General features: G+C 43.8%; 1 protein-coding gene across 1 annotated transcript; it reads right to left on the minus strand.

Annotated features, from left to right (window-relative positions):
* Nucleotides 1-4,592: 4,592 nt before the first annotated feature.
* MORN3 (MORN repeat containing 3) lies at nt 4,593-50,580 on the minus strand. Its single transcript, XM_073585985.1, has 6 exons — nt 50,267-50,580; nt 33,884-34,034; nt 33,382-33,539; nt 28,786-28,945; nt 26,674-26,858; nt 4,593-6,170 (listed from the first exon to the last, which is right to left on the minus strand). Exons 2-6 carry the CDS (start codon nt 34,026-34,028, stop codon nt 6,102-6,104), a joined length of 717 nt encoding a protein of 238 aa, XP_073442086.1. The 5' UTR covers nt 34,029-34,034; nt 50,267-50,580; the 3' UTR covers nt 4,593-6,101.
* Nucleotides 50,581-71,306: the final 20,726 nt, after the last annotated feature.

A 71,306-nucleotide genomic window follows, 5' to 3' on the forward strand; every position in this document is an offset into this window, starting at 1 on the left:
ACGCGTCGCTCGTCGCCACAGCAGGAAGCTGACGACGAGAAACGGTCCAGGACGTTCTCGCGCGATCAGCGATAACCAGCGGGGGAGCCGGTCGGAGGTAAGTATCAGACATAGCGATATCACTTGTAATATCGCTATAACGTCACAAAAACCAGTGACGCTATAGCGATATTGCTAGCGATATCACTTAGTGTGACAGGCCCTTTATTTCTCAGTGCCGTTAAAAAGCAGCATAAGTACCCTTAACTGCCGCCGTTAAAAGGCGTATCGGCGGTCGTTAAGGAGTTAATCTTATTTAAATCCCACCAGCAGGTGGTTCATATCACACACAAAAAACACTGAAATTTACCCAAAAAGACCTTGATGTATACTAGGATTCCCTATTCTTGTGCCTATGCTTGCACATTCCTAAGGGCGAGGGTTGGCACCCTAGGGGGGCGCGTTATGGCACTCCCGCTCCACGATGGCTAGCCATAGGATCCCTAGATACACCTTACAGCCAATAATTTGTCCCCATATAATGTAAGGGGACCCCTGTTGCTAGACATAGGTCACACCTGCAACTAAAGAAGAAATATATCCAAGGTAATTAAAAACAAAGGAGTACACATAAAGCATTGGTGGCAGTCATAGATAACTTTGACTGCCACCAAGGCTATGTGTACTCCTTTGTCTTTAATTACCTTGGCATATAGGGCTTATTTAGTTGCAGGTGTGACCTATGTCTAGCAACAGGGGTCCCCTTACATTATATGGGGACAAATTATTGGTTGTGGGGTGTATCTAGGGATCCTAAGGCCAGCCATCGTGGAGCAGGGGTGCCATAATGCTCCCCCCCCCCCCCCCAGGGTGCCAACCTCCGCTATTAGGAAGGTGCAAGCATAGGCACAACACTAGGGAATCCTAGTATACATCAAGGTCTTTTGGGGTAAATTTCAGTGTTTTTTTTGTGTGTGGTGTGAACCACCTGCTTGTGGGTTTTAAATAAGTTTAAATAAAATACATCTTTTATAGGGTTTTCATATGATTTCTTTTGCTAAATTGATACCCTAGGACTAATACAAATATGAACCCACATTCTAGCAAAATGAAACAACTGGATTTTCTTCAACAAATCTGGATGCTTGTGAAAGTCCCTTTGGATTCATCAAGATCTGTAGCAATTTGGATCCATCATATTCATTGTGCCTTTATAAAAACCTGAAACAACCACATCTACTTGAAGGCCATTTTCACACGGGTGTATTTTGGTCGATATTTTGCATCCAAAACCTGTCATGCAACATAAATGGAGGAAAAGTGTATACAATTTTAAACACTTTAATATTTAGTGTCAACTTTTTTGTTTAAGCCTATGAATATCGATGCAAAACACTTATGTGAAAGTGGCTTTAGCATGACGGTGCTGATTTGTACAATTTTAATGGAATAACATAAATTCTACTACTTCAGTATATTACACCGCACTAAAGAAACCTGGACTAAACTGCATGTTAATATTTGCTGCAAGCTTGGTAATGTTTTTAATTAAGTCAATGGGGATAAACAAAAGAGAATGGATATGCCTATTTAACCCCCCCCCCATTAAGTAGGTCATATCCTGAGGGTATATGCACATGACTTTGTTCAGATGCGTTCTGCCTGGAATCTGCTTGATGCCTCAAAACCACAGCAAAAAAAAATGAACTTAATGCAGAGCAATATAAAAACCACATTGCTGTGAATATTTTCCTTTTGTTACAATTTTAATCCGCTTCAGAGTCTGGAAACAATGAGATGGTTAAAAGAAGCAACATATTTATTCTTTGGGCGGCTTCAATTTGAAGCTGCTCTCTTTATTGTTGAAAAGGCTAGCAGCAAAGTCACTTCAAGAAAGACTGTCTGCTTTTTCCTGAAGTAGTTTCATCTAAGAAAACCTTGGTGGCTCTGCCGGCATCTTAAAGACGTCCTGTGCACATTCCCTAAGACCAGTTTCACATGGCTGTATTTCGGTCAGTATTTGTAAGCCAAATCTAGAAGTGGGTCCAGACTATGAAAGCGTTCCAAATCTTTTCTTTCTCATTTTTTCTCTTCTCCTATACTGGATTTGACACAAATATTATGATGTGACAGTGACGTAAATCTGGTCCTACATAATTTTCATACACATCCATGTTCAATTTGGTGAAGTGTGCATATGTTCTGAATTTGAGAAGTAAGTTGCTGCTGGATATATCTTGTTAGCAGCTTTTCTCCAAGGAGAACAAAGAATTGGATGCTGAAATTCAATATGCCCGTTTTTCTAGTGACCTGGTCCAGCGAACATGTCCGTGGCTGTGAGATGAGAGCCCAGTGACCCTCCTCCTACCTGTCAACATCCCCTGTGCCTCTTCTGATGAGGTTGTGCTGGGGATACAACTAGGATTAGATTAACAGGGCTGTGGTCTCATGGCCACTGATTACTGATGTGGCTGCTGTACCAGGGTCCTGCATATACACTGCTCAAAAAAATAAAGGGAACACTTAAACAACAGAATATGACTCCCAAGTAAGTCAAACTTGTGTGAAATCAAACCGTCCACTTAGGAAGCAACACTGACAATTTCACATGCTGTTGTGCAAATGGAATAGATAACAGATGGAAATTATTGGCAATTATCAAGACACCCTCAATAAAGGAGTGGTTTTGCAGATGGGGACCACAGACCACATCTCAGTACCAAAGCTTTCTGGCTGATGTTTTGGTCACTTGAATGTAGGTTGTGCTTTCACACTCTTGGTAGCATGAGACAGACTCTACAACCCACACAAGTGGCTCAGGTAGTGCAGCTCATCTAGGATGGCACATCAATGTGAGCTGTGGCAAGAAGGTTTGCTGTGTCTGTCAGCGTAGTGGCCAGAGGCTGGAGGTGCTACCAGGAGACGTGGAGGGGGCCGTAGGAGGACAACAACCCAGCAGCAGGACCGCTACCTCCGCCTTTGAGCAAGGAGGAACAGGAGGAGCACTGCCAGAGCCCCCTCAAAATGACCTCCAGCAGGCCACAAATGTGCATATATCTGCACAAACGGTTAGAAACAGACTCCTTGAGGATGGTCTGAGGGCCCAACATCCACAGATGGGGGTTGTGCTGACAGCCCAACACCGTGCAGGGCGCTTGGCATTTGCTATACAACACCAGGACTGTCAAATTCACCACAGGCGCACTGTGCTCTTCACAGATGAAAGCAGGTTCACACTGAGCACATGTGACAGAGTCTGGAGATGCCGTGGAGAGCGATCTGCTGCCTGCAACATCCTTCAACATGACCGGTTTGGCAATGGGTCAGTAATGGTGTGGGGTGGCATTACTTTGGAGGGCCACACAGTGTTGGGCTGTGAGCACAACCCCCATCTGTGGACGTCAGGCACTCAGACCATCCTCATGGAGTCGGTTTCTAACAATTTGTGCAGACACATGCACATTTGTGGCTTGCTGGAGGTCATTTTGCAGGGCTCTGGCAGTGCTCCTCCTGTTCCTCCTTGCACAAAGGCTGAGGTATGGGTCCTGCTGCTGGGTTGTTGCCCTCCTACGGCACCGTCCACGTCTCCTGGTAGCGCCTCCAGCCTCTGGACGCTACGCTGACAGAGCAAACCTTGCCACAGCTCGCATTGATGTGCCACCCTGGATGAGCTGCACTGCCTGAGCCACTTGTGTGGGTTGTAGAGTCCGTCTCATGCTACCACGAGTGTGAAAGCACAACGAACATTCAAAAGTGACCAAAATATCAGCCAGAAAGCATTGGTACAGATATGTGGTCTGTGATCCCCACCTGCAGAACCACTCCTTTATGGAGGGTGTCTTGATAATTGCCAATAATTTCCATCTGTCGTCTATTCCATTTGCACAACAGCATGTGAAATTGATTGTCAATCAGTGTTGCTTCCTAAGTGGACAGTTTGATTTCACAGAAGTTTGATTTACTTGGAGTTATATTCTGTTAAGTGTTCCCTTTATTTTTTTGAGCAGTGTATTTTTGCTCAGCTCTACCAAACACTACACTTTACATGGTAGTCCAAATTCAGCAGTTTCCGCAAACCTTAATCATGTGTATGACCACCTTAAATCGTATATCTTTAAGATATGTATCTTCTCTTTAAATGCCTGCATCATTGGCTATGGGTCTGCTCTTGCTACACCATGGTTAGTGCCGAAGTAATATTGATGCAGTTTACTTGTTGACATACACTGGTAAATGATATGCTTATGTAAATTTTCCCTCTAGTAGAAGGCCTTTCTTGAGAGAAGTGCAAAAGCCTATACACTGCCTTGCATTCTTAAAATATAAGGTAAAGGGTTTTGGCTATATAAATATAGGGCCCTAAATAGTTATTTTTCAACCATAAACAAAAATTGCCTAAAATATATTTTACCTCTATTCATATATGTAAATTAACAATTCACAAGCCTTTACAGAATGGTAGGGAAATGTGTTTTGGCTATAGTTTTCCTTTTTCGAAAAAGATATATATTTTTTTAATATATATTGTTTAAAGAAGCTTAATGTGAACCGAGGCAATTACAGAGGTAATCAATTACTGCAAGAATACAAACAAAAATCTAAGCAAATTTTGAGTTTTCAGTATGTTGCAATGAGTCTTTTATTAGTTGTGAAATGCTGAAGAAACTTTAAGAAAAGGGAACATGGATGTAAATGTCTGCCCTCTCCGCACATTGGTCTATCGCGTTCTGTTTCCATGCACAGTGTATTATTTGTAACTCTTATTTGGAACAGTATATGAAATGAGCACACGATGATACTGAGGTTGTGAAAAGCACTGTAAGAAATAAAACTTCAAAGCCTTTAAATAAAAGGGAGGCTGGGTGAACTGTGCACGCGGCTCCGAATGTGTTTTTTTTTTTTTTTTTTTTTTTTGTTTTATAACATACTAATTTGAAAAAAAAGTTCCATAAAGCGCATCATGATGTTGTTTTCTGCTCTGTGTAGTGGCAGCCGCTTCTTCTAGTAATCCTCCATCGATGGCCATGGGAGACAACTTCTTTCTACATGTTTCTGCCTTCCTGTGGACACTAAATCAGTTTCTGGGGTTGCTGGAGATACAATCTGTGCATTTCTTCCTATGTTATAAATCACATGCATGCCATGAGTGTTTTTTTTATTTTTTCAGAATAGTGTACGTGCTGATTACGGTATATCACCCTACAGGTTTATGCAATTATCTCTGAATGTATGAAGTGAAGGCTCAATTTTTATTGACCGTGATTAAAAAAAGCACTCATCAGTTTTTATTACCTTTAATATTTTGTAATCGTCGTATATTAAATGTGTACTTACAATTGCTCATTTTGCCTTTCTTCCCAACTAATTATTTTTTCCATTAGGTCTATGACCTCACGTGATTAAAAACTGAATGACTAGCTGATTCTTTCTAATCTTTATGTAAAAACTGGGGGTTAATTTTCCCTGCATGAGTCACTGCAAAAGTCCCTGACAGCGGGAGGAGGAAGAAGCTGGGTCAGGAGTGGAAGAGGAATGATAAATGTGGGGACAAGAGACTTCCTGTTTCTACATGGCGCAGAGAACACAGAAGAATTAACTGGGTAGAAAGGCAAAATAAGCAGTTGTAAGTACACAGTGCTGTATAATATGATGATTGCAATGTAGTAAGAGGATAAAAAGTTTGATGGGAGGAGGCGTGCTTCTTTAAATGAAGATCTGTCACTGTAAAGATGTCTGTTTACTACTATCCACACTTGCAACAGAACGATGTCAAAATGCATATTACTGTTCCTTAATGTACAAATGTAGGTTCACCCTTTTACATGGTCAAGGTTTGGATGTCATGATAAACAGTATCTTCAGGTAGTCTTGAACTCCTGATTCCTGTCACTTTTTATATTCATATGAAGGTTATATACTTATGTCTGTTGGGAAATTTCCCTTTTTTTTTTTTTTGTAGTACAGTAATGGAAAGATTGATGTCTAGCTGATGCTTCCCCCTCAGAATACACTGTCAAACTTTTAACCTAGATATGACAATCTGTTAATACAATAATTTACTTATACATGGCACATAATTTTAAAATGGCATTTCCCAAGTTAAGACATTCGTAAAGCTGTTGTCATTTTTCTTTTTCAAGAAACATTGTTCGAGCCGCTTGAAGAACACCTTCAGGGTTTGCCACTTTTACCTGAGGGTAGGAAAAAAAAGCGAGGAAATGTTTACAGGCAAACGAATAATATTAATTTTATTTATACAGCGCTAACATTCTGCAGACCCTTACGATTAAGCGGGAACATGTACAGATGATAAATGCAATACAAATAAAACACAGTTCAACAGTTAAGGCCCCGTTACACATAACTATGTCCCAGCGGCCCCGTTACACATAACGATGTCCCAGCGATCCCACCACCGATCTGACATGGATGGGATCGCTGGGACATTGTTAGGCTGATCGCTCGTGAGCTGTCACATAGACAGCCCCTACAGCAATCAGGACCAGCGAGCAAGCTGGTATCTAAGGTAAACAGCGGGTTTCTAAGAGCCGCGCAGCTCTTGGATACCTGCTGTTTACCCTGGAAACCAGCGTGCACACTGGTATCTAAGGTAAACAGCAGGTTTCTAAGAGCCGCGCGGCTCTTAAACATCGTGTTTCTACCTTAGATACCAGCGTGCAGCGTCGCTGATTGTTGCTCTCCCGCTGCCACACGCAGCGATGCGCGCTGGCCAGCGGGAGACCAACGATCAAAAAATGGCTCAGGATGATCCTGCACGATCAGCGATACCTGGCGGGGGGGGGGGGGCGGTCGCTGATGTGTGTCACACAGCAATGTTGCTGGCGAGTTCGCTGATGCGTCACAAAAACTCGCTGTGTGTGACGGGGCCTTTACAGGAGGAGTGAGGGCCCTGCTCACAAGCTTACTCTCAATAACACTTACAATTTATAATGTTTATGTGAAAGTCTTGTAACCACAATAGGACTGTGCTGCTATTTTTACCTGTATATGTGTATAATGTAGATATTACACACAGTGCTTCTTGGGCATTAAGTGTTTGCTCACATCTTATATTTTTACATGTTTGGTTTGTGTACTTGAAAGCACTCCAAAAGCCTCATGCGCAAGCTAATGCCAATCTGAAAGTACTCCAAAAGCCTCATGCACCAAGCGAGTGCCAACCTGAAAGTACTCCAAAAGCCCCATGCACCAAGCGAATATGAAGACTGGGCTGGTGTGCTTCGCATACCTTTTATTTTTTATTTTAGTAAGCATAGCAGAGCTTAAAAGACATTTGTCCTAAGGCAAGCAGCTATGTCAGGTCTATACAGATTACTCGTATAAGAGCATATAGCAGTACCTAGACTTGGTGGCACTCGAACAGTTCTTTTTGGAATTTCCTTTAAGGGGTGGACCGAAACTAATATTGAATTTAATCGTAAATGTCTATTGTAGTAATCTAATCGTTTTTCTAATACACTTTAAGTCCCTACTTTTACCTCTCTAACTTTTTTTGTTTTTAGCTACTTCTGTTTTCATGACATTTGTTTGAGAATCCCTAGTGCATGCTGGGATATTCAACCGGGATGTCTTCAAGGGGCAGAGGCTACGGTCGCAGCCACAGCCTCTATCCCCAACTTGAAATGAAGCATCATCAGTGACTACCATTTCCAGGGCTGGACTAGTCCCTGCTTTAATGAGTATTCGTCAGTTCTCAGTTCTGACATATGCTCAGTACAAGCTCCCTTATCACTTTGTAATATTCTTTTCAATGCACAGTGACAGTGCGCTCCCTTCCTGACTAATTAGAAATGACAAGCCAGCAACAGAGTGTATGGCCAGTGTGCATTGTAAGAAAAGAATGCGGTGAGCAGAGCCCTGCCCTCAAAACAGACGTAGCTTTTCTTGGACAGGGCTGCTCCCTGATCTCCACGTTTTCTCCTTGCAATGTGCTCCATCAGCAAGATGGCACTGTCACTGCATTGGTAAAAATATTGCATAGGGCCAAGTGAGTTCGTACGGAGCATACATTGGAATAGACAAGCGGTGCATGCTCAGTAGGGTAGGGACTAGCCCAGCCCCTGAAATGGACGTCACTGATTGACTTTGTTTCAGGGTGAGGACAGACGCTGTGACTGTGACCGCAGCCTTTGCCCCAGAAAACATCCCGTTTGAGTATCACAGTATGCACTGGGGATTTTCAAATTAAATGTCTAAATGGAAGTGGGTTAAAAAAAAATAATGCTGTTTAGAGAGCACAGTAGGTAATTTTTTAATGTATATTAAGAAAGTGATTATATTATAATCTATAGAGATTTAGGATTAAAATATATTAGATTCAGCTCATCCCTTTAATATTATGACTACTGAAATAAGGTGGGAACTTTTTCAAAACTTCTATGTCAAAATCTAATCATACTCCAGATGGCTGTAACTGTTTCTCCTGACATTATGGGGAGGACGCTAGAGATCATGACTTAATTTGTATGGCAATTTCAAGGGATTTGTCAGATGTTTTGGTTATGATTCCAGGCGCTGGGAACAAAGTGAAAATTGCTTAGCTAAGGCTGTGATTGTTCTAAGTAAGTGGGTTCAAACCAAGCCAAGGCGTTCTGTTCATCCTTGGTGTGGCTGAGCAGGGTCACTGCTACTTTCCAATGATTTGTTTTCCATCAAAACTTCCATTGATGGAGATAGAAAACAAGTAAGTGGGAGAATGCACTTAACAGCTCAGGCACACCAAGGGCCCACTGAGCACCTATGCTTGGTTTGAACTGTCACTTTTTGCTGACAAATTCCTCGTAAATGGAATCTGTCAGCAGGTTTTTGCTACCTCATCTGAGAGCAACACAACATGATATTGGCTAAGACTTTGAATCCAACGATGTATCACCCAGTTTACTGGGTGCAGTGGTTATGAAATAGAAATTATTTTAGATTTGGCATGAAGCAGAGCAGAAAAGCTGCCTGCGCCCCCACCAGGCTCTGTATATACAATGTCTATAGACCATGAGCTGCTTATCACAGAAGGGGGCGGAGTTGGACCAGGTGACATTCTCTGAGCAATGATTATGTCCTGGTGCTTAAGGTACCGTTACACTTAGCGATGCACCAGCGATCCCGACAACGATATGGATGGCTGGTGCATCGCTAAGTGGTCGCTAGTGAGCTGCCACACAGGCAGATCTCACCAGCGACATAGCAGGGGTCGGGGGTCACTACTTACCTGTCAGACGCGGCGATCCTGACGTCCTCCCGCTCGCGTCCACGCGTCGCTCGTCGGCGCCTGACGAGAAATGATCCAGGACATTCTCGCGCGACCAGCGATGAGCAGCAGGGGAGCCAGTCGGAGGTAAGTATCAGACATAGCGATATCGCTAGCAATATCGCTATAACGTCACAAAATCGGTGATGTTACAGCGATATTGCTAGTGATATCGCTATGTGTAACGGGGGCTTAAGTCATTACAAGTAAAACCAAGGCGCAGATGTGTCTTAACCCTTACAGCAAGCTGTCTTCATATTATACAGCAAAAACCTTTAAGATTCCTCAATAAAATTGAGTTTGTGGTGAAGAGGCTTTTAAACACTTTATCAGCCTGTGCTCCTCTTTGCTTCACCACAACCAGGTACAGAAACATTGAGCAGCTTTGTTCTGGAAAATGAAAGCACAGCTTGGTTAACAGAATAAAACTTGGCAGATGCTCTTTTGCTCCCTGCCCAAGTGGTGCCCTTGAGCTAAGGACTTTAGTATCTGAGTAATCAGAGACAGACTGGTTACTAAAGAAGGGCTACCAGACAACCTGATCTTAAAAATGGTAATTATTGGTCTTATCACTGTAACCACTCGAATATCTCTGCTCTGCAGTTCATGGCTGGATTGGCATTCTGCTGAAAGCAACTTTACTGTGGTCAAGTCCTACCGTCCTCTGTCACATCGTGTGGTATCAGCCTGATATGACTAAGATTAGGGGAAGGGACCTATTAAGGTGTTGCGGAGTCACTAATGGAGTGGTGGTGTAAGTAGAAAAAAAAATTACTGTTTCCTTCACATTGGGAATGTATATAAAATCAGTATCTCACTTCTATTTTTGGAAATGGAAGTCATGGTGGTTAGCCTATTGTTATGTTTAAAACAGGTTCCACTTCCAGCAGAATAACCCATGTTTATGTTATTATTCAATATATATTGCTCTACTGATGCTACAGCATTTAGAAAGCATGGCGGAGCGTATCTTTCTTTAGTAGGGACATAACATGATGGAATTTTTTTTCCATAAATACAATATTACAGCAGCTCTTTGTAGAATAGTCAAGGTGCATCTAATACAGTCTGGTGCAGAGTACATAATGGTCTTCCTCATCTACACTGTGACCTTGCTTTCTGCCAGTCCTGTTACAGGATCTGTAAGGCCTATTCTGTACTTCTTCCATACAAAGCTTCATTCATGCACTATAGCAATACATTTTCCTTTTAAGCCTTACAGCCCAAGAGGGAGAATGACCGTTTCTGAGTGAAGACTTGCTGTTCTCAGTTACAGTTTGTACAACCTTGGACCCCCACAAAACACCGAGCTTACCCTCATACTGGTCATCAAATGCAGGTGCAGTTTCCAACTATTGTTAAAGTGAACCTGTCAGCAGGATTGTGCACAGTAACCTACAGACAGTGTCAGGTCAGCGCTGTTATACTGATTAAAACGATACCTTGGTTGATGAAATCCATCTTGTGGTTGTTTAATCTTTATTTTCAGTTTTGAATTAATTATATGCTCGTGCTTTAGGGCGGCCTGTGGGGATCTTCATGTGGTGTTCTGATTGGCTATTCATAATGCAGACTGCTGACCAGTCAAAAAAAAAACCTGCGGGCAGGTGCCAGCTATGGCAGGGGCGCTGCAGCATGATCACATGTTTAATGTGCGTTTAATAAATGTGCTTTGTTTTCCTGAAGAGTATAAAAAAAAAAAACATTTTAAAATGGCGCCTGCCGTGCCTGAGCAGTAGCAGCTATCTGTATATATAGAAGTGATCCAATAACTGCTACTGTGCAGGCACGAGCGGCGCCATCTTGGAGGAGGACTTTTTTCTTCTCTAGCAAGATAGCGGTTCAGTAGCAGCTATTGGATCACCTTTGTATACACCAATAGCTGCTACTGCGCAGGTGCCATTTTAAAATGGAATTTTTGTTTTTCTACTCAGGAAAACATAAAGCACATTCATTAACTGCAAATTAAACATGCGATTATGCTGTATTGCAGGTGCCACGTCTGGCACCTGCCTGTAGAAGGTTTTTTTTCTTTCTGAACACTTCCTTGGGCCAGTGTGGCACTGCTGGTCGTGATGCCATCACATTCTCTCTTTGCAGGGAGGTAGGAGGCTCTGTTGATTGTGAATGGGAGGAAGAGGCTGAGACCACAGCAGAAGAGGGAGCAGGAGGAGGCTCAGATTTGTAATGCTTTTTAAGGTGCGTGCTCCACTGCAGCTCGTGCTTGGAATTCAGATGCCTCATCATACAGGTGGTACTTGGGTTCAGAACATTTATGCCTTTCATCAGAATCTGATTGCACAGAGTTCACACCACCTATTGCTTATCAGCATCACATGCCCTGAAGAAATTCCATGCCAGGAAGCGCTTTGCGCTGTCTTTGGTGTGCTAATTTCAGTGGTGCGGTGGCAGTAGCAGCCAACGTACTAGCTAAGGGCTGCACGCTGTTCCTTTGAACACTGCTCCCTCTTTTGCTGCGCTGCTGTGGCCACCTCTTCCTCCAAACTGCGCATGGCACTAGCATGGACTACTCTCCATGTGGAGTCTAGGACCTCATCATCCCATCACATCATCTTCTACCGACTGCTCAGCCCTGCCCTCCATGCCGGCTGCACACTGTAGAAATACGCTGCAGTTGGCAACTGAGGTTTGTCTGATTTGTTGTGGTGGTCCACTGACCGTGTGCACTAGCCCTCCCACATAGAGTTGAGCGACTTTTTTTTTTTTTTAAATTCGTTTATTAAACCACAAGCAGTTTTACAATACATACATTCAGTGCAAAATGTTAAACCTAGTACAAAATAGATATGTACAATTAGCATGAAGACATGAGGCATAATATGTGCATCAACTGTATGTAAATAAAGAAGACATAATATCAATTGAATCACAATGGTGTTATGTTATTGTACCAGTAATAGAACCTGCCTGGCTTCTAAACTCTACCGACATCTACTAAAACATTAACTATGCCGCAGCCTACTTCTATATAGCAAGCAGATTATTGTGCGACATCTCCGCTCTGCAAGGTAAAGTGAGAGGAGTTCCATCTCTCCCAAATCTTTATAAATTTACCTGGGCACCCTCTATTCTGATACAGTGTTCTTTCATATGGGATAATCGAATTTACGAGAGTGATCCAGGACCCAAGAGAAGGTGAATTCCCCATCCATCGTAGTGCCAGTATCTTTCGTGCCATGAACAGTGTCTCCCGTAAAAAAAATCCCAACATAATGACCCCATGTCTCCTCATCCCACACTCCAAACAGACATATCAGCGGTTCGAGGGGAACAGGCGTTTGTAGCAAGGATGTTAATAACGACGTCACCCCTCTCCAGAATTGCACAACAACAGGACAGCACCAGATCATATGAATAAAGTCTGCATCCATTGAATGACATCTCAAACATTCTGATGACGGATATCGGCCCATCTTGAAGAGTCGAATTGGGGTCAAATATGATTGATTAATAATGTACAATTGTATCATCCTGTTGTTGGCAGACGGAGACACCCAGATTGGTGACTCCAGAATTTCTTCCCATTCCTCATCCCGTGTATCAGGAATGAGCCTCTCCCATTTCTTCTTAACGGAGTCTATGGCACATTCTGTCCCCACAGAGTTGAGAGACTTTGGTCGGATCGGGTTTCATGAAACAAAATTTGTTTCAGATGAAACTGGTCCGACTAGGGCAAAAAAAAGTCGGAGTTTCGTCCGAAAGCCGACCCCAATGCAAGTCAATGGGGAATAAAAGTCGGCATTGAGTGGATGAATGTCATCCGCCCAATGCCGACTTTTATTTCCCATTGACTTGCATTGGGGTCGGGTTTCGGACGAAACTCCGACTTTTTTTTTGCCCTAGTCGGACGAGTTTCTTCTGAAACAAATTTTGTTTCATGAAACCCGATCCAACCAAAGTCGCTCAACTCTACTCCCACATACTCATCCTTCAGCCTAGCAAATGGTTGGGCATCAGTGCGCTCAGTCTCTTCCACTTCTGGGGCAGGTGCGTGGCCCATGGAACCCCAGCCAGGGGAGTTATTAAAAAAGCAGAAGACTGCTGCAGGACTTGGGGCTCAGACTGCTTGGCTGATTTGCAAGGGATTGAGGTGGAAGCTGGATAACCATAGTCCTCCGATGTCAACTGTGCACGTTCTGCACTGGAACAGGTGGAAGATAATGCAAAGGACATGGAGCCACTCTCAGCCATCCAATCGAACACCTTTTCAACATCTTGTGGCCTCACCATTCGTGCAGCGGTATTAAGACCAACAAAAGGACTCATAACATCCTGTTGCTTGCATGCACCAGAGGAAGGTGTTGTATTTGGGTATGTAGCAGGTACAGAACGATAACGTCCTCTCCTTGCATCAGTTACACCACCATCAGCAGCTACACTAGCGCCACCATGGTCACGTACCTTATTTGATGCTCTCATTTTTGAAAGTTGATTTTCTAAACACTACTCGCAAAGAGATGGTGGAAGAGTTAATTTTATTTATCTGTAACAAGACTAGATAAAACACAGCGGTCCTGATAAATTATTTATTTGGCCTAGAAATGGCAACTACATGGCTGATGTCAATTATTAATTTCCCAGACTAATAATAAAGAAAAATTACTTTTGAGGCCTAGAAATGGCAATGAGATGGCTGATGCAATATTTTTATTTGCAAAACTACTAGAAAACACAGCGGTCCTGAAAAAGTATTTTTTTTTACCTACTAATGGCAATGAGATGGGTTATACAAATTATTTATTTCTCAGACTATTAAAACACACCAGTACAGAGAAATTGCTTTTTGGGCTAGAAATGAAAACTAAATGGCTGATGCCAATTATTTATTTCCCAGACTAATAAAAACAAAAACCAATCCAGAATTTGTTTTTTTGTGTGTGTGTGGGGGGGCTAGAAATGGCAACAAGACGGCACTAATGGCAAATAACGACTTAAAGTATAGTACTTCCACAGGCGATGTAGTGACGCAGCAGCGGTCGTTACTTACCTTTCAGACGCGGCGATCCTGACGTCTTCCCACCTGCGTCCACGTGTCGCTCGTCGGCGCCAGCAGGAAGCCCAGCAGGAAGCGCCCGACGAGAAATGGAACTGGACGATCTCGCGCGATCAGCGACAGACAGCGAGGGAGCCAGTCGGAGGTAAGTATCACACATAGTGATAGCTGCTGCGTCACAAAATCGGTGACGCTTTAGCGATATCGCTATCTGTAAAGGCCCCTTAATGCTGTAGATAAGCCCCCGATGTAATCTGAAAGATAAGAAAAACAAGTTAGATTATACTTACCCGGGGGTCCGGTCCGGCGCCTCCCATCTTCTAGCGATGATGACGTCCTCCTTCTGCTGCGGCTCCTGCTCAGGCGTACTATATCTGCCCTGTTGAGTGCAGAGCAGAGTACTGCAGTGCGCAGGTGCCAGGAAAGGTCAGAGACGTCCGGCGCCTGCGCATTGCAGTACTTTACTCTGCCCTCAACAGGTAAGATAAAATATGCCTGTGCAGGAGCCTTGGCAGAAGTAAGGAGGACGTCATCGCTAGAAGATGGGAGGTGCCGGACCCGGACCTCGACAACCATCAGACTGGACCCTGGGGTGAGTATAATCTATCTTGTTTTTCTTATCTTTCAGGTTTCATCGGGGGGCTAATCTACAGCATTACAGAATGCTGTAGATAAGCCCCTGATGACGGTGGTGGTATCTCATAGGGCAAAAATGAGGTGACAGATTCCCTTTAAAGGATAGTACTCCCACAGGCACGGGAGTGCAGAGTACACACAGCAGATTAAAGGACAGCACTCCCACAAGTGGGGGGGGCAGAGTACACACAGCGGCTTAAAGGATAGTACTCCTACAGACGGGGTGCAGAGTACACACAACGGCCTTTAGCACAGTACTACCACAGATATGGGTTGCAGAGTTCAAACATAGCATTTTTTTTTGCAGAGTGTGCAGTCACAATCTGTCCCTCCTTCCAGCTGTATCCTATCCTTACACTCATGAGAGCATAATGGCGGCGGCACTCGTGATCTGGCCTTTATACAGGCCGGGTTATGCCGACCAATCACAGCCATGCCATTTATTAGCTTTGGAAGTGCCCACAGTCTAAAAGCTTGTTGATTGGCTGCACTGCAGCCATTCAACAAGCTTAATTAGACTGGTAAACCTGAACAGTAAAAAGGACATACAGAAAAAAGGTGTCTTGTACGAACCCCGAACTTTCCAGTTCGGGTTCACTCATCCCTATTGCCTGGTTAAAAACTGAACTCCTCTGCTTAAGCAAGGATCTCAGCAGCCCTGCTCCTGACAATGGTATGTTGGTGCTGCTGTGGGCATGGAGATAAATATGACTTTGACAAATATCAGAATCGTGCAGCATGCTGATGGCAAATTAATAGAGTAATTAGATTAATTGCTTGCCCTACTTACCACTAATTGGGACATGATGATGATGAATTTGGAACTAAACTATGTAAAGTTATGTGCACACCCTATTTTTTTTATAATTCAGGGGCTAGCTTTTCAAGTTTGAAAATTGTGCTGTGAATGTGAATCAATCTTTGATTTGGCCACCTGGAAGACAGCACACTTCTCGTGAGGTAATGTCCGGTCGGCAGATAGCGGCTTCTGGTCCTCTCAGAATGTAATCCCCCACGACCAACACTCTCATTTTCTTCTTCACCACAGTGCTTCGTTTTTCCCCTTTCAAGAGGCTTCTGTTTTCTTACTGGAGTGTTCTTTGTGGGCAAAGCATTTTTTTTATGTACATCTTCATAGTTATCCTGCGTGAGAGCCTGGTAGCAGTTCTTCAGCAGTACGGGTGCTAACTGTCTCCTCATCCTCCTGCTTCTTTGAGTCACATACAGCGGTGTTCAAAAGTCCTGCATAGGATAAATTGATTTTTCAAGTTTGAAACGTTTTATGTCGAATATCTTCGATGCTAATATGACATATTATATATGGTTTTGTTCAGAACACAATTTTGCATTCTCTCCCTGTAATATTTTTAGCTTTTGAAGCAGTTTTGCCTGAAATTATTGCAACAATATGGGAATTGAAATCTGGTTGGCCCAGAAAGTCAACTAAAAGGGAGGATAGAGTACTGATAAGAACATCCCTTGTCAATCGAAAGCTCACCTCTCCTCAGCTTCTGCGAGAATGGCAAGAAAAGTGCAATATTGAGGTAGCAACATAAACTGTTAGGAAGAGATGTTTGGAAGCAGGATTGAGAGGGTGCAAGGCCCGAAAGAAGCCATTGATGACAGCCATACAAAGACAAAGGTGAAAACTGTGGGCATTGAAATATTTAAAATGGAGGAAGGAGGAGTGGGGAAAAAGTGCTATTTAGTGATGAAAGCACTTTTTGCATTTTGGGAAATGATGGCAAGTCTTATGTGAGAAGGTTCCCACATGAAGAGTACAAGCCAGAGTGTTTGAGCTTCTCTGTGAAACATCCGATGAAAGTAATAGTCTGGGGCTGTATGGCAGCCAATGGTGTTGGAAGGCTTCATATTGTGGAGGGCATGGTTAATGCAAAAAAAATACATAGGCATCCTTAATAAGAAAATGCTGCCTTCTGCTCAACACCTGTTTTCAGGGGATTATATCTTCCAGGATGATAATGCTCCTTGTCACAGAGCTAAGACAGTAACGGAATGAAAAAAAAAGAACAAGGTGGCTACTATTGACTGTCCAGCTCAGTCCCCGGACCTCAATCCAATAGAAAATTTGTGGCACAAGGTATCATTAGAGATATCTAGAAAACAGCCAAGGACCAAGAGTGAGTTGATTGAGGCTCTGATACAGGCCTGCAGCCACATCATCACTCGTGAACATCTGCAGAAGCTTGTTCACTCAATGCCACTGAGATGCGAGCTGGTGCTCAAGAGCAAAGGCTGGCCAATAAAGTATTAGAAGCTAAAGATGCACTCAAAAGACCCTTTTCAGGACTCTGAATTAAATAAAAAATAATAAATCTTAAAACGTAAAATTTAAGTCTGTGTGAACTTGCATTGGAAGTTAATGAACTTATAAACCTTTTCACCATTCTACACACTGTACTGGTGTAGGTATGGTTATACTGTAAAAAAAATTATCAAAAATGCGCATACCATAACAATTTATACACTTGGGACATTCAAAAATGAGTGGCATACAATGAGGGATTACAAAAACATATATGTTCCACCAGTTTCACTGTAGAGATGCAGAAGTATGAAACATATCGTTTTCTTCACGCCTATGCAGGACTTTTGAACAACACTGCACTTCCAATTTTCTTCTTCTGCAGGTAAATTTAAAGGTGGTCAAGTTCCTGTGGCTTAGTGGATTAAAGTGCCTGCGTGTTGACCATGAGATTGTGAGTTTGAATCTCAGGAGAGAGTATCGTCTTGATCCAGATGAATTGCATCCTAGGGTATTAAAAGAGGTAGCAGAGGAAATTGCAGAACCACTATCCAGAATCTTTGCAAAATCCTGGAGAACAGGAGAAATCCCTCAAGGTTGGAGAAGGGCAAATTTGGTCCCTGTCTGCAAAAAAGGAAAGAAGATGGAGCCAGGAAATTACAGGCCAGTGAGCTTTACTACTATACCAGGAAAGATATTTGAACAAATTATTAAACAGCATGTATGTAACTACTTGGATAAGAATGCAGTAATTGACCAGTGCGTCATGGGTTTGTAGCAAACAAGTCATGCCAAACTAATCTTATTTCCTTCTATGATGGAATCACTGACTGGGTGGATCAGGGAAATGTGGTAGATATTTTATATATCAACTTCAGTAAAGAATTTGATAAAGTATTTCATACTATCCTTATTGAAAAAAATGACCAAGCATGAGAATGTCAAGGCTACGGTTAGGTGGATTCATAACTGGCTCAGTGATCATATTCAAAGAGTGGTAATAAATGGCTGCACATCCAGTTGGAAGAGTACTTCAAGTGGGGGTACCACAAGGCTATGTCCTGGCCCCAGTATTGTCCATCGTTTTTATAAATGATCTTGATAAGGGAACCGAAGGTAAACTAATCAGACAATGCAAAGCTAGGAGGGATAGCTAACACTAGAGAAGCTTAAACAATGGGCAGCGACTAATAGAATGGTATTGAACAGGGAGAAATAAAAATGAAAATTCAATCTACAGAATGGGAGGAATAAAACAGCAACAGCACGTGTTAAAAAGACTTGGTTATACTAATAGATCACAGACTGCACTTGAGTCAACAGTGTGATGCAGCAGCAAAAAAGGCAAACACAGTTCTAGGATGTATTAAGAGAAGCAGAGTCTAGACCACGTGAAGTAATTATCCCCCTCTACTCCTCCTTGGTCAAGCCTCATCTGGAATACTGTGCCCAGTTCTGGGCACCACATTTTAAAAAAGACATTGAAAAACTGGGGCAAGTTCAGAAAACCAGGATGGTAAGTGGACTGCAAAGAATGTTGTACAAGGAACAATTAAATGATCTGGAAATGTCAAACTTGCAAAAACAATGTCTTAAGGCCCCGTCACACTAAGCGACTTACCAGCGATCCTGACACCGATATCAAGGTGTCAGGATCGCTAGTAAGTCGCTATGTGATCGCTGGTGAGCTGTCACACAGACAGCTTCACCAGCGATCAGCACAGCGATGCCGAGCGCCCGGCATCGCTTGCCATCCCTGTAAAAAATAGAATCAAAATAAAAAATATAGTTATTCTCACCTTCCGACGTCCCGTTCACCCATCCTGCCTCTCTCCATGCTCCGGTCCCAGTGATCCTTTGCACGAATGACCGCGAGATGTCACGGTCTCGAGGGATAACAAAGTCTCGCGGTCATTCGTGCAAAGGATCACTGGGACCGGAGCGTGGAGAGAGGCAGGATGGCTGAACGGGACGTCGGAAGGTGAGAATAACTATATTTTTTATTTTTTTTTATTATTTTTTACACCTGATCGCTGGTCTCCCGCCTGTCACACACAGCGATGCGTGCTGGCCAGCGGGAGACCAGCGACCAAAGAAATGTCCAGAGTTTTCTTGCAGTGATCAGCGATACCGGCAGGTGGGCCGATCGCTGTCACACACAGCGATTTCGCTGGTGAGATCGCTGTTACGTCACAAAAGTTGTGACTCAGCAGCGATCTAGCTACCGAGATCGCTTAGTGTGACGGGGCCTTTAGAGGAGACTTAATAGCTATCTACACATATCTGAAGGGATGCCACAGTGTAGAGGGATCATCATTCTTCTCATTTGCACAAGAAGCAATTGAATGAAACTGAAAAGGAGAAGATACAGATTAGATATTAGAAAAAGCTTTTTGACAGAGTGATTAATGAGTGAAACAGGCTGCCACGAGAGGTGGGGAGTTCTCCTTTAATAGAAGGATTAATAAATAGCGAATTGCAGAACTGTGAATTCAGCTCTGTACAACTGTATAAGGAACTGTGTAAGGAGGTGGCAGAGTCAGTCAGGTGTCTCTCCCCCCCCCCACCTGTCTTACGTGCGGCACCCTGTCGTTTGCTAATGTTAGTGTAATGTGCTGTATTGTTTATGTACAGTATTGTGATTTATTTAAAATGTGTAGAAGTAGGGATAGAATAGAAGATAGTAAAGTACAATGGTGGGATTAGACTAGAGGGGGCACATTACAGATAGGGAATAGGATTAGCAGTTTAGGTCTAGTTAGCATAGGGGTTTTCCTGTTGGGAGGAGTTACAGAGCAGTGCAGCACAGAGCAGTGAGAGGAGGGCACTTCCTGGTTATGGGTCAGTGCAGTCAGGATGGAGCAGTGAACAGTGAGGAAGAACAGTCTGTCAGCCATGGGGATAAAGCTGCTATGGCAGGAAGGGGCCCCAGGCTGAGGAACGTGCAGGCAGTCCCCAGCTAGAACAGAGACCAACCCGAAGAGGATTCGGGGTCTATGACCGGGGCAGGTGAAGCTGAGATGGCGATTCTGGCACCTTTTCCTATTGAAGCCGGACCAGGGAATGGTAGGAAGCTGGTGGGCGTGGCGCATGAACGGGACGGATTATCCAGGATAGGGACAGAGATTGTCTTGAAACAAGGCAGGGATTGCCAGAAGGAGAAAGAGACTGCAAGAGAAACAGGGAAAGCTGAGGAAATGCTACTCTTTGTAGATTGTGCTGCATGTGTGATAGATACTCTACTGCTCAGTAAAGTTAAACCGCTGGAAAAGGACATTGACTTTGAAGTGGTTTGTGAAGTTCATGGATGCAGAACCAGAGTGACCACGGCTGAGGGGACTCTGGCAGTGAATGTGAGTGTTCTGCTGTGCACGCTGCACATGCAGCGGGAAATACATATTTCATCTGTGGGGCGCCAGGGTGTGGGAACAGAACAGCCAGTTGCCATTACTACCACCCTGGTCGCCCTACAATTGTACGGTATTAGTGATAGATTACTGAATTATTCATATTTTTATGTAGATTATATCCTTTAGCCAACTAGATAAACTATAGGCACTTTGATCGAAATGATAAATTATCTTTAATTTAAAAAGACAATCGGCTCAGTTTGTTTTGGTTTAAATGGAAAAAAAATATTTATTATTTGGATAGAGGCACTGGAAAACACAGCCGTGGTTTACATAACAGAAATGGTAGAAAGGTTTCCATGTCTTTTTAATTATAAACACTTAAATTGACAAGAAAAAAAAGTTTATTCTCGATATAACCGCCTGTAATTCAACCAATTTACCCTAAACTGATAATTGTTGTCTTGCACATATCTCCCATGAGTTGAAATTGCGCAAAACATGTTGGTACTATTTATGGAACGGATATTGAATACAGCATTTTGACGATATTATATGCATTGCTAGAAAATTGATCTATTTATTTACCTACGCTTTTTCATTTTTTCATAAAAGTGAATCTTCAAACTGCAGTGTTTTACATGTAGGCTATTCTGGAACATTTTCCACCCTTAGGTCTCAGTTATGATTAAAACCTGCACCAACAAAATCAGAACTGAATGTGTTCTTGTTTCTAATGTATTAGGGGCATTTTTTACTATATATATTATATATACACACAATTATATATGAGAGCCCTTTCCATTGACAGATGATAACTTATTCCGTGAGGCAACAAGTGCCATGGAGAATAGGTTTGCCTTGCAAATATTGCACGTAGTGTCGCAAACAGGATACACAGTAGACGGGGGGGAAGCAGATGGCAGATTTGACAAAACTTAGTTTACATAGTGCTTTGAAAAAGACCCAAGATGTTTATACTGAAATTATAACAGGAATATGTTCAGTTTTAGCACTTGAGCTCATAAAAGTAGAGCATTATTGTTCTTTTTAAAAGGGAAATATGGGAAATCATGAGCACTTTCATCATCCTTTTTTTTTTGTTCATATTGTACAATTTTTTTGGGCGGTTTTCCATTTAAATTTTTTGAAGTATGTTTCAAACCATAATAACCAGGCCATTTTGAGCTTACAGAAGGGCTCCAATTAAGTTTTTTATTCATTAAATGTGTGTACTACACATTTAATGAATAACACTACATGCTTGATCCATAAGTGTCTTTTACAATGAAAGCCTATGGAGCCTCAGCATGACCCGGACAGCCTGAAGAGATGTCACTGAGAAGGGTAGAATAACGGCGCTGGACACCGGAGAGAGCAGCGGTAGGTGAGTATATTAATACACTCACATTACATCACATGAATACACACACAGCAGCGTGCCACAAGTGGAGGACCCCAATCCCATTTATATATGCTATAGAGGTCTCATTTAAGTTTTAATGTGTCCCTTAGACCAGAAACAGTTTTGCACCCAAGCACATTTAGAGCATTCCTGTCGTTGCTCAAAAAGCAGAGTGAAAATATGTTGTTGCTGCATTTTCCACCAGATAGTATAATATGTCTAGGAATTGATCTGATTCTCATGCTCTGTAACTCGCCGTTCACTCCTTTTGAGTGGGCAGTTCCTCCATATCAGCATTCTGTCAGCACTATGGTTGCTGGAACTTCCCTTACCTCACTTACCAGCATGCATTGCAGTTTCCATTGTGCAGTGACTTGTCTTTTCTGAATTGAAATCCTGCCTCTCTGATATGTCTGTGTTAGGAATCTGTGTCCTGCCATACTTATGCAGAGATCCAGATCCTCACATTTGTCTCCAGAGGCTAAGTCCTTTCAGCCAGCTTCTGAGCATGCTCCTGGAATAAGCTCCCATTGGAGTTCAGGAGTCAGGTGCTCAGGTCCTGCTCCTGATTCCATTGGTTCAGCTCAGGGCTCTAGAGATTTCCGGAAGGTCCCGGTCACTATAAAAAGTGCGCATGGCTGTTCCGCCATGCGCTAGTATTTTTCATACTTGCTGCTGTGTGTTTGGTATTGGATGCTTGGACTGGTGAATGACTTATTATGAAACCCCTTCCCTCTGATATTACGATTGTGTAAGTGATTGGGCAGCCGCCAGTAGCAGCGCTAGCGCCAGCGCGCTCCAGCAATACCTTTTGCAGCAGCTAAGCGTCCTGCATTGCGCCAGCGTCTTTGCAGCGCCTTGCTTGCAGCTCCGCTCACGCCGCGCTGCGGTTGCAGCCTCCCGGGTGTTCGCAGTTGCGACACCTCGTACCTTATTTTTTACGGTAGGTCTATAGGGGATAGTCCTGGTGTTTAAGGCTTTTTCTGTGACCTTTAATACCGTGTCCACATCGCTGAAGTCTGTGACCCTATACAGACTCAGCGGTATTTATGTTTTTGTTGGCAGCTCTGTGCATATAACAGAGTCTGCTTTAGTGCACGGAGTGCAGCTAAAACCCTGTGCACATTACCGCCTGAGTGTCCTGCCTCTTTTAGCAGCGGTTACCCCATCTACCGCACGGTGGACCCCGAGCGGTGAACGCACTTTATTTTAATTTTATTTAGTGCGTTCCACCGCTCATAACAGTCTGTTTGCAGTTTGACTGTAAAGAAGACACTAGCAGAAAGGCAAAGACCTGGATGCACTTCATGTTATCAGTCTGGGTATTTCTGCTGCCAGAGACAGATTATAGGACAGGAAGAGGACAACAACTAGACAGAAGGGAGACACCTCGTGGCCAGCACTTTACGGTGCTTATTGGGCGTAACACAAGATGCTTTAACCCCTTAATGACAGCCAATACGTCTTTTTACTGACCTGAGATATAAGAGAATATCATCCCCGTACAGGTGACAATCTAGTAGCTGTCAACTCTACACTATAGCTGACAACTTGCTGTATCACAAACGATCAGTGTTGGCAACGTCCATATCTGTTTAACCCCTTAGTTGCTGCTGTCAAAAGTGACTACATCAAAAAAATGGTTAATAGATTGTGGGGGCTTCCACTTTAATCTAATTGACACACCGAGATCATGATTGTGTGATCCTGATGTTTTCCATAGCAGTTCATGGCCAAATAGCGGCCTTAGAGTCTCCCGGCTATAGCGGTCAGTTCAGAAGTTAGCGACATTTAGGTGGTAAACAAACACTTTTTCAATCCTATCATTCCACTTTGCATTAATTCCTGAAAATCACCTGAAGGGTTAATAAACTGTCCGGCAGAAGTTTTCCATATGTCAGGGGGTGCTGTTTTTAAAATTGTTTAGCGTTTGGCTTTTTCCAATATATAGGACCCCCAAAGTCACTTCAAATCTGGATAGGTCCCTCAAAAAAATACATTTTGTAAATTACCTTGAAAAAATGAAAAATTACTGCTGCATTTTTAAACCTCCTAAAAGGCTAACAAAATAAATTAGCATTTTAAAAATGGTGCTGATGTAAAGCAGACATGTGGGAAATGTTATTTACTAATGATTTTGTGTGATATGGCTATCTGGATTAAAGGGATAATCATTCAAAGTTTGAAAATTGCAATTTTTTTTTTACATTTTTGTCACATTTCTGACATTTTTTATAAATAAACACAAAACATATCAACCTAAATTCACCATTATCATAAATTATAATGTGCCCCGAAAAAAACAATCACAAAATCACTGGGATTTGTTGAAGCGTTCCAGAGTTATTACCACATAAAGTGACATTGGTCAGAATTTTACAAATTGGCCCCGTGACTAAGGGGTGAAAACAAAGTAATATACAGGTTTTCTAGTCTTTGGCCATCAGATTAACCTAACTTTACCTTAATGGCAGTGACTGGGGGATTAGCAATGAGTGGCATATTAATTTCAGCACCCAAGCTTTGTAGTAGGAGAATAAATAACCCTAAAATAATCAGCCAGCAATACTACACACCCAACTATTAGTATATTGTGTGCCTGAGCTATTTTGCTAAAATTAGATGGAAAAATCTGTCATTGGTCAAGTTTAAATCATGGACCCAGACCTTTTCAGACACCATAAATGCTACACATCTTGCAATGCCTCCTGTGCGTGAGGAGACTTGGGTCCCGATTCATGAAGGATTTTTTTTCGCCAGTTTTCTGCTGCATCTTCAAATTTTCACAATTTTTTTTTTTTACGCAACTCAAAGCTGTTCACAAACTTTGCGATTGTTGCCGTTTTTAAGTCAGTTTTGCCAATTTATTAGAATGTACTCCAGGTTAGTGGCATAAATTTTGCCAGAAATGTGCTGCACACCATGACTGGAGGTGCTCGCCAATTCTTGGGTGCACCTAAATCATCAAGTGGTGTGTGCCTCTTACTGAATTAGGTGCATCTTACACCTGCGGTCCGATCATTAAGACTGGCCAACAAAAAGATATTGCCACTAGGGTTCAAAACTTCATAGATCTTTGATCCTGGAGAAAAATGGGAGACCTAGGAAAAGCATATAATTCCACAGCAGATGTTATGCAACAACCTTGATGATGTTATGGACCAAGCAAGGGCTAAGCTAGCAGATTCAGAAGATCGATCAAGAAGTAATAACATGATGTTCCATGGTATTCACTAAAACATTGCAAGTAATGGGCTTTTTCTTTTTGATTCAGAAACTAGTGGTTTATGAGATCAAAGTCTGCCTAACCTTACATGGTAATATAAAGGATAAAACCTGATGAAAATCTGCTGAAGTTCCATAAGAGAATAGGAATGCCTCAGAATTTAAAAATCCAAAGATAGCCTAAAATCTGCCCATATTTTTCTGTTATATGAGTATAGGATTAGAAAAAACTCAGTTCTCAGGTATAGTACTGTAATTTGCAAGCAAAAAAATGTTCCAGCCAATGACTAGAGCAGTCACCACTTCACAGAGGACAATGTGTCATGATCCATGCTGGATCAGGACTGATAAAAAGCACAGGTAACCTTTTTTTTTTCTTAAGCTGTGCTTAAGTTTGGTTTTTGCCCCCCGGTGGCCATTAGGATTATTGCACTGTGGTGTCCTCTGTTCTAAGTTTGCCCCCGGTGGTGGTGAGCATCATTGCACTCTTGTTTCTTTAGTTAAGTGCACATGATTTAATGCAGGTGGGATTGCTCTGGCTCTGCTATAAAAGAGTCACAGGTGTTGCAATCAGTGTTAGTGATATTGTTCATTTCAACCATCCTTGGTGGAGGAAGGAGCTGGAGAATGTTCCTTGCAGCATTGTCTTAGCCCTGGTGTGGAAGGAGTCATAGGGGATTTCCTTGTAGCTCTGACAGAGCTTGGTGGCAGCGATTCAGGAGGAGAGCTGCATTCTGGTGGTGGACTCTGTTGCCAGGAGCAAGTGCAACAGAGTAAAGCTAAGTGGTGTTTCCCTGTTTGTGTTTTTCCTTAGTGTGTATTAGTACAGTGGTGGGCCAGTGCCTGCGCCACCCAGCTCCCTAGCAAGGGATAGGTGTAGGGTGTGCTAGGGCGACAGGTTCCTGATCGGCGCCCGGTGTTGAACCGGCATAGGGAACGTTAGGAGCATTAGGGACACTGACTCAGACGAATGCAGGAGGTCTCCACGTCCCCTTTCCCTATCGCAGGGCCCACTGTTTTAACTGTTTTCCCTTTCCCCGTGTCTTGTTGTTTGTTACCGGCCTGCGGGCCGTGTCACACAGGACAGTATCACGTGCCGCGTCTTGTTGTTTTAGTTACCGGCCTGCGGGTCGCGTCACACAGGACGGGTCATCGTGACACAATGTACCAGCAGTGGGAGATTCACAGGGTAATAATTGGGCTTGCTTATTAATTTTATCCCATAAGAAGCTATTTTTTTTAAGGCTACTTTAACTTAAGTTGACCACACATTAGATTAATGTTAGCCAAACGTGCCAATGATCTAATGTGTATGGGGACATCTTGACATTCTTTTGGTGGCAGATGTCGGGGGAGAGAAAGATCAGGCAGATGGATTACAACATGCCTGTTCCATTTGTTTTTAGGGAAGAGAAGTCACCTACAAGGAGTTGTCAGTTGAATATTTGTTTAGTCATTTCCTTTGTAGCAAAGAAAAAATTCGTAAGCTGGAGAATACACATCAGTTGAAAAGCAGATATAAACACATTTTACCTCTGGAATTGGATATTTTGTTGGATTTGATGCTTCTGCACGCCCGAGGTCCACCATAGTCCCACACTTTGGAATATCTTCTACCCATATTCCTTCATACAATTGGCCTTTGTCAAGGTAATAGAACTTTCCAGGGCCATGTTTCCTTCCTCCTTTCCAGGAACCCTCATAGCGATTTTCATTTGCTGTAAATATATGCAGAATGTTAGGAAAAGACTATAGAGCAAAGATCTCAACGCATTGGTGTGGGGGGTCTACCAACCAGCCACGAAAGGCATGGCACTAGACGGCAACCTTTACAAGTCACTTATAAAAGATGACTCTGTATCCTCCAGCAGACGTATCGCTAATAGCCCCACCTAGCAGGCCACTGCCTACTAAATGAAAAGTAAGTACCAGGACAAACTGGACCACTGAGATTTAACATTTTCCCCATTTGATGTATGTGGACAACATACAACATTTTATTAGCCAAACACTTTAACCCCTTGGTGACCAAGACAAATTTTTCAAATCTGCCATGTGTCACTTTATGAGGCAATAACTCTAGAATGTTTAAATATATCTCATTGATTTTCAGATTTATTTTTTTTTGTGATGCATTATAATTTATGACAGTGGTAAATTCAGGTCGATATGGTTTGTGTTTATTTATGAAAATACCAGAAAATTTACAAAAAGAAATAAAAATGAGCAATTTTCAAACTCTGAATGTTTATAATATCGTACCTTTATTCCAGATAGTTATGCCACCCAAAATAGTTAATAAATAACATTTACCATATGTCTACCTTACATCAACACCATTTGATTTCCTTTTATTTTGTTAAGATGTTAGAAGGTTTAAAAATGTAACAGTAATTTTTTTAGCTTATTTTTTTTAAGGAGCTATTGAGTTTTGAAGTTACTTTGGGGGAGCTACGGTATATATTGAAAACTCCCCAAAGTGATGCCATTTAAAATAACAACACCCCTGAACTTATTCAAAACTGCAGTCAGGTAGTTTGTTAACCCTTCAGGTGTTTTTCAAGAATTGACGGAAAATGGAATGACAGGAAAGAAAAATGATATTTTTACTACTAAATTAATGCTAACTTCTGAACAGGCCACTTATAGCCAGCAGACCCTAGGGGCATTACTTGGCCTTGGATCGCTATGGCGACTATCAGGACCACACAAATGTGATTTAAGGGTGCTGACGGGGTTAAAGAGAGAGCCCCATGCTCTGTTAACCATCTAGATACCAAGGTCACTATTGATATCCTTATCTACAGGATTAGATGGCCAGGCCTGGTGGCAACATCGATTGTTGCTGATGCAGCAAGCTGTCGGCTATAGTGTACAGCTGCTGCTTTTTCACGCGTCGTCGGGAGATGCTACTCTCTTTTATCTTAGGTAAGTATTAAGGCATTGGTGGTCAGTGAGGGCAATTTTCATTTTAAAATTACAGAATGTGAAAATATATTTAAATTTCATTCATGGCAGCTGCCTCAAAATGGAAAAATATTATTTTGGAGAGAGGTAATAGCATTCACTCGACTCCCAGTTCATAAAAGTTTGAGGAGCCCAACCATCTGCTCACACCTTATAATTTCATTTGTCTAATTAATTTCTAAAAATTACAGGGAATCTGTCATCAGGTTGATGCTTCTCTTTCTGAGATCATCATGAAATGAGGACAGAGGTATGTCCCTAACTGTGTTTTTTTTTTTATAGTAGGTTTGATCAAATTACTGTTTGATCTGCTGCAGCTCTGCTGTACCTTTAAGTGATGAGCTTTGTATAACCCTTGCTGAAACTTTTGATTGACAGCTTACGGCCTATATTTTGCATAGACAACAAACTGACAATCAATAGTGTGGGGTAGGGATAATAGGTGCTCTGGGCTACATAGCAAGAGATCAGTGAGAGGACTAGCAGAGCTGCAGTAGAAAAGACATTGAGTTATCAAAACCACAGCAAGAAGCCCAGGGAGTGTCCCAGACTTGGAATCAGAGTTCCTTCTCCTGCTCTCAGATGGTCCAACATAAACCTGGAGACAAATTCTCTTTAAATGCAAATGTACTTTAAATATTAGAAGATAATGTGTTCTAGAATAAAAATAAGATGTACCTAACCGTAACATCCCTTGGCCACCGTATTTATCTTCACTCCATTCTCCTTCATAAATATCTCCATTAGCAAAATACATTCTGCCCCAGCCACTTCTTTGTCCAGTTTTCCAGTCGCCTTCATAATACTCTTTATTTGTGAAGAAATAAGTCCCGTAACCCTGAAAAAATAAAAGTAGCATATGCTGGTAATTTCCTATAGCATGAGATGTAGATGAGAAGGGTTAAGGTACTGTCACACTAATCGATATCGCTATAACTTGTGACGTTATAGCGATATTGCTAGCGATATCGCTGTGTGTGATACTTACCTCCGACCGGCTCCTCCGCTGTCCATCGCTGATCGCTCGAGAACGTCCTGGACCGTTTCTCGTCGTCAGCTTCCTGCGGCACTTCCTATGGAGAGACAAGCGACGAACGTGGAGCCGGGCGGGAGGACGTCAGGATCGCCTAGTGTGACAGGTAAGTAGCGACCCCCGTCCCCAGCGATGTCGCTGGTGAGATCTTCCTGTGTGGCAGCTCACTAGCGACCACTTAGCCATGTACCAGCGATCCTGACCGCGTTATATCGCTGGTTGGGATCGCTGGTACATCGCTAAGTGTGACAGTACCTTTACTCCTGCATATGATTGATAAGTTATGTTCTGTTCCATCAGATTTATGTTGCCTTGGGGTAACAGCAAACAGGGTGGATTTGTCAGTGGCAACTTTGCTGCCGATTTTGTTGCTTAGGCCTACTTCACAAGTCCGTGTGAAACACCTACGTGAAAAAATGATACCGGTGTCATCAGTGCTTTCCATCAGTGTGTCATCGGTGTGTCATCAGTTTGTCATCAGTGCCTTCCATGTGTCCGTTTTTACCATCAATGTGTCATTAGTGTTTTTCTGGGATGGATAAACAAAGAAAGAAATTACAAAGCTTCTCCTATAATTTGCAATTTTAAACGCGGACATCACAAGGATGCCAGCCGTGTGCTGTACGTGTTTTTCAAGGACCCACAGACTATTATTGGTCCTTGTCATCAGCGCTGCTGGAAACTGACATATCTCCATGTGTTTTGCATGGACACATGGTAAATGTAAAAACACGGAATTGTGCATCATAGGTTATTATGGGTACATGTAGTATCCGTGAAAAAAAAAAAAAAAGGATGCCAGACCTAATGAAAACACGGACGTGTGAAGGAGGCCTACAGCACAGTGACTGTTTGGGAATATCCACATGTGAGACATACACATTTTGTCATGGATATTGCTGCAGCAATAAATTCTGCACAAAAAAGTTTCATGCCGTGGAATTTAAAGTCCAGACTTCATGCCAATTTCTGCATTTGAATATTTATCCAATTTGTTAATGACATCTTTAAATCTAATGCAATCTAACATGAAATAAAAAAAAAACAACAATCTTTCACTGATGACATTACAAATTAAAAAATCTGCACCAAATACGCTACGTGTGCATTTGCTAATAGGTGGGAACAGATAGTATACATAACTATTCTAACTAGTAAAATAAGGGAAACCTCTGTAAAATTCAAAAGACAAAGTGATCCGTTCAGTTCAGCTGTATTGTGGCCTGTTGACAATAAATCTATTCTAGATCTGTCAAAAAGGAGGAGGCTTTGATGCTTTTGTGGATAAAGCCTTAAATGTGTTGTCCAGTTACAAAAAAGTTATCTCCTATCCATAGGACAGGTAATAATCAGTTGATCGCACTCAGGGATGAACTAGGACTGAAATTCAGCCCTGGCATTTGAAATTACACAGGCTAATGATGTCCCTGCCCCCGAAACCCAGATGGTGATCTATTACTAATATTACCCTGCCTGGAGGAAAACAAGATTTCCTACAAGACCAATACTTCTAATAATACCAATAATATTACTATTTAAGATTAAATAATTATAATGTTAAAATAATAATATTGCAATATGACAAACAAATACCAAGAAACTATAAACATATATTACCAGCATATACGGTATTGATAATACCACCATACTGATTGTTAAACGGGTGTATGTAACGTCAGACTTCTGAATCCTCATAGTGCACACTGTGAGGATTCTCCGGTGCCGGCATTGGGAGCGGCCGTTATGTGACCACGATTTTCACACCTCCGGCCACATTCTGACCAATTGTACTCGGCTTTGCTAATTTCACTTGCATTGAGCTATGCCGTCCAGTTAGCACATGACCGCATATGCAAATCTCATACTTGTGGTAACATGATCAGGGGCATAACTGCAGTAGGTGCGAGGGTTGCAATTGCACCCGGGCCCTGGAGCCTAGGGGACCCAAAAAGTCTCTTTGGTCTATATAAAAAGACCAATGCTATTAAAGACTTGCAATAATTGTGGGCCCCATTAGAGCTTTTGCTTTGAGGCCCATGCTGTTCAAGTTCCACCACTGCACATGATTACCAGCTCCCAGCACCAGCAGCGGAGAATCCTCACAGCGCACGAGCTCTGGGAGAATTAAGAAGTCAGCAGTCACATAGAGTCACTGCAGACTCTAACTTCAAGCTTGGAAACTACTGTGACCAAAAACACTGTATGAAGACTGATATTACTGCCATACGGTGACCATATAATGGTGATATCAGTCTTACACCAGAACTCTGCAGATCATATATGAGTATATTGTGCAGGTTCTATCATGTCACAGTCAAAGAAGAATACATGTCCCAACATTTTAGGAAATGTACTGCAGTGGCTTCCTTAGAGGCAAAATAACTGTCTAAGTGGTCTCACTCTCTGATACCCCTTTCATGACCCCCATAGAGTATTATGCCCCCATAAAGTATGATGACCTCACCCAGTATGATTGCCTTACAAACCTTACACAAAGTATGATGTCCCACAGCACTCCACAAAAGATTGTCACCACAGCCTCCCATACAGTATGAGAGGCACCACAGACCCCCACACAGTATGATGTTCACCACAGGCCCCTATATAAAGTGTGATATCCACCAAACTCTCTCATACAGTATGAGGACCCCACTGCCCCCCATACAGTATAATGGTCACCACAGCCAGAACATAGTATAACATACCCCATAGATCTCCACACAGTACAATGTCAACCAAAGCCATCACACACAGTATGATGTCCACCACAACCACCCTACACAGTAAGATAGATAGTCCCTCCTCAGTATCATAGATCCCCCAAGGTTTCCCATAGCTCCAATACTGTATGACGGTCACCCCACAGTCCCCTATATTATGATGGTCCACATTACAGCCCCCCATATAGTATGATGGTTCCTCCAACACCCCCCATATAGTATTATGGTCCACCTCAGAACCCCCATATACAGTAGTATGATGGTCCCTCCAACAGCCTCCTATATAGTATCATGGTCCCCCCAACACCCCATCCATATAGTATGATGGTCAACCTCACAGATCCTTTTATATTATCATGGTACCTCTCACAGCCCCTATACAATATGATGGTACCCCCAACAACCCTCCATACAGTATGATGTTTAACCTCATAGCTCCTATATAGTATGATTGCCCACATCACAGCCCCCTAAATAGTATGATGGTCCACCTCACATCTGTATGATGGTCACTTCACAGCCTACCATACAGTACGATGGTCCCTTCAACAGTCCGCTTTATAGTAAGATGGTCCCCCCAACAGACGTCCATATAGTATGATAACTCATCTCATAGCCTCTTATAGTGTCACGGTCCACCCCACAATCCCCCATATAGTATGATGGTCCTCCTAACAGCCCCCTATGTAGTATGATGGTCCCCCAACAGTACACTATATAGGATGGTGGTCCAATCCACAGCCCCTTATATACTATGATGGTTCAACTCACAGCGCTCTATATAGTGTGAGGGTCCCCCACAACCCCCCCAAAAAACAAACTATACTTTCCTAATCCAAACAGCTCATCCTCCACAGCGACAATCTCCTTTTCTATTCATTCTCGCAGTGGATGCTGGCGGCACGATGCAGTGACGTCATTGATCCGCCGATGACCCCTGTTGGTGCTGGCCTCCAGCAGATCGCAGACAGAGGAGATGCCCACAGCCTGCTGGGGTAAGTGATGGAGCCAGCTACTTTGTACTCAGTCACAACTGTTAACAGTATCAGCGTCTTGAAAATGCAGATTCAAATAACAATGCAGCAGACAAGGTGGCCCACGACCAGACAGGCCCTTCTGGCATTTGCCAGAATTGCCAGATGGCCAGTCCGGCCCTGCCCGCACCAATAAGCAGAACAGGGAAATTTTGTCCGCATCAGAATGGGGCATCAGTGTACATGCCTGACCTGTGCGCCATTCACTACCTATGGGACTGCCGAGTTATGTGTTAATTTTTTTCTAGCAGCCCCATAGTCAAAAAGGAGCGACAATCGGGTGTCAGGCCTGCCACACCTTTTTATATTTTATAATGAAGATAGAAGTTACCTGTCAGGGATTCAAATTCCCCAATCCGCCAATCGGTGCAAGTCCCAGTGAGTTATTAGCTGTCGTGAAGATAGGGGAAAACTTTATTTTTAACTGGACAACCCATTTAAATGTATTGTTTCTATCTTATTTCTTTGTGTAAAAAAAGGAACATACATGTTTTTTGTCATTCTTCCAGCTTCCAGAATACACCTTTACATATTGTCCAGTGTTGGGGTCTTGCACACTGTATGTCCCAAAGCCGCTTCTTTTTCCACATTTCCATTCTCCTTCATAAACAGAGTTGCTGCTTTTCCAAACAAAAGTACCTTTGCCTAAAATATCACAATTTAAAAGAAGATATTAATGTACACAAGTGAAAAGTTTTGCAATAAACATTTGTTTGCTCAGCAGGAAAATATTCTGGGGTACCAAATAAATATTATGAATATGGCAGGTAAGAGCAATGTAGAAAATGATGGATGTTGACGCTATTGTGGAGATGCATGAAAATAATTGTAAAAGTCCTGGAGCCATTTCTCACAGCAGCCAATAACGCTACATTGCTCTTTCTGCAATATGAGCAGTACTTCTTGCTCACTGCTACTTTAGTTTTCCTTTATTTTGGTTTTCTAACAGCATTTACAAGAGTAAGTGTTGTACACATTTCTTGACTCACCATGCTTTTGGTTATTTAGCCATTCTCCTGTATATTGATCTCCATTCACACTGTAAACTGTGTGCCTCTGTCCAGACTTCTGTGCTTTTCTGTCCCAGTCTTTCCATGGTAGCTCAATGTTTCTGGGGTATTTTATAAAAGGCATCAGCGCCTGAAATCACAATCAAGTGTTAGCTCTGCAGTTGGTCTTGAAATATCAACCACAAGAAGTCCTACAACAATTAAGGTACTGTCACACTTAGCGATGTACCAGCGATCCCGACCAGCGATATGACGCGGTCAGGATCGCTGGTGCATCGCTAAGTGGTCGCTAGTGAGCTGCCACACAGGCAGATCTCACTAGCGACATCGCAGGGGACGGGGGTCGTTACTTACCTGTCAGACTAGGCGATCCTGCGTCCTCCCGCCCGCGTCCACGCGTCGCTCGTCTTCACAGCAGGAAGCCCCAGCAGGAAGCTGACAACGAAAAACGGTCCTGAACGTTCTCGCGCGATCAGCGATAACCAGCAGGGGAGCCGGTCATAGGTAAGTATCACACACAGAGATATCGCTAGCAATATCGCTATAACGTCACTAGTTATAGCGATATTGCTAGCGATATCTCTTAGTGTGACTGGCCCTTTAAGAAGCAGACAACATCAAGAGAGCCATAGATTTGAAAATAAAAGATAAACTTTTATTGATAAATGCTTAAAAATATAGGTACAAGACAATATTTGTTGGAAATACCCAGTAGAGGGCACCAAACCATTGACCTACTGTACAATGAAAAATTCCAGGAAAAGAAATTATTTACTGGTAGAAAGATATATACATTTTTAGTGATCAAAAACATGATCAATATAATATTTTTGCAAAAAAGAGGGCAATACTTATAAATGTAATCAGATCTAACCAGGTATATTTACAAGTCTAATGGCAATCCATACAGTTTCCCAAAGAATAAAAAAAAGAGAAAGCCTTGGTGCTTATAGTGAAGCTGGTAGTCCTACACATAAGAGTAAAGCCACATGCATATCCTGTCAAAATAATTACCTGGATTCAATGATGAGAAAATATATAGGTGGTCTGGTGATGTCCCCCTCGCCCCGACGCGCGTTTCTCTCTCTAGCTTCTTCCGGGGCCGTGAAATATGTTGTTTGTACTGTAATTTACCTTTTATGGGTACGTTATAGACACATATGGGTATGTTTACACAGGTCAAATACACTGAATATTACAATAAAAGCGCCATGCGGTTTGCAAAAGGTCATCCACATGCTGCTAAAAAAAAATCATGTAAATCGACTGGTGTTGTGGATTTGATATCCACATCATGTCATTTTAGGCTGTGGCTTGTCACTGCAAGTTTCACCTTTTGCAATGTAATGGGTAAAGTCTGCGGTAAATCTGCAGCACATAATTTCTGCACAATTTGCTGCCCCTGTGGATTTGCTAAACATTTTCTGTTGTGTAAGTTCTGCAGCAAGTATGGATGTACCCTAAGAGCTCTGCTGACTAGAACTGGAAAAAGGAAGAAGGCAACAATTTAAGCTTTTGATTGGCATATAGCACCGATTAAAAGTTATAAGTGTAGGTGAACAAGTGTTTGAGGTTAAAGAGGCAATACAGAATAGTGTTGTAAACTTGTGTAAAACAGTTTTGAATAGTCTCAGACGTTGTGTGCAACACAGAGATGTGCAGAAACATTTCAACTTTTAGGCTGGGTTCACACATGGCGTTTTTTTCGTGTTTCCGCGGCGGTTTTTACCGCACGATTTTGCCGCGAAAACGCGAAAAATAAGCATCCCATGCATTCCTATGGGATTCCGCAATGCTGTGCTAATACTGCGGTTTTTACCACGGCGGAATTGCTTCGCGGTAAAAAACGCAGCATGCTCATTAATTTTGCGGAATCGCGGTGATCCTGCACCCATAGGAATCCATTGTTCTGCTTACTTTCCGCATGTGTCTGTGCACACCATGCGAAAAGTAAGCAGAACATTTGCGGATGGTACCCACGGTCCGGAGGAGAGGAGACTGTCCTCCGGGCTTTGGGTACCATATCCCTGTAAAAAAAAGAATTTAAAATAAAAAATATTGTTATTCTCACCTTCCGACGTCCAGCGCAGCCTTCCCGCCTCTCTTCACGCTCACGGTCCCAGTAAGCCTTTGCGAGCGATGACATCCGTTCTCGCGGGATTGCGAAGTCTCACGGTCATTCGCGCGACATCATCGCGAATGACCGCGAGAAGTCGCGATCCCGCGAGAACAGACATCATGGTGGTAATTGTCGCAAAGGATTACTGGGACCGGGAGCGTCGAGAGAGGCGGGAAGGCTGCGCGGGACGTCGGAAGGTGAGAATAACAATATTTTTTATTTTATTATTATTATTTACATTCTATCTTTTACTATTGATGCCGCATAGGCGGCCTCAATAGTAAAAAGTTGGTCACACTCGTCAAACACTATGTTTGACGAGTGTGACCAACCTGTCAATCAGTTCTCCAAGCGATGCTGCAGATCGCTTGGAAAACGCTAGCAATTCTGCAAGCTAATTACGCTTGCAAAATGCTAGTTTTTCTGTGGGAAAATCTCGGAAATTTAAAATGCGATTTTCCCGCGGAATGGAATTCCAGAACTCTCGCGGTAATTTCCGCGAGAGTTCCGCTACGTGTGAACCCAGCTTTACAATTTTCACTCCAGTTTTAGGCATAAAAATTATCAAAGCTAGGGCAGGACAGGATGTAGCCAAGGCCGTAATAACCGCGGTCACAAGCGTTGGCGTGCACATGACTGGAGCACATGGAAGTGATGTAATGCTTTCCCGTCGCTTGCTTGCTGAAGTCAGCTGTCAGCTTCAGAAGAGGACAGTACACGGCGTGGGAGTGGAAGGAATGTAGGTATTTTATTTTTTTATATTATATTAAATGGATGATTACGGGTGTACATTATATTATATGAAGAATATGGGCTGTGCAGTATACTAATATTGGGGACTATGGGCTTTGCATTATACAGTATATGGAGAAGCATTACACTATAAGGAGGGCTATGGGCTATGCATTATACTATATGGAGGACTATGTGCTGTGCATTATACTAAATGGAGAACTATGCGCTATGCATTATATTATATGAAGGATATGGGCTGTGTATTATACTAATATGGAAGATTATGGGCTTAGCATTATACAGTATGTGGAGGCGCATTATACGATATGGAGATCTATGGGCTGTACATTATATCATATGAAGGATATTTATTTATTTTACTCGTTTATATAGTGCCACTAATTCCACAGCGCTTTATAGACATTATCAGTACTGTCTCTATTGTGGCTCACAATCTAATTTTCTCTATCGGTATGTCTTTGGAGTGTGGGAGGAAACTGGAGTACCCAGGGGAAACCCATGTAAACACGGGGAGAACATACAAACTTTGGGCTGTTGTTATATTGAGTGGAGGACTATGGGCTATGCATTATATTATATGAAGGATATGGGCTGTGCATTATACTGTACTATATGGAGGACTATGGGCCGTACATCTAATATATAAAGCTGAATGTGTGCGTGTGTGTGTGTGAGTGTGTATGTTTGTATGTACGTATGTATGTATGTCCGGGATTGGCATCTGCACCGTCGCAGCTACAGTCACAAAATTTTGCAGTCACACGTCTGGACCCCGAGAGCGTCATAGGCTATGTTGTAAGGTGAAATTTTAACCCCGCGCGTTCAAATTCACCAAACAATTTTGCCCCTAGGTACATAATGGGGAAAAAGTGTATGTATGTATGTATGTGTGTGTGCATGTCCGGGATTGGCATCTGCACCGTCGCAGCTACACCCACAAAATCTTGCACAGTCACACGTCTGGACCCCGAGACCGTCATAGGCTATGTTGTGAGGCGAAATTTTAACCTCGCGCGTTCCAATTCACCAAACAATTTGGCCTATTATTCTTATCATTTCTATGGTGTTATCGTCCTTCTGTAAAGCTGGAAATAACACAATTTATTACCGTGCCAACACAGACCACCCTCTGACACAGACTGCAGGGGGAGCCCAGTATCACACAGGATAGGATTAGATACACAGCTCAGCAGTCAGTATCACACAGGAGAGGATTAGACACATGGCTCAGCAGTCAGTATCACACAGAAAAGGATTAGTTACACAGCTCAGCAGTCAGTATCAATTCAGGAATTCCCGTGGAAATTTCCCCAGCAATTCTGCAATGTATGCACACAGCCTAAGGCTACTGTGGTGTAATGACCACTGTGTCCACTAGGGGGCGCTGTGTGGATGTCCCAAGAGAACGGATGAGTGGCAGAATCCTGAAGGATAGTTATGTATCTCAAAGTGGGTGGCTTTGAGATGGAGACATGTGTATGTGTGATCAGCAATATCATTGCTGAGGTGTTGTTTCTAAGGGTAAGGGAGAAGTCTTCAGGTAACTAGAGAGATGGGCGGGTTCTGGTTACCTACAAATCCACCCAGGGGTGTGTCTGAAAACGCTTATAGTAAAAGGCTTTGGAAGTGTGTGAAGGACTTGTGATGAGGTTATAGCCATGTGACCCAGTGGGCGTGGCTACAGACCATATAAGGTGGCCAGGGTAGGTCACAAGGGTGAATGCTGGGACCTGATTGGTCCAGTTTGGAAGGTCCTGTGAGGAGAAGGATCTCCTGGCTAACAGCCTGTGGAGCGGCTGTGTGTGTAATGGCGGCCAGCGTCTGAGAGTCCCTGAGGACTGAGTGGATGTCTGCAGCCTGGAGAAACAGCCATATGGGAACCTTGATGTGGGTGAGATAATCCTGGGGCTAAATAGCCTGTTTAATGGACGCTATGCTGTAATGTGAAGCATATAATGGACGCTACACTGTTGTATATTGCTGCTGTGTTTTATGATGGTGAATAAACCTCACGGACTGATATGGTTTTATGGAAAACCCGTACCGGATGTGATTTATTCGCTGCCAAGCGAGTGTACCCCGACCTTGTATGACAGCGCTACCTCACACTACGTTCACACGTAGTGGAACTCTCGCGGAAATTACTGCGAGAATTCCGAATTCCATTCCACGGGAAAATCTCATTTTAAATTACCGCGATTTTCCCGCTGAAAAACAAGCATTTTGCAAGCGTAATTAGCTTGCAGAATTGCTAGAGTTTTCCAAGCGATCTGTAGCATCGCTTGGAGAACTGATCGACAGGTTGGTCACACTCGTCAAACATAGTGATTGACGAGTGTGACCAACTTTTTACTATTGAGGCTGCCTATGCGGCATCAATAGTAAAAGATAGGATGTTAATAATAATAATAAAAAATATTGTTATTCTTGCCTTCCAGCGTCCCACGCAGCCTTCCCGCCTCTCTCCACGCTCCCAGTCTCAGTAATCCTTTGCGAGCATTACCGCCGATGACATCCGTTTTCGCGGGATCGCGACGTCTCGTGGTCATTTGCGATAACGTCGCGCGAATGGACGTCATCGCTCGCAAAGGATTACTGGGACCGGGAGCGTGGAAAGAGGTGGGAAGGCTGCGCGGGACGCCGGAAGGTAAGAATAACAATATTTTTTATTTTAAATTCTATTTTTTATAGGGATATGGTACCCAAAGCCCGGAGGACAGTCTCCTCTGCTCCGGACCGTGGGTACCATCTGCAAATGTTCTGCTTACTTTTCGCATGGTGAGCACAGCCATATGCGGAAAGTAAGCAGAACAATGCATTCCTATGGGTGCGGGATTGCCGCGATTCCGCTAAATTAATGAGCATGCTGCATTTTTTACCGCAAAGCGATTCCGCCGCGGTAAAAACCGCAGCATTAGCACAGCATTGCGGAATCCCATAGGAATGCATGGGATGCTTATTTTTCGCGGTGAAAACGCGAAAAAGCCGCCACGTGTGAACATAGCCTTACAGTTTCAGCAAAAGGGATAGGATTTATAGAAATCTCATGCCCACTGTGCATTCTTTTTTACGCTGTGTAAACAGACATCCAGCGCATTTTTTAAATCCGCAACATGTAAATTTCTCTTTGGCGTATGCATTAGATGTAGAAAATTTGCAGGTAAAAAAACACAGCTTCAAAAGCGCAATAAAAACGCATGTAAAAAAAAAACCAGATTAAAAATGCAATGAAAAAATTAAAGTAACCTAACTATAGGTGCAGAAAATCTGTACCATCAAAACTCACCAAATACTCATTGTGGTAACATTTAGGCTACATTCCCAAAATGAGCTTTTGGTGCGTTTTTGATGCTGCGTGAAAGACGCAGTGTCTAACAGTTCTAGCAAAATGGATAGGATTTATAGAGATCTCATGCCCGCGGTGCTTCTTTTTAATGCTGCGTAAACTCACCTGCGGTGCACCCTGACCAATGTTAATCTTTGAGCTCTTGCTCATCTGTGTGTTTTTTTTTTTTCTCAGCTGAAATTGGACTGAGAAAAAAAATACAGCATGCTGCGATTGCCCTCGTATCTCGGACGAGACTCGCCAATGCAAGTCAATGGTTGAGGGGGGGAAAAAAAAAAAAAAAATCGCATGGCACTTGAACCATGCAAGTGCCATCTGATTTTTACACACCGGTGTCCCTTGAAAAGCGAGAAATTCATCTGCCACGTACAGTAAAATCACAGCTGACCCAACAATATCATTATTAGGTTAGCAATGGGGATGTCTTAGGCCTGTTTCACACATCCGTTATTTGCCATCAGTCAAAATCCGCCAATTTTTTTTTAAAAAAACAGATCCGCCAAAAAAGGGGCGGATCCGTTTTTTCCCCATAGACTTACATTATTGGCGGATCTTGACTGACAGTCGTCCGTCCTACCCGTTTTTGTACGGATCCGTCAAGATTTTAGCGGCTCCTGGGCGGATGAGACGGACCCTGCAACGTTTTTTCTCTGACGGACCGTCAGTTTAAACCGCGCATGCCTGGAATCATAGCCCCGGGAAGCATTTTAACCCATTACTGCCGTCGCGGGAGCCTCTAAAATCTCTCTCACCATCGCTCCCGCCGTCTCCTCACCCGAGCTCCGACCTCCCGCGACATTGCGAGCTCCCCCCGGCACATGTCTTCCTGCGACCCTGTTCTCTTCTCGCGGTTCCCCCGGCACTTGTTTTCCCCGGCACATCGGCTGTTTTTTTTTTTTTTTGTAAAAGCGCAGTTCCTTTTACATTCCTAGATCGGCGGATCCGGTCATATCAATGGTCCGGTGGCACCTTTTGGTGTCTCGACGGATCCTTTTTGGCGGATGGCAACTGACAGGTTAAAACGTATGTGTGAAACAGGCCTTATAGACGCCTCTCCTTTACTGACCTTTGAGCTTGATATCTCCTGACAATATAAACATCAACTCAGAGGCGTACCTGGGGGGGGGGGGCAGCCGGCAGGGAGGTGCATTCGGGTCGCCTAAGGCCTGTTTCACACGTCTTTTGTGTCAGTTGTAATCCGCCAAAATGGCGGAAAACGGATCCGCCTGCGTACGGACATCAACGTGTGCCACCGGACCGTTTTTTTGACGGATCCTGTGAAGGAAGAAATTTAAAGGAACCGCTGTCTCGGGGGAGAGAGAGAGAATTTTTTTCTCAGCCGCCAGATCGGGATTCTGCTGGGCATGCGCAGTGTAAAGTGCGTATCCGGCCAGCCAGAAAAACGTTGCATTGTCTGTCCAGCCTTGTCAGTGGACGCCAAAATCTGGCGGATCCGCAAAAAAACGGATCTAACGGATGGCCATCTGTCAAGATCCGCCGGTAATGCAAGTCTATGGAGAAAAAAACGGATCCGCCAAAAAAAATGGCGGATCCGGTTTTTTTGCAAAACGGCGGATCTTGACTAATGGAGACAAACAGAAATGTGAAGCAGGCCTAATGTGGCGGTCCACAGTGTCTCCCACGGCGGCATTCTGCCACCCCCTGGACTGGGAATCGGCTGTTCTCTGTACCGGCTGTTAGCTGGCACAGAGAAGCTGCAGTGCGCCGGCTCCCAGGAATCACTTGCACTTGCGTCTTACAGCTCAGAGTGATGCGAGCAGCGTGATCAGATCATGTGAACATGCTGCTGACGTCACTCGCCGCCCTGCAGAAGCGCACATTGGTGGTAAGTGCTCCAGTGGAGCTGAAAACATCAAAGATTAAGTGCATGGGGGAAGATTTAGCTTGGGAAATTTAATGTATGTGGGGAGATTTGGAGTGGGGATGGGGGATTGAATGTGTGTGGAGAGATTTGGAGTGGGGATGGGGGGAGATTTGGAGTGGGGATTGCGGAATTTAATATATGGAGGAATTTAATGTGTGAATGGGGAATTTAATGTGTGGGGGGAGATTTGGAGTGGGGATGGGGGATTTAATGTGTTGGGGAAGATTTAGCTTGGGAATGGGGTATTTAATGTGTGGGGGAGATTTGGAGTAGGGATGGGGGCATTTAATATGTGGGGAGAGATTTGGAGTAGGGATGGGGCATTTAATATGTGGGGGAGATTTGGAGTAGGGATGGGGCATTTAATATGTGGGGGGAGATTTAATATATGGGGAGAGATTTGGAGTGGGGATGGGAGATTTAATATGTGGGGAGAGATTTGGAGTGTGGATGGGGGAAATTTAATGTGTGGGAGGAGATTTGGAGTGTGGATGGGGGAATTTAATGTGTGGGAGGAGATTTGGAGTGGGGATGGGAGATTTAATATGTGGGGAGAAATTTGGAGTGGGGATGGGCGGATTTAAGGACACAGAATGAGGAACAAAGGGGGAGATGCAGAGCATGTATGAGGAAACGTTACGAGGGAATGGTGGCATGGAAGAAAAAACAATATGGGATGGGTGCAGACACAGTAAGGTGAGTGGGGGATGGGTGCAGACAGTATAGGGAGCGAACGGGGGAATGTATGCGGACACAGTATGAGTAGCAATGGGAAAATGTATGTGGACACAGTATGGGGAGTGAGGAAGTATATGTGAGTAGGCAGTATAGAGAGTGAGGGGTAAATATGAGGAGACAGTATGGTGAACAGGGGGATATGAGAAGAGACAGTATGCGGAGGGAGGGGAATAGTGGGGGGAGAAAAGTAGGTGGGCACAGAATAGAGACTGAGTAGTGTGGGGGGTTGTAGCATGGGGGTGTGGTAATGGCCCGTATTGGGGGGTGGTCCACTGCTTACCATGCACAGATGACACAGAGACGAGACGGAGGTAGATTTTCGGGTACAGCAGGTCTGAATTTATTGGCCGTCCTCCTGACGACCGTAGCCATACACCGCAGCACCTTCACAGCTCTCCATATTCAGGCCCGGGTACCTGCACCTCTCTTCTTCGTAGTGACATTCCTCACGGCTCTTTCGCTGGGGCTGCCCTAGGCCTATCTACCACGAGCGCTTCACCAGTCCGAGGTCGTCATCAATTTGGTACCCCGGGGCCTCGTCTGTTCTGCGGTTCTTCAAGTTGGGGCCACCCCATGACTATCTCTTCCTATCAGTCCCCGGGTCGAGCTCTCTACCGTTGTCCGTTTTCCTTACTGATGCTTCTCCTCCTGAGCTCCTCCCGGGACTGGAACCGTCTGGAACCCTGTCCTATCCTATTTATCCCCCTCCTCGGGAATTTCCCTCCTGGGTTCCTCTCTCCCCGCCCCCCCATGACTAAGCGGTTTCTAAAGCCCTAAGCTGCTGTCAAGTCCTGAACTACGCCCCCCCTGCCATCTTGTGGTCAAACTTAAGTATAGCACTCCTATTCCATTTTCCCCAGCTGTTTCCCTTCTGCCAATATCCAACTACAGTGCACAAACCATCCCATCTCTCTACTGACACGTCCGTCCGTCAGGTCACCTTCCCTACACTCTCCCTTCCTCTGTCTATTGTCCTCGACAATCGTATTCCCTACCTTAGTCGTCCTGAAGCTTGTCCACTGTCTGTTGTTGGGCCAAACCCTCCATACGCAGGGGGCCAAACCAAACCGGGAGCACCATGCTCCGAGCAGCCTACTGCTACTCGCCGGCACACATGCCACGTGACAACTTCTTTCAAGTTGGGTTAGGTCCACCCGGACTACTCTACGGCGTGTACGTGTACCTCCCACTACTCTCCCCTTCTGTTACCCTCAACTGTCCGGAACGCCATGACCGAGGCCTTTCGCCTACCAGGTCATCGTTAGCTCCCGCCTATCCTTTTGGGTGTGTGTGGTGTCGGGGACCTGACTGAAGGACCACTGTCCGGTTCCATGTCTTCCGTCTTTTTGTCCCTCCAGTTAGAAAGTCATGGTCGACGTCTTTATCATACCCTTTACCCGGAACCTGTTACACACTCTTATACATACTACACATTAAATCAACTTTTGGTATCCTGTGTATATGGTTACCTTTGCTTTAATAATAATAAAGGTGACTCAACAGTAGTAACCCCTTTTTCTTTCTTTTTCTCTACTTTAACTCCTTCTTTAAACACAATATTCCAAACACAAAATGGAAGTACTCCCCCATCCTTTAACATTAGCACTCCCCCCGTATGCACGACATCCCAGTAGTTTGGGCCATTTCCTGACGGCCGATGTTGTGCCAATAGCAAGGAACTCCACAGCCGTGGAGCTCCCGGGATGCCCTGGGCCCCACATGTTTTTGCCCAGGGGTCATCTCCCTCCTGAGAGATGCTTCAAAAGGGGTAGAAGGGGCCGAAGGTAGTTCCACGGTGCTCATCTTGCGCCCTCTCTTTAGTTAGCAGCCAGAAGAGAGCTCCTGCGCGGCATCTTTGAGTGGCAGGGGCGTGCTTATCTCCGGCGATGTGATGGTTTCACTCCCTCCGGCCCCCAGCCCTCGCAGCAGGCGCGGCGCCGGGGATGTCGGCTGGTGTGAAGCGGAGCGGGGAAGCTGGGACCTGATAACGCGGATGGCAGTCGGCCCTGCATAGGCTGCAGAGCCCGGCGACCCGGCCACAGGCCCAGCATAGGCTGCAGGGCCAGGTGATCTGGCCGATGCTGCGATATGGAGTGGGGCCGGAGCGGCCGCGGACCTTAATGGGCAGGCCGCAGCTGGAACCGTGAGCAAGGCAGGGGCGGCCGTGGGTGCTTCCGGGTAGGCTACGGACGGCGCCGCGGGTGGACCATAGTCGGCCGCGGAGCAGGCCGCAGCCGGGGACGAAGTAGCGGCAGCCGCGGAACCTGGCAGTCCGGCCGCCACAACGTTCCGGAACGAGGTCAAAGTGATGGCAGGTCTCGATGGATAGACCGCCGCTGGAAGATGGAGCGCAGCAGGAGTGGCCATGGGTCGGTTCCGCGCCGGCGACGTGGCGCCGCCGAGCGGGGTGGCTCGGGAACGTTGGCCAAGGTGTCGGTCGGCCAGGCAGGGGCCGCAGAGTCATCTGGGGTCGCTGGAGAGCGGGAGGCCAAGCGGGGAGGCCGAGGGCCAGTTTCGGGGCCCTGGGACTGGTCTTGTGCATGGGACGTGGGGGCGGGACCTGCCTGCGGCGCCACCGGCTGTGCCGGAGGTACTCGCCTTTCCCGGTGCCGCAGCTTTCTGCAGGTTGTTCCTCCGCTCTCCCAGAAGTCGGTCCGGGGTGTAGCTGGCCTCCGCTGCTCCTCCGCAGCTCCCGTCGTCTGGCGCCCGCCGCTGCGCTTCATCCCGCCCTTCGGCAGGATCAGCCTGCAGGGATGATCTGCCACAGTTCCTCCAACGGCTGCTCCTGGTAGTCCATGTTAGCGCCAACCTCCTCCTGACCGGAAGTCACCAGTCCTGGGGAGGCACAAAGTCTCTTTTGGATTTTCTTTGGATGGGTCCAGCCACAGTCCCAATTTGTATTCCACTCGGGGACCATCTTGCAAAATTTTCCTTTTCCGGATCTGCTCGAGAAAAGCCAGCGATCCACCGTCCAGTTTTTGTTCCGCCCCTGGATCCTCTGACAGCCAATGATCCGGAACAAAGTCTCAAATTTGTAATCCACAAATAAAGCAACTCGAGTCCTTTTGGCTCTTCTGACGCAGGCTTGCCGCTGAAGTTGAAGTATTGGCGGCGATCCTGCCGACTACGCCAAATGTGGTAATGGCCCGGATTGGGGGGTGGTCCACTGCTTACAGTGCACAGACGACACCGAGACGAGACAGAGGCAAATTTTCAGGTACAACAGGTCCGAGTTTATTGGCCGTCCTCCTGACAACCGTAGCCATACACCGCAGCACCTTTACAGCTCTCCGTATTCAGGTCCGGGTACCTGCACCTCTCTTCTTTGTAGTGACGTTCCTTGCGGTTCTTTCGCTGGGGCTGCCCTAGGCCTATCTATCGCTAGCGCTTCACCAGTCCGAGGTCTTCAATTCGGTACCCCGGGGCCTTGTCTGTTCTTCGAGTCGGGGCCACCCCCCTGACTGTCTCTTCCTATCAGTCCCTGGGTCGAGCTCTCCACCGTTGTCCGTTCTCCTTACTGATGCTTCTCCTCCTGAGCTCCTCCCAGGACTGGAACCCAGTCCTGTCCTATTTATCCCCCTCCTCGGGAATTTCCCTCCTGGGTTCCTATCTCCCTGCCCCCCATGACTAAGTGGTTTCTAAAGCCCTAAGCTGCTGTCAAGTCCTGAACTACGCCCCCCCTGCCATTTTGTGGTCAAACTTAGTTATTGCACTCCTATTCCATTTTCCCCAGCTGTTTCCCTTCTGTCATTGCAAATATCTGACTACAGTGCACAAACCATCCTCTCTCCCTACTGACACGTCCGTCTGGTCACCTTCCCTACAGGGGAACAATGTAAGTGTACAGTCAGGAGGGGCAGTATACCAAGGAGGGGTAAGTGTGATGAGAGGGTACAGTATAGAGACTGGACCTTTATAGGGAGAACACAGTGTGAGAGGACAGTATGAAGAGGGGGCCAGTATAGAAAGGAGAGGTCAGTGTGAAGAGCATGTACCGTAAGAGGGCCAGCGTGGGGTCATATTTTGTGCAGACAATATAGTGAGGGGCAATTATTTATTCATGGGCTCAGTGTAGGACAGATATTTTTATTCAGGAGCATTATAATGACACTGCTATCTTTAAGGGCATCATGTGGAGATTTGCTGGAGAAGACTGGAGAAGAGGAAGTCGGCTGTCAGACGGCTGTGGATGAGAAAACTCATCATGGGGTATGGACAAGATTGACTCCAGGGATGACATCATCTATAAGGTACCTGGATGTAAATATTATTTGTGATGCTGACTAATTCTCATGTTTTTATTTATATTAGGAGCAGTAAATGGGTTGTCTAGGTCTGTGATGAATCTACAGTCATTCTACGTGAGTGCAGACTTCTGAATTCTCACAGTGCGCACTGCACGCTATTAGGATTCTCTTGTGCTGACGATTTACATGCATGCGGTCACGCACTCACTAGACATGTATGGCCTCACTCAATGAAAATGAACTGAGCAAGGTCAGACACGTCTAGTCGGAATGTAGCCAGAAGTATACAAATCACATGCTTGTGCTGACATGACTGTCAACTCTTGCCACTGGCAAGGGAGAATCCTAAAAGTGTGCAGTGCATTTGTTGTGAGAATTCAGAAGCAAGGAGCTTCTCTACCTGCGCCTCTCAGTTTTTCACTGAACATTGAGAGCAATAGAGCAGCTTGTCGGTACATGACTAAGGCTGGGGTCACACATGAGAGAATCTCGGATGAGTCTCTCACGTCAATACCCACCATTGCCGCCGGCACTCGGGAGCGGAGCCTGCGGCTGCATAGAAATACATGCAGCCACATGCTCCGCTCCTGAGTGCCGGCGGCAGTGCCGGGTATTGGCGCGCGAGACTCGTCAAAGTGTACAAATCGCATATGTATTTGGAGGGTGGGGGGCGCCAAACTGAATTCTTGCCCTGGCTGCCAGAAAACCTAGATACACCTCTGCATCAATTTCCCCCCCCCAACTATCACACCACTTGCCTCTGAACCAGTGCAAGAGGGAAGAGCGAGGCTTAGTGCCAGAATTGGCGCATCTTATGGATGCACATTTTCATGGGTGGCTGAGAGCTGATGTTTTTAGTCTAGGAGGCAGGCAATATCCATGGCCCCTTCCTAGGCTATTAAAATCAAGCCGCAGCTGTCTGCCTAGCTTTTGCTGGTTATCAAATATAGGGGGAACCTTTTGTAATTTTTTTTTTTTTTTTCGGGGGGGGGGGGGGGGTCCCTCATTTTAGTAACCAGGAAAGGCTAAGTATACAGCTGTGAGCTGATATTAATAGCCTGGGAAACGCCATGTACTCCCTTCCCAGGCAATAAACATCTACTCCCAGCCGTCGGCTTTCTCTCTTGTGGTTAATAAAATGCCTGGGGATCCTATGCCGTTTTTTTTTTTTTTTTTCTGAAAATAATGTATTATGTAAAATATATACATCTACTGTAAGCTACACAAGCACTGCACTAATTATAGATGTGACTGGCATCTTTATAGCTATCCTATCTACAGTATTTTATTTTGTGTCGGATTACGCTGTGATTTTACTGCACACGCTAGATTAATTGCTGCCTTTTCATAGGACATGGGGGATCCCAAGCCATTTTATCTCTTTTTGAAAGGGATTTAGTAAAAAAAAAGTACCATAGACTACACACACAAAGCACTGATTATATATATCATTCACATATTTATCCATTTCTCTAATCTCTATCTATAGAATCTTGAAGAATATTTTCTTGGAAAACTGAGATTTGCTGTGTGTAAAAGCTCATGTTAAAATCGCATTGCAATCGAATCACATATGCATGTAAAATCGGATGCTAGGTGTTAAAATCGTATTGTACACGCATGAAAATCTTAGGACATTTGCATGACACTGGTCAGAATTTTCTGAACCAAAGTCGGACTTTTTTTTTTTTTTTTTTTTTTTTTTCTCCACGGTGATGGGTATGAGCCCTTAGGGTGGGATGTGAGAAACTCGAAAGAGTCTCACGTCTTAATACCCGGCACTGCCGCCGGCACTCGGGAGTGGAGCATGTGGCTGCAAAGAAATACATACAGCCGCACGCTCCGCTCCCGAGTGCCACGTGTGATCCAGGCCTTCGACTTACATTAGATTTGGAGAATCTGCAGCAAAAAAAACGCACATGAGTCTTTAGTGCGTTTCTGAAGTGAAAATACATGTAATCCGCACCTACTGTAAGTATAGCAATATAGTTTGGTCATAACAAAATAAAGTGTTTTTTTTTTTGTTTTTTTTTTTTGTTTTTTTTTTTCTAGCTCAGTATTTGTAAGCTAAAACCAGGAAAGGGCGGAAAATACAGAAGTGGTGACATGTTTCTGAAATACTTTTCTGCTGATTGTTCCTCTCCTGGTTTTGACCTGAAGCCCCCATCTCACATAGCTAGATCGCTGTTGTGTCACCGATTTTGTGACGCAACAGCGATCTCTCCTGTGATCTCGCTACGTGTGACACATTGCGGTGATTGGGCCCCTGCTGCGATGTCGCTGATCGTGCTCGAATGTCCTGGGCCATTTTTTTGATCGCTGGTGTCCCGCTGGCCAGCATGCATCGCTGTGTTTGACAGGGACAACGACGAACGACCTCAATACTACAGGTCTGAGAGACAGGGTCCCAACGACCGTCGTATCATTGCTGCGTCACTGGTGAGATCTGACTGTTTGACATCGCACCAGCGATCCCTACTAGGTCGCATCATTGCCGGGATCGCTGGTGCGTCGCCAAGTGTGACGGTACCCTTACAAATACTGAGGTAAAATACTGAACGTGTGAACTGGCGTTTTTTTGCGCTGTTTTTTAGCGAAAAAAAAAAAGCATGCTTTTTTTTTTCCCCCCTATCTCTTACATGGGTGCGCATGCTTTTTTTGTAGTGTGCGCTCGGGCACACAAAATGCATTTTTTTTGTGCGTCCGACTTGCCCCAAAAAAACTCATGTGTACGCAATGTGTGGTTTTTTTTTTTTTTTTTTTTTTTTTTTTTTTTTTTTTCTTTAACAGCAAAACACCCATTATAGTCTATGGGTGCGCATTGTAATGCGCAAAAAACGCACCAAAACCCGCACACAAACGCATGATGCATTTGTGTGCGCAAAAAACGCACCGCAAAAAAAGCAAGTGTGAAAGTAGCTTTACAAAGGAACTTGTTGGGGGACTGCAAAGAATAAAGAACTTGTGGAAAGACATTTAATGAAAATATCTAAATGCTATTACATTATTACAAAAATAGTATTATGAATTGGCTCATAAAACCATTACCACCATACTTCCTGCTACTGCATTGCTGTGATTGTTGCCTCTACTTTTTAGACTTTAGAACTTTTCTTATTATTTGCTATTATTTAGCATGTACCCCCAGATCAGATGTATGAGAAGATCCTTACAGATAAATGACCTTATCACTAATATAATATGAATACACACCATAAATAAATATTTCTTGAGTAAATCAGTAGTATAGAGACATCAGAAATATACAAACCTTGTTTGTGAAGATGACGAGTTTTAATTTAGGAGACCCCAATATGATGTTTCTGGCAAGGAAGTAGCAGCAACAAGATTATCTAGAATGCAAAGAGCAGCTACACACAACACAACAGCATTGGTGGCCATGACGACAGAACACTGACGGCCCGTACCTCAAGCCTCTGTCACGCCTCAGGGACTGCTCGGTGCCTCTATATGGAGTTTACCGTATTCCCTGGGAATGTTTCAACTGGGTAAACGTTTGATTAATAAGAAGTGACCATGAAGTTTGTAAAGTGAATACATAAAAAATCCAACTCCAGAGTTGATGAGTCTTTGCCATATTCTTATTAGATAAGTCTACGTTCCCACAATCAGCTTTTAGTGGGTTTTTAATGTTGCAGAATATCTGCATAATTTCTGCACCTATTATTTAAATTTGGTTGCTCTTTTTTTTTTTTCAACTTGTTTTTCTAATATAACTCAGGAGAAATTGCACAACAAACTGTGAGGTCTACTTTTTCCTATTAGCCCTGATAAAAATTTACAATTTGGGGTTAAAACAACATTTTAGTGGTTAAAATGTAATTATTCTTTCTTCACCGCCCAATGGTATAAAATTCTGTGGAGCACATATGGTGTCAATATGATCATTGCACCCCAAGATGCATTCTTTGGGGCAGGGGCGTACATAGAAATCATGGGGCCCCATAGCAAAAGTCTGAATGCCCCCCCCCCAAAAAAAAAACAAAAACAAAAAAAACAGGTGCTCTTAACTCCAGGCATGCATGTTATAGGTCAAACAATTAATTTTATAGGCTGTGTGGGGCTCATGCAGTATATAGCTGTGTGGGGCTCATTCAGTATATAGGGAGGCTGTGTGGGGCTCATGCAGTATATAGGGAGGCTGTGTGGGGCTCATGCTGCATATGGAGGAGGCTGTTGGGGGGGGGGGGGTCATACGATATACAGAAGGGGCTGTGGTCGGGTTCAAACAATATATATAGGGGAATGTCGGCATACTTAATTCTGCTCAATATACAATTCTGATACAATTAATAATAAAATTATCAATAATATAACTATAAAATATCGATATTAATTTTGGACTATTGGTTCGGCCCTCCACAACAGTCACGGACAGTCTTTCATGTGGCCCCTCGGGAAAATGAATTGCCCACCCCTGCTCTACATGGTATATGGGAATCTATACCAATGAGCAGATAGCTATACAGTTATACAAGGCTCTATATCCTTATAGATGAATATATCCTCCTGTGCTACACCGTAACCCATATACAGTGCTGTATACAGTATTACATGGCTCTGTAGACTCCATACAGTACAGTATTGCATGGCTCTGTAGACCCCCATACAGTGCTGTATACAGCATTACATGGCTCTGTAGACCCCCATACAGTGCTGTATACAGCATTACATGGCTCTGTAGACCCCCATACAGTGTAGTATACAGTATTACATGGCTCTGTAGACCCCCATACAGTGCTGTATACAGTATTACATGGCTCTGTAGACCCCCGATACAGTTGCACTGACATAAAGTTCTCTCAGATCAGCCTCATAGAAGAGAATGGGCTGTGGCAGCTGCAGCACCTCGGACGTCTCGTCGTCCCCCTCCGACATCAGCAGATTCCCCCCCCCCCCGTGTGTTCCATATGGGAAGAGCTCCTGCTAAGAGATGGCAGCGGTGATCATCAGCAGGCAGTGCCAGTGCAGCAGCAGAGGGAGCAGCCGGGTCCTCATGGTGATCGGTGGCAGCGGAGGGACAGTACGCAGCAGCGCGCCCCACTACTGACTGCAGGAATTCTGACCCAGGACCTTCCACATCCGACCCCAAGCGGCTGTGAGGGAGGAGGCTGCAGGGCGGGAAGAGGGGAGTTGGTGAGGGTCCAGAGGACAGCTGACTCCTGCCCACCCTCCATGGCTGCAAGAGAGGGGGTGGGGAGCGCTCCCAGGATGATGGAGGCTACAGTCAATCATTGATGGCAAGACAGGGGGTATACAGCCGCGCTGTATACGGCGGTATACGGCGCTTACATTTTATTAAAGGAGATAGTACTACCACAGTACTGTGTCAGCACAGCTACGAAACCGCAGCGGCCGTCGCGGGCCCCTCACCTGTTCGGGCCCCATAACAGCTGCGTGGTCTGCTACTATTGACGGTACGCCACTGCTTTGGGGGGGGTGTAGTTTGCAAAATAAGGTAACTTATGGGGGGTTTCTGCTGTTCTGGCACCTCAGGGGCTCTGACAATGTGACACGGCACCCTCAAACCATTCCAGCAAAATCTGAACTCCAATATGCTGCTTCTCTTCTGAGCTTTTCACTGTGCCTCCAAAAGCAGTTTTTGACCTCATATGGGGTATTGGCGTACTCGGGAGGAATTGCAAAACAAATTTTATGTCCATTATCTCCTATTATCCCTTTTGAAAATTAAAAACTTGGGGCCAAAGCAACATTTTAGTGGAAAAATTAGTCATTTTCCATTTACTCAGGCTAATATTATACAATTCTTTGAATCTATTCCAGCCAAAATTGAGCTCTAGAATTCAGTTGGTGCTACTTCCCTTTCGAGCCCTGCCGTGGACCCAAACTGTTTTCCACCACATATGGGGCATCGGTGAACTTAGGAAAAATTGCACAACAAATTCTATGGTCGATATTGCTCCTGTTACCCTTGTGAAGATAAATTTGGGGAAAAAGCAACATTTTTGCAGGAAAAAAATTAGTTTTTCATTTCATGGCTCAACATTATAATATTCTGTGAAGCACTTGTGGGTTCAAGATGCTCACCGCACATCTAGATAAGTTCCTTAAGGGATGTAGTTTCCAAAATGGGGTCACTTGTGGGGGGTTTCCACCGTTTAGGCACATCGGGGGCTCTGCAAACACGACATGATGTCCGCTATCTATTCCAACCAATTTTGCGCTATAAAAGTTAAGCAGTTCCCCTTCTGAGCTGTGCCGTGCGCCCAAACAGTAGTTTCCCCCCACATATAGGTTATCGGTGCACTCAGAAGAAATTGAACTACAAATTATATAGTCCATATTCTCCTGTTACCCTTGTGAAAATGAGAAGTTTTTGGTCTAAATCAACATTTTTTTTTATGGAAAAATTAACATTCATTTTTTCTTTCCACATTACTTTAATCCATGTGAAGCACCTGAAGGGTTAATAAATTTTTTGAATGTGATTTTGAGCACTTTGAGGGGTGAAATTTTTAAAATGGTGCCGCTTTTGGGTGTTTTCTGTCATATAAGCTACCCAAATTCACTTCAGATGTGATGTGGTCCCTGCAAAAATTGGTTTTGTAAATTTTGTTGGAAAATTGAGAAATTGCTGATCCACTTTTAACCCTTCTAACTTCCAAACAATCAAAAATCATGTTTAAAAAATGATGCAGATGTAAAGTACACATATAACTACCGTATCTGGTTTAAGAGTATAAAAATTAAAAAAAAGAAAAGAGAAGCCAGCGTTGCCAAGGTCTGAACGCATAACATAAAGTGCATTTGCACATAACATCTAACTGTATTCAAAATGAGATATTTAGCAAAAAAATTGATCAATTCAATTGAGCCACCCCGCCGCGCCAAGGCAATCTCATGTGGGGGGGTCCTACTTTACGTTTTAATAAACAATGTGCCATTACGGCCTCCTAGATACATTAAAAGAAAGACCACTTTAAATGCAATCCGTACCTGAGCATTTCTGGATCGCTCCCATGATGCCAGAAAAGGCAAGTGCGGATGAAGGCCAACCAGGTCTGAATGCAGACGTGTCAGGTTTAGCCTCCACACATTGCCTGACCAGCAAGCATAGATGAAGGGCAATGCAGGTTCAGATACAGGTGCACAATTAAATAAAGCTTGGGGCAGGGTGGGGCTGCTGTGTATGTGTATCTCATTTTGAATACAGTTAGATGTTATGTGCATATGCACTTTATGTTATGCGTTCTGACCTTGGCAACGCTGGCTTCTCTTCTCTTTTTTTATAAAAATTAAAAGTTTGAAAATTGAGAAATTGTCAACATTTTCTCCAAAATTCCAATACTTACACACAGACAAATGCAAAAAAATATCGGCGTCAATTTACCACTAATGTAAAGTACAATATGTCATAAAAACCTTCTCATAACCACTAGGATATGTTGAAGCATTCCAGAGTTAGAATCTCATGAAGTGACACTAGTCAGAATTGTAAAATTTGACCTAGTCAAAAAGGTGAAAATAGGCTGAGTGGTGAAGTGGTTAAGATTTATTGCATTTCTTTGAACTGCTAAAGATACAACTGGAGAATCATCCTTTAACCCCTTCACCCCCAAGGGTGGTTTGCACGTTCATGACCGGGCCAATTTTTACAATTCTGACCACTGTACCTTTATGAGGTCATAACTCTGGAACGCTTCCATGGATCCCGGTGATTCTGACATTGTTTTCTCGTGACATATTGTACTTCATGTTAGTGGTAAAATTTCATTCAAATAACTTGCGTTTATTTGTGAGAAAAATGGAAATTTGGCAAAAATTTTGACAGTTTCGCAATTTTCCAACTTTGAATTTTTATGCCCTTAAATCACAGAGATACGGCACACAAAAAACTTGATAACTAACATTTCCCACATGTTTACTTTCCATCAGCACAATTTTGGAACCAAAATTTTTTTTTGTTTGGAAGTTATAAGGGTTAAAAGTTGACCAGCGATTTCTCATTTTTACAACACCATTTTATTTTTAGGACTACATCACATTTGAAGCCACTTTGAGGGGTCTATATGATAGAAAATACCCAAAAGTGACACCATTCTAAAAACTGCACCCCTTAAGGTGCTCAAAACCACATTCAAGAAGTTTATTAACCCTTTAGGTGCATCACAGGAATTTTTTTTTTAATATTTAAAAAAAAAAAATGAACATCTAACTTTTTTTCACAAAAAAAATACTTCAGGTTCAAATTTTTTTTTATTTTACCAAGGGTAACAGGAGAAATTGGACTGCAAAAGTTATTGTGCAATTTGTCCTGAGTACGCTGATACCTTATATGTGGGGGGAACGACTGTTTCGTCGCATGGCAGAGCTCAGAATGGAAGGAGCGACGTTTGACTTTTTCAATGCAAAATTGGCTGGAATTCAGATCGGACGCCATGTCACATTTGGAGAGTCCCTGATGTACCTAAACAGTGGAAACCCCCTACAAGTGACCCCATTTTGGAAACTAGACCCCCCCAAGGAACTTATCTATATATGTGGTGAGAACTTTGAACCCCCCCCCCCCCAGTGCGTCACAGAAGTTTATAACGTACAGCGGTACAATTAAAACATATTTTTTCCACAAAAATGATCTTTTCACCCCAATTTTTATTTTCCCAAGGGTAACAGGACCCTAAAAGTTATTGTGCAATTTGTCCTGAGTACGCTGATACCCCACATGTAGGGATAAACCACTATTTGGGCGCATGGCAGAGCTCGGAAGGGAAGCAGCGCCATTTGACATTTTTGGCTGAAATTGAGATCGGACATCATGTCGCGATTGGAAAACCCCTGATGTACCAAAACAGTGGAAACCCCCCCACAAATGACACCATTTTGTAAACTAGACCCCCCCCCCCCCCCTAAGGAACTTATCTAGATGTGTGGTGAGCACTTTGAACCCCCCCCCCCCCGCCCCCAGTGCTTCACAGAAGTTTATAATGCCCGGGCGTGAAAATAAAAAATTCGTATTTTTTCCACAAACATGATCTTTTAGTCACCATTTTTTTTTTTTTTTATTTTCCCAAGGGTACCAGGAGAAATTGGACCCCAAAAGTTGTTGTCCAATTTGTCCTGAGTATGCTGATACCCCATATGTGGGAGAAAACTACTGTATGGGCACACGTCGGGGCTCGGAAGGGAAGTAGTGACGTTTTGGAATGCAGACTTTGATGGAATGGACTGCGGGTGTCATGTTGCCTTTGGAGAGCCCCTGATGTACCTAAACTATTGAAACTCCCCACAAGTGACCCCATTTTGGACACTAGACCCCCCCACGGAAATTATCTAGATGTGTGGTGAGCACTTTGAACCCCCAAGTGCTTCACAGAAGTTTATAACGCCCGGGCGTGAAAATAAAAAAATCATTTTTTTCCACAAAAATGATATTTTTGCCCCCAATTTTTTATTTTCCTAAGGGTAACAGGAGAAACTGGACCCCAAAAATTGTTTTGCAATTTGACCTGAGTAGGCGGATACCCTACATGTGGGGGTAAAACACTGTTTGGGTGCATGGCAGAGCTTGGAAGGGAAGGAGCACCATTTGACTTTTTCAACGCAGAATTGGCTGGAATTGAGATCAGACGCCATGTTTCATTTGGAGAGCCCCTGATGTGCCCAAACAGTGGAAACCCCCAATTCTAACTCCAACCCGAACCCCAACATACCCCTAACCCTAATGGAAAAATGGACATAAATACATTTTTTTTTTTTTTTTTTTAATTTTATTATTTTTCCCTAACTAAGGGGGTGATAACAGGGGGTTTGATTTTACTATTTATGGCGGTTTTTATATTTGGCAGCTGTCGCACGCTAAAAGACGCTTTTTATTGTAAAAATAGTTTTTGCATCTCCACATATTGAGAGCTATAATTTTTCCGTATTTTGACCCACCGAGTCATGTGAGGTCTTATTTTTTGCGGGACGAGTTGACGTTTTTATTGGTACCATTTTCGGGCACGTGACATTTTTTGATCGCTTTTTATTCCAAATTTTTTGGGACGCAGAATGAACAAAAACCAGCGTTTCATGAATTTCTTTTGGGGGGGTGCGTTTACGCCGTTTCGCGTGCGATAAAATTGATAAAGCAGTTTTATTCTTCGGGTCAGTACGGTTACAGCGATACCTCATTTAGGTCGTTTTTTTATGTTTTGTCGGTTTTATGCAATGAAAACTATTTTATCTAAAAAATAATCATTTTTGCATCGCTTTATTCTGCGAGCTATAACTTTTTAATTTTTTCACTGATGATGCTGTGTGGTGGCTCGTTTTTTGCGGGACAAGATGACGTTTTCAGCGGTACCATGCATATTTATATGCGTCTTTTTGATTGCGCGTTATTACACTTTTTGTTTGGCGGTATGATAATAAATCATTATATTTTGCGTCGTTTTTTATTTAAGGGGTTCGCTAAAGGGGTGAACTAATGGGACAGTTTTATAGGGCGGGTCGTTACGGACGCGGCGATACCTAATATGTGTACTTTTTATTATTTTATTTTTTTCCAAAAAATGGATTTATCTGGGGGGAAAATATATATATATATATATATATATATATATATATTATAAAAAAAAAATATATATATAGTCCCAGGTGGGACATCACTGTCCTGTGACAGATCAGCGATCTGTCACAGGCAGTGCAGAAGGCTTCCTCATGCCTGTGCTTTGCAGGCACTGAGGAAGCCAGCTTCCTGCAGGCCCCCGAAGGCCCCCGTCGCCATCTTGGATTCGGGGGCCTGCAGGAAACGAGCCCCCCGTAGCAGCGCTGCCCATTGCACTGCCGTGGGGGGCTCAGGGAAGCACTGAGGGAGCCCCCTCCCTGCCGATGCTTCCCTTTAACCCCCGGTACTTCGCAATCATGTTTGATCGCGGTGTGCAAGGGGTTAACGTGTCGGGGGCGGTCCATGACCGCCCCTGACACATTGTGCCGGGTGTCAGCTGTGATCGCGGTAGACGTACTATCCCGTCCATGGGCATAGGGGCCCTGGTCCCATGGACGGGATAGTACGTCGGATGTCAGGAAGGGGTTAAAGTATGTACAATCTATAATGGAAATAACTTGTTCTCTCTGCTATCAGAAGAAGATTATTTCCATACACAACACAATCCAATATACCAATAATACCACATGCAAGATTCAAATACCACTATCCCATGACCAGAGCACATATTATCACTACATAGTGACTGAATAATACCACATACAAGGGACAAATACTGTCAGACCGCAAATTATACTTTATAACCGAAAAATACTACCATACGGATCATTATAAAAAACCACAATACTAACAATAATATTATCTACTGTGACAGTCATAGATGGAAGCTCTGTAGCTAGTATATAATGTAAGTATACATAGTGTAATTAATGACCAGTGACGTTATACACAGGAGCTCTGTATATAATAACATGTATAGTGTAAGTGTACTGGTAATACAGAAATCACTAGTGAAATTATACACAGGAGCTCTGTATATAATAACATGTATAGTGTAAGTGTACTGGTAATACAGAAATCACTAGTGAAATTATACACAGGAGCTCTGTTGATAGTATTTAGCGTAAGTGTACATGTAAATCCAGCAACTTACCATTGACTTCTCCAATTGATGTAATTAATAAAATCTTTGCTCTTCTCCTATATCAGGTGCAGGCTATGACCTTTTCCAGCCATGACTTGTCTCTGTAGAATCAAACACACATACATACATCTATTGCTGATTGCTTTTAGGGTACCTTCCCACACTGTTCTCCCTCTTGTTCCTCCATTTAGTATAATGTCCCCCTCTTTTTTTCCACCATTGTCACATTCTTTAGTCTCTAGTTACTATAATATCCCCATCTTTGGTCCCATTTACTATGTCATCCTCTAAGGCCCCCCATGTAGTATAATGTCCCCCTCTTTGGCTCACTTTTAGTATAATATCTGATTGTATATGACGTCATTGCAGTGTTCCAGAAGTGAATTAATCGCCCTATGGCTAATGGCATGTGTAGGTAATGTGCGTCAGGGAGACAAAGATTATCTGCTCTGCAGTACTTTTCTGTGTGAGGATGCAAATTTAGCTGAAATTAGCAGTGACATCAGCAGGGTCCCCATTGTAGGTACGTGTGCCGACTGGGGGGATGGTCCCTTTTCGCCGCGAACAGACTGGAGACAGAAACCGATGCACGTTCAACAGGTCCTCTTTATTGGCCATCCTCCCGACGACCACAGCAGCACGACAGCTTCCGTACACACAGGCCCAGGTACCTTTCACCTTCTACTCTTTCCTAAATTGACGTTCCTCGCGGTTCTATTGCTGTGGCTGCCCTAGGCCTACCACCACAGCGCTTCATCTGTCCGTCTGGTACCCCCCCCCCCCGGGCTTCCTCTGTCCTGCATCTCTCCTGTCAGGGCCACCCCCTGACTGTTTCTCCTTACAGTCCCTCCCGGAGTTCTTCCCCCTCTGTCTCCTCCTCCTGGACTGGCTTCCTTCTGGAACTCTCTCTCCCTTTTTAGTCCCCGTAACTCCGCCCACCATGACTATGCGGTTTCCTAGCCTTAAGCTGCTGTTAAGCCCTTTTCTCGCTTCTCTCTGCCTCCATCTTGTGGCCAAACCTTAGTACTGCACTGTCTCCTTTTCCTGCTGTTCTTGGTCTCCCCCTAGCGGTCAAAACCCAGTACTTCACCATCTGTCACTATTTCTAGCTGTCTCCCCACATGTATATGCCAGTTCACGTCAAGTATATTTACTACACATCTTACATTCGCCTTCCTGCTGCAGACAGGTCCATAGGTCAGTCCACTTCCCTACACCTGCATCGCGGCCTTAGTGTGACCGTGGTCTTTATGCCCCAACTCGGGGTCCTACTTGTGATCGTGGGTGACTGGAGGATTCAACGGTCCCCTGATGGGCCAGTCCAAGCCTGTTTGTTTAAAAAAAAAATTGCAGCATCCACTTGTCTCTATTCAAGTGTAAAAGAAAAATCAAAACGGATACATTGCGATTTATTAACATAGGAAACGGTTTTTGATCTCACAGGTATTAAAAACAGTTGATATATAAAATTGGATTTTACACTGATCAAAAAATTATCCTTTTTTGTTTTCCTTGGATAAAAATCGGACCTTTTTTTTATACACTTGTGTGGACTTGGCCTAAGCCTCATTCCCACTTGCGATGAAATTAGACGAATGCAATCCAATTAAAAACTCAGATTGCATTCGGAACTATGTTATTCTATCATTGTGTTTATTTGCGTTTTTTTTTCCATGTCTGATCAGACTGGAAATAACTTGCAGCATGCTGCCGATTGTAATTGGAAATTGGATCTCATCCCACAATAGAAGTCAATGGGTGTGAGAGGGGGGGGGGGAGAATCACACAGCACTCTGACTATGCGAGTGCTGTCCGGGTTTTTTTTTTTTTTTTTTTATGCACCGGTGTCCTTTGAGAAGCCGGCAATTTATGTGCCAAATCCAGTAAAATCAGTGACAGGTTAGAATAGAATACATATATACAGTATATATGTCAGTGACACACATGTACATAGATAAATAGATTGAAGAAAAGCCGGCAATTCATCTGACATGTACTGTAAAATCACAGCATTAGCCGCAGAAATGCTGCTAATCCATCTGTCCCTTGACGGGTCTAGCTCTGCTACATCTAGATGGAAGGTTGCATGATGCGACCATACAGCCTGTCATCCAGCAGAGAGTGTCTCCCTGTTAACTATTCCCTGTCTGAGCGCACCGCAAGCGTGAGAAAGTTCTCTTGCTCGCAGTGCAGTCAGATAGGTCCTGCGAGTTCACAGCCAGTGAACTCGCTTCACCTTTTTGTCGCCAGCGCCGTGGGAAATTAGGCCTTGGGGTTGGTCAGTATGGGATCTGATTTGTTTTATTTTTTTGCACACCCAAAAACTTGAATAGTTGAGTTTCATCCAAAATATGGAAGCGAGTACTGCATGCTGTAATTATTTTCACTCGGACATTCAATCCATTTGAAAAAAACAAAACAAAAAAAACGCTCATCTGAGCAGGTTTATTGAATAACATCGGTTTGAAAGCTGTAGGTTTATTCCACTGGCAGCACTTGGGCAGAATAATAATAATCTTTATATAGCGCCAACATTCCGCAGCGCTTTACAGTTTAACAGTTTCAAAACACAAGTCATAAGTAACAACGTTAACAATACAATAATTAAAGCAGAATAAGACGAAAATACGATAATGTGAACGTAGCCATATACATACAGATGGGCTTCTGAAAACGCTATACATACTGTATCCAACAGGAAAGATCAATGCATAATTCATGCCATGCTGTACAAATCCACAGGATAACCATTCTGTTAAAAAGCAGAGGATTTTTATTTCACTCATTTGCATTGTAAAACATGAAAACATTGAAAATCCTGATCAGGACATAACCATATGTTATAATGCAACCTTCAACACGATTCATTATTCAACAATACTACTATTGAAGAGTAAATATACATGAAACAAAACTTTTTAGACCTTTCATAGAATGACCCCATCATTGCCTTTGCACCTGTTTTGGTTAGTTGTATATTGCACTTTTTTTTTTTTTTTTTTTTGACTCAATTCATTATTATATTTATTCTTTTGAAAAGGGTTGATCACTACTCGGACAACCCCTTCCCAATCGTGATGTTTTCCCCTTGTAATAATAACACTCATACCCACCTCTGGTGTTGGCGCTAGCTCTCCCATAGATCATTTCACATTGGCCACAGGGATCGTGTGACATAATAATCTATGGCTACATCACTCTCCCCACATTTACAAAAATCTCATACATCTGGAGGGAATGAGAGCTGTGTCTCTTTCTCTTAGCCGTATTTCTTGCATGTGTGATCCCGGCCAGAGTCTCTCATGTTAATACCGGACACTGCCGCCGGCACTCGGGAGTGGAGCCTGCGGCTGCATGTATTGCTATGCGGCCGCACGCTCCAATCCGACTGCCGGCAGCAGTGCCGGGTATTAACATGCAAGACTCGGCTGTGTTTCTCGCATGTGTGATCTCGGCCTTACTTGGATATATGTGATTCATCGCACTAGTGGAAAACCCCTTTCCGACATCAGGCATAATAGTATGCCAATGTTGGACTCCCTCCCTTTGATGTTGGCTCCGGCGGTGAGCCCACATCTTTCCAGGGACATGTCAGCTGTTTTGAACGGCTGACATGTACCCAGAACAACCGTGGGTGGAAAGGCGATCCACCCGTGGCTATTAACCAGTAAAATGCCGCTGTCAAATGCTGACAGCGGCATTTAACATGCGCTTCCAGCAATCATGCCGGAAATCTGTCTACTGGTGACCATGTCATGTGATCGCATGTCACCGGTGGGTTGGCATCAGAACCAGAAGTCTCCTGGAGACCTCTATAGTTGTCAGTGCTGGATTTCTATGAGCGCCGCCTGGTGGTCGGCGCTCATAGCAAGTCAGTAAATCTACTACATACAGGCAAGATCTGATCATCGCCTGTATATAGCAAAGACAATCGGGTTATGCCAGCTTCTAGTCTACCATGAAATGTTTTTAAAAATATTAAAAAATAAAATATAAAAGTTCAAATCACCCCCCCCTTTCGCCCCATTCAGAATAAAACAACTAAGAAAAAAAAAATCACACATACACATTTGGTATCGCCGTGTTCAGAATCGCCCAATCAATAAAAAAGGATTAACCTGATTGCTAAACGGCGTAGTGAGAAAAAAAAGTGAAATGCCAGAATGTCTTTTTTTAGTCGTCACCACATTGCATTCAAATGCAATAATGGGCGATCAAAAGATCGTAGCTGCACCAAAATGGTATTATTAAAAATGTCAGCTCTGCATTCAAAAAATAAGCCCTCACCCAACTCGATCATGAAAAATGGAGACGCTATAGTGTTTAGAAGCCTGTGACATTGGGCTTCTAAACATTTTATACAATGCCATGAGCGCAACACTGCAGCTTTCCAAGTTTTTGCAATAGAAAAAATTGTTCATCAGCAAGAGGAGGTGACATCCGTTAATATCTGCGCGACCGTGAGGCTTTCTGGATATTTAATTTGGACACCTGCCATCCTTGTGGACTTATTCTTCGGGGAGATATTATTTCATTATTGATTCTCTGTTACAATTGCATTTATTTTTTGCTTGTCAACCTGTGTTTTCTTGCATCACATGTTTTTAATTGATTGTTCAGGTGCACTATAATTGTTGTCCCAATCGTGTGATTCATGAGGGGGAGTATTTTTTTTTTTTTTTTTTTTTTTTTTTTTTTTCCTGAGTATGTATAAATTGTTTTTCTAAATATCAATATGCAGCTCTGACAAAAAACACATGTAGTGTTCGAAACGCGTAGCTGCGTTGCTGCTAATTGTCTGCGGGATGCTGCTCTTAACTTGAATTTTTTCAATAAAAATAGCCTTTTTTATCAGCTGGACTTTTCTTTTTTTACATTGCTTCCAAGCGGTCTCCTTGCAGTCCGTGCTGACTACACGCTACAACAGGCGAGCTGGCTTTACTCTATTTGTTTTACTGGCAGACACAGACAATAGAGGGGTCCTGTGCAAGAACAGTATATGGGCCCTTTGTGGTCCAACAGCACATCAAAATGCACAATTCCATCTGCTTTGGAGATGCAAATGGGCCTCCTACCTCTAGAGTCCCTCTGCCACTGAGTTGCTTTGTAAAACAGACATAAAGTGGTGAGTGGTATGTCAGTGTAAGGCTGGAGTCACACTTAACGTATAAAAAAAATCGCTCCGATTTTGACGGGCGAGAATCACAGGAGTGTTCTCCGTATGGTGATCCGTATGGAATCCCTTTGCACTGCTATGATTCAATTTCCTCGCATCTATTATCCGTATGACATCCATATGCAATGTGATTTTTAACATGAGGTTTTACATACAGCTCATTATGATGTCATAATTGTTGACTATGGGATGGAGGATGTGTGACGGGTATATGGGCACGGGACTATGGGATGGAGGATGTGTGATGGGTATATGGGCACTGGACTATGGGATGGAGGATATGTATGACGGGTATATGGGCATGGGACTATGGGATGGAGGATGTGTGATGGGTATATGGGCATGGGATGGAGGATGTGATGGGTATATGGGCATGGGATGGAGGATGTGTGATGGGTATATGGGCATGGGATGGAGGATGTGTGATGGGTATATGGGCACGGGACTATGGGATGGAGGATGTGTGATGGGTATATGGGCACTCGACTATGGGATGGAGGATGTGTGATGGGTATATGAGCACTCGACTTAGGGATGGAGGATATGTATGACGGGTATATGGGCACTCGACTTAGGGATGGAGGCTGTGTGATGGGTATATGGGCATGGGACTATGGGATGGAGGATGTGTGATGGGTATATGAGCACTCTACTACGGGATGGAGGATATGTATGATGGGACTATGGGATGGAGGATGTGTGATGGGTATATGGGCACTCGACTATGGGATGGAGGATATGTATGATGGGTACATGGGCATGGGCCTATGGGATGGTGGATATGTATGATGGGTATATGGGCACGGGACTATGGGACAGAGGATAATTATGATTTGCTATAACTAACCACAGTTAGTTACTATGCCCGGGCAGCGCCGGGCTCTTCAGCTAGTGTGTGTGTGTGTGTGTGTGTGTATGTATATATATATATATATATATATATATATATATATATATATATAAATATATGATTTGTGTGTATCACAAAGCATCTTTTATTTCACCAGAGCTGTTCAAAGGAAGCTGAGCTGTGATTGGTTGCTATGAGCAACAGTTTTCCTTGCAACCAATCACTAAGCATCTCTCATTTCGCCAGAGCTGGTTAAAAGAAGCTGAGCTGTGATTGGTTGCTACGAGCAAGTTTTCCCACTTGACAACACCTCAGCAGACACTGACTTGGTGGGAGAAATATAGCATTCTCGGGAACATAAGCTCCCAGCCATTGTCTGCCCCCCAGAAAGCAGCACAGAGCACACGACAGAAGTGGATCATTGGTATGCAAGTTAGGGCAAATCCACTTAATGTTTTGGTACTGACCCCAGGCCTTTCTTAACCCCTTTCTGCCATTAGACGTACTATCCCGTCCATGTGCCCTGGGACTTAATTCCCAAGGACGGGAAAGTACGTCTAATGCGATCAGCGGCGCCCACGTGGTGAGCGCCGCTGATCGCGGCCGGGTGTCAGCTGATTATCACAAGATAACCCCGACACGTTAACCCTTTGCACACCGCGATCAAACACGATCGCGGTGTACCGGGAGTTAAAGGGAAGCTTCGGCAGGGAGGGGGCTCCCTCCGTGCTTCCCTGAGCCCCCCACGGCAGCGCAATGTGCAGCGCTGCTGCGGGGGGCTCTTTCCCTACAGGCCCTTCGGGGGCCTGTAGTGAGCTGACTTCCTCACTGCCTGCAAAGCGTAGGCATGAGGAAGTCTGCAGAACTGCCTGTGACAGATTGCTGATCTGTCACAGTGATCTGTGATGTGACAGATCAGCAATCTGTCACAGTGATCTGTGATGTCCCACCTGGGACTATGTAATAAAGTAAAAAAAAAAAGTGTAAAAATAGTTTAAAAAAAATCGCTAAATAAATTAGTAAAAAAAAAAATATTCCCCAATAAATTCATTTTTTGAAAATAAAAACAATAAAAGTACACATATTTGGTATTGCCGCGTCCGTAGCGACCCGCACTATAAAACTGTCCCATTAGTTAACCCCTTTAGCGAACCCCTTAAAAATTAAAAATAAAAAACGAAGCAAAAAATAATGATTTATTATCATACCACCGAACAAAGTGCAATAACGCGCGATCAAAAAGACGCATATAAATATCCATGGTACCACTGAAAACGTCATCTTGTCCCGCAAAAAACGAGCCGCCATATAGCATCATCCGCAAAAAAAATAAAGTTATAGCTCGCAGAATAAAGCGATGCAAAAATAATTTTTTATATAAAATTGTTTTCATTGCAAAAAAGACAAAACCTAAAAAAACGACCTAAATGAGGTATCGCTGTAACCGTACCGATGCGAAGAATAAAAGCGCTTTATCAATTTTACCGCACGCGGAACGGTGTAAACGCACCCCCCCCCCCCCAAAAGAAATTCATGAAACGCTGGTTTTTGTTCATTCTGCGTCTCAAAAATCGGAATAAAAAGCGATCAAAAAAGTCACGTGCCCGAAAATGGTACCAATAAAAAACGTCAACTCGTCCCGCAAAGAATAAGACCTCACATGACTCGGTGGGTCAAAATACGGAAAAATTATAGCTCTCAATATGTGGTGATGCAAAAACTATTTTTACAATAAAAAGCGTCTTTTAGCGTGCGACAGCCGCCAAACACAAAAACCGCCATAGATAGTAAATCAAACCCCCCGTTATCACACCCTTAGTTAGGGAAAAATAATAAAATTAAAAAAAAATTTCCATTTTCCCGTTAGGGCTAGGGTTAGGGCTCAGATTAGGGTTAGGGGTGTGTTGGGGTTAGGGTTGGAGTTATAATTGGGGGGTTTCCACTGGCGTCTGATCTCAATTCCAGCCAATTCTGCGTTGAAAAAGTCAAATGGTGCTCCTTCCCTTCCAAGCTCTGCCATGCGCCCAAACAGTGTTTTACCCCCACATATAGGGTATCAGCATACTCAGGACAAATTGCAAAACAACTTTTGGGGTCCAATTTCTCCTGTTACCCTTAGGCAAATAAAAAATTGGGGGCAAAAATATCTTTTTTTTGTGTGGAAAAAAATGATTATTTATTTTCACGCCCAGGCGTTATAAACTTCTGTGAAGCACTTGGGGGTTCAAAGTGCTCACCACACATCTAGATAAGTTCCGTGGGGGGTCTAGTTTCCAAAATGGGGTCACTTGTGGGGAGTTTCAATAGTTTAGGTACATCAGGGGCTCTCCAAACGCACATGACACCCGCAGACCAATCCATCAAAGTCTGCATTCCAAAACGTCACTACTTCCCTTCCGAGCCCCGACGTGTGCCCTTACAGTAGTTTTCTCCCACATATGAGGTATCAGCGTACTCAGGACAAATTGGACAACAACTTTTGGGGTCCAATTTATCCTGTTATCCTTGGGAAAATAAAAAAATGGGTACTAAAAGATCATGTTTGTGGAAAAAATACGATTTTTGTATTTTCACGCACAGGCGTTATAAACTTCTGTGAAGCACTGGGGGGTTCAAAGTGCTCACCACACATCTAGATAAGTTCCTTGGGGGGTCTAGTTTCCAAAATGGTGTCATTTATGGGGGGTTTCTACTGTTTGGTACATCAGGGGCTTTCCAAACGTGACATGGTGTCCGATCTCAATTCCAGCCAAAAACATCAAATGGCGCTGCTTCCCTTCCGAGCTCTGCCATGCGCCCAAATAGTCATTTACACCCACATATGGGGTATCGGTGTACTCAGGACAAATTGCACAATAACTTTTAGGGACCTATTACCCTTGGAAAAATAAAAATTGGGGGTGAAAAGATCATTTTTGTGGAAAAAAAATATGATTTTTTAATTGTACCGCTGTACGTTATAAACTTCTGTGAAGCCCTTGTGGGTTCAAAGTTCTCACCACATATCTAGATAAGTTCCTTGGGGGGTCTAGTTTCCAAAATGGGGTCACTTGGGGGGTTTCCACTGTTTAGGTACATCAGGGGCTCTCCAAACACGACATGGCGTCTGATCTGAATTCCAGCCAATTTTGCATTGAAAAAGTCAAATGGCGCTCTTTCCCTGCTGAGGTCTGCCATGCGCCGAAACAGTGGTTCCCCCCCCACATATCAGGTATCGGCGTACTCAGGACAAATTGCACAATAACTTTTGCAGTCCAATTTCTCCTGTTACCCTTGATAAATTAAAAAAAATTGAACCTGAAGTATTTTTTTAGTGAAAAAAAGGTAAATGTTCATTTTTTTTTTTTTTTTTTAATATTCAAAAAATTCCTGTAATGCACCTAAAGGGTTAATAAACTTCTTGAATGTGGTTTTGAGCACCTTAAGGGGTGCAGTTGATAGAAAATACCCAAAAGTGACACCATTCTATCATATAGACCCCTCAAAGTGGCTTCAAATGTGATGTGGTCTGTAAAAATAAAATGGTGTTGAAAAATGAGAAATCGCTGGTCAACTTTTAACCCTTATAACTTCCTAACAAAAAAAAATTTTGGTTTCAAAATTGTGCTGATGTAAAGTAAACATGTGGGAAATGTTACTTATTCAGTTTTTTTTGTGTGCTATATCTCTGTGATTTAAGGGCATAAAATTTCAAAGTTGGAAAATTGCGAAATTTTCAAAATTTTCGCCAAATTTCCGTTTTTTTCACAAATAAACGCAAGTTATTTGAATGAAATTTTACCACTAACATGAAGTACAATATGTCACGAGAAAACAATTGCAGAATCACCGGTATCCATGGAAGCGTTTCAGAGTTATTACCTCATAAAGGGACAGTGGTCAGAATTGTAAAAATTGGCCTGGTCATTAACGTGCAAACCACCCTTGGGGCTTAAGGGGTTAAAAGGATCTGCGGTATGGAAGGCAGGGCAAATCCATCCATTGCTTTGGTTCTGACCTCAGCCATCTCTTAAAGGGATCCTCGGTATGGAAGTCAGGGCAATTGCTTTCAAATGCTCTGGTACTGACCCCAGGCTCTCTTAAAGGGATCTCCTGTACGGAAGTTAGGGCAAATCCACTCAGCGCTCTGATTCTGACCCCAGGGTTCTATTAAAGGGATCATTGGTATGCAAGTCAGGGCAAATCCATCCAGCGCTCTGGTTCTGATCCCAGGCTTTCTTAAAGGGATCCCCGGTATGGAATTTAGGGCAAATCCACTCAGCGCTCTGGTTCTGACCCAAGGCCCCTCTTAAAGGGATCCCCAGTATGGAAGTGAGGGCAAATCCAATCTGCACTTTGGTACTGACCCCAGTCCTCTCTTAAAGGGATCCCCGGTATGGAAGTCAGGGTAATTGCCTTCAAATGCTCTGGCACTGACCCCAGGCTCTCTTAAAGGGTTCTCCTGTATGGAAGTTAGGGCAAATCCCTCAGTGCTCTGATTCTGATCCCAGGGTCCTATTAAAGGGATCATTGGTATGCAAGTCAGGGCAAATCCACTCAGCGCTCTGGTTCTGATACCAGGCTTTCTTAAAGGGATCTCCGGTATGGAAGTTAGGGTAAATCCCTCTGCGCTCTGATTCTCACCCCAGGCTTCTATAAAAGGGATAATTGGTATGGAAGTCAGGGCAAATCCACTCAGCGCTCTGGTTCTGACGCCATGCCTCTCCTTAAGGGATCACCGGTATTTAAGTTAGGACCGTTCCACTCAGCGCTTTGGTTCTGACCCCCAGCTGACGGGATGATGTGGGATATTAGTAGTAGTCTGGTGGCTCTGGCTGACGGGATGAAGTGGGATTTTAGGGGTAGTAGTCCAGCGGCTGTGACGGGATGATGTGGGATATTAGTGGTAGTTGTCCGGTGGCTCTGGCTGACGGGATGATGTGGGATATTAGGGGTAGTAGTCCGGTGGCTGTGACGGGATGTTGTGGGATATTAGTAGTAGTTGTCCGGTGGCTCTGGCTGACAGAATGATGTGGGATATTAGGGGTAGAAGTCCGGCGGCTGTGACGGGATGATGTGGGATATTAGTGGTAGTTGTCCGGTGGCTCTGGCTGACGGGATATGTGGGATATCAGGGGTAGTAGTCAGGTGGTTTTGACGGGATGATGTGGGATGTTAGGGGTAGTAGTCCAGTGGCTCTTGGTGACGGGACGATGTAGGATATTGGGGGTAGTAGTCTGGTAGCTCTGGCTGAAGGGACGATGAGTGATATTAGAGGGAATGTGGCTATGCGGAGTGGGCGGGGCTCTACACTCAGATAGATAGAGAGAGATATTATATATATATATATATATATATATCCGTAGTTAGTTACTATGCCCGGGCAGCGCTGGGCTCTTCAGCTAGTAGTAAATAAAACAGACACCCATTAAAAAATCCTTTATTTGAAATAAACACAGACTTCTTTATTGTTTTTAATTAAACCATGCTTACAACCTCTGCTGATTCCCCGAAACCCTTGTTTTCCTGTAATAAACATAAAATAATAAACCAACAGTATACCATACCTGTCCATCATTCTGTCCCACGCCGTAATCCATATCTGGGGGATATACAGTTTGAAACCAGGACGGTGCCAAGATGCGACCGTCCCGGCTGCAAACTACTGGTGAATGAATGAAATACTGCCAGCACAGACTCAGTGACTGGAGGGGACGTCACTGAGTCTGCACTCCCTCACTGCCTGAACTGAGATGACCTCTTGAGCATGGGAAAATGCCAGTTGATTTTCCCACGCTCAAGAGTTCAGCACAGGTCAGGTTGTGAGAGTGCGCAGCATCAGTGACATCACCCCTATTCACTGAAGCTTTTCTTGCTGCCGGGCTGAACTGCTGTGACTTCACAGAAAGACAAAGGTGGATGAGGGATCGGTGTAGGCCCGCTTTGCTGGGAGACCTGATACCACATGCAACACCTTTAACTACTTTCACAGTTTGGTGGCACAAATATCAATTTTCTAGACTACCATTGTCAGAAAAATGTAAGGATAGCAACATAGGTAGTTGAGTCCAAGGAAGTGGAGGCCTGACGGTCTCAGAGGCCTACTGCTTCAGGCAACACGCATGAAGGAGATCCAACCAGAATTTTACAAAAATTAGTGGCAGACACCAACAAAGTGTCATCAATTGCAATAAAGTAGAATTAGCATAGTAGTACCGACACCTCTTCCACTATAGCCAACTCAGCAGATGGAGACTGTAATGGGCAAGGTGGTGGAATCGTAAGGAGGTAGTTGTGAGGAATTGCAGGGGGGATAAATTTGGTTATCCCACCACTGCCACTAAATGTGTCACGAACTGCAGGGGTGTTTGGTTGCCCCCAGTTCTTCAGCAGGGATTTATGTATATCCCACTTTCCAATTCCGGTTTGGAACTTGCAGCTCTCTGGCACCCCCTTTACCCTCAGGTCAGTCAGGGAACTGCACCTAGGATAAGTGGTTGCCAGACGGGCCGCCTCACCGTGTACAGGCTAATGGGAAGGCTGCAGTAAGGGAGATGACTAATCCCAGTCCCAGGCGGGATATACACTTATCAAACTCTGTCTGTCACTGCAAGGGTCTCCCCCAAAAGCCCAGAACACACTACGCCGCCACCAGCTCCTGGTTCTAGAATATGGGGCAGGAGCCACCCCA

Source organism: Dendrobates tinctorius, unplaced genomic scaffold (assembly GCF_039654945.1).
Source record: "Dendrobates tinctorius isolate UK_male_01 unplaced genomic scaffold, ASM3965494v1 ptg000090l, whole genome shotgun sequence".
Taxonomy (NCBI): Eukaryota; Metazoa; Chordata; class Amphibia; order Anura; family Dendrobatidae; genus Dendrobates; species Dendrobates tinctorius.

Bases quoted from the DNA above. Each gene is read 5' to 3' on its own strand.
- MORN3 (XM_073585985.1), bottom strand. From the start codon at position 34,028: ATGCCTTTTATAAAATACCCCAGAAACATTGAGCTACCATGGAAAGAC. The intron at 26,859-28,785 runs GTACATCTTATT...ATATATTTACAG, and splicing joins CCAAGGGATGTTACGGTTAG to CAAATGAAAATCGCTATGAG. The intron at 6,171-26,673 runs GTAAAATGTGTT...TCCTACCCTCAG, and splicing joins CAAAATATCCAATTCCAGAG to GTAAAAGTGGCAAACCCTGA.